We start from the raw sequence: 72089 nt of genomic DNA, 5'->3' as shown, positions 1-72089 counted from the left end.
AATAATGGATAAACATTCACTCAGTTAATGTAGCCCATTAAGATGAATGGTAACTGATGTCTTTGCTTGGTTTTGATACTTTACTTTCCTTTAGTCAAGTGCAAATTTATTACAGAACAGTATATCCAGAAGAGACGTTGATATGAAGATGCCTTATTTGGCCTTGAGCTAATCAAATTGGGAACTCAGCCTGTCAGAGGTCAAGGTTGTAGACTACTTCCTGTTTCCTTTAAAACTAAAAGAAACATAAAAAGATCCCAAACTTTTGAGCCATCACCATGGGGATTTCAGAAGATGATTGAGGCTTGAACAAAGCATACCCTTTTGCTTCTGGGTATCAGGAAGGACTTTAATGGTATCATGACATTAATCATTGAATTCAAGGTCACAGTTATGTCAATGTTAATGAATTCCAAGTACGTTTCCACAAAAAAATTAGTATACAGCAGATAGAAAGCAATGTGTATTATAAATACTTTTAGACATTATTTATAACAATACATAATAAAGCTTTTTGTTGTCCACCTGTATTAAATTTACAAAATTGTTTCTTTCATGTTATGTGAATAAACATGAACAAGGAGCATGCTTAAATTCTACAGAGGTTTTTTCACATTCATCACTGTTTTGAGGAAATTGTGTACATTTCTTGAAACTAGGGTTATACATTTCTGCAGAAATTATATAATCCTAAGTAAAATATTGATAACACCGTGATCTGAAATGATTTTCTGTCTTTGCCTGTAGTCAGTTCACATTTCCTTGTGATTTGCACATATTCAAAGTCAGATGAAATTAGGACAGAGCTGTCTCATTGAAACCCACAGTGACAGAAATGTCCCCAGCTGCAGGAATTTGCAGTTGTGACTGCCTTTTTTTCTCTGTCCACTATAAATATTTCAGTAGGTCATAAAAGAAACCAGCTACACAAATCAAAATTGTAATGTATTGCAGTTAGCTTGCTTTCCATTGGCTTAGAACAAATTAATAATATTTAAAAATTCACTGTTATGAAGTATGAACTACACATATTTCAGTTATATAAGGAACACATTTTTCATTTTTTTTTTCATTTTTTTCACAAATCAACTAGAATTAGAAATTGGAATTGCAGCAAATTTCAGTGAGATCCATAATCTCACTTAGAAACAACTCTTATTCATAGCATCTGTCTCTATTAGTGTTAAAGCCAAACATTTCTTGCATATTGCAGTACAAGTGAGCTGTGCTCTTCAAGATCTAAAATTCAGGCTGATAGCTTAGTGGTAGTTAAAGTAATGTACTCCACCTAAAATGAAAGAGCTATTAGCTCTGAAATAAGACTAAATTCTGGTTTTTTGAACTATGACAAGCAGACAGCAAGCTGAGGTAATAACAGACATTTCCCTCATCTTGTAGAGATCACTGCAAAAACTCAGGGATTCTAACAGTGCCCATGCAGTACTAATGAAAGATAACAATCTTGAAAGAGTAGGGAGAAACTGGAAATTTAGACCTCTCAACTGAAAAAAAACTCTAGAAAGATCTTCTCCACTAGGTTCTATCAAATACAAGCTGAGTGATGAAGCTTTCCCAGCAACAGTAGACAGACCAATGCTAACTGAAATCAAGTGTTGACATAGTGGTTGTCATCTAATTCAGGTTTCAGCAGATCAAAATATACATATACATGGTCATTAAAATGATGCAACTGAAAAGTAACAATATGTTCTAATTACCCATTTAACTCTTAGTCCCTTTCAACAATTTCCTGCTATTTTCTATCACACTTTGGGAAACACATCAGAAAGATTTTCTTTCCACAAACCTAATGCAATCAGCTCTGTCAGAACTGTAGCCTCCGAAATTTGTAAAGACTATAAAAGAATGAAAAAGAAGCTGAGCACTTCGGTACGCACTGTTTGTGAATGGATCACAAGGTCTTCCCATGTAATTTTTTAAATTTTAACTTCATAGAAAAATTTCATAGAATCACAGAACGATTTGGATTGGAAGGGTCCTTTTAAGGTCATGTAGTCCAACCTCATTTCCCTGAGCAACAACATTAGATCCCGTTACTCAAAGGCCCACCCAGCTTGACTTCCAATGATGAGGTAGGCACAACTTCTCTGGGCCCTCATCATACAGAAATTCATCTTTATATCCTATCTAGTTTCACCCTCTTTCAGTTTAAAACTGTTGTTCCTTTTCCTGTGCTTGGTAGAAGGAAGTCTGTTTCCATCTTTGTCTGTCTCCATCCCTTTGTATCTTGAGAGGCAGCAATAACATCTCTCTGGAGCCTTCCTTTCTCAAGAAAAAAAAAAAAAAAAGAGAAAAAGAAATGAAAATATATGTTCTCATATATTGATATTGACCAGATAGGAAGCTGTCATGATTTGACATGACAGCCTTTTCTGGTAAGGGGGTAGGGGCTGTAAAGATGGCTCCTGTTACTCACAACTCTCCCCAGCTCTGAGCCAGACCCACTTCTGGGGCTGAGCCAATTAGACACCTTCGCGACCACTTTTTAAGAAGAAACCGGAAGAGGAGGTTTCTTCCTCCATCTTCTTCTTTCTTGTCTGCCCCTTCTTTTTTCTGGCTGGTGGTGGTGCAAGGAGTAGGAACAGTGAGAGAAACAACCATGTGGACTCCAAGGTCAGTGAGGAAAGAGAGGAGGAGGTTAGCTAAAGCAGAGACTCCCCTGCATTCTATGGAGAGAACTGGTGAAGCTGAGATTTATTTTCATTTCTTTAAAGACCCTGCATCAGCAGTAGAGACTCATTTTGATAATGACCCCATACCGGGAGCAGAGACTCATTTTGCTAAAGCTGGCCCCAGACCAGGGGCAGCGATTCACTTCACTAAAGGCCCCGAGCCAGGGACAGTGACTATGGCCAGAGGAGGTCGTGTCCCATGGGAGGGACCCAATCACTTCACTGCAGACCCCGAGCCAGGGGCAGTGATTTTCTTCTTTAAAACTATGTACAGAAGAGGCCGTGTCCCGAAGGAGGGACCCTTTAACACTATGGTCGGAGCAGGCGGTGTCCCAAGGAAGGCACCCAATATCCACAGATGTAACTGTGGGGAGGAACCCACAACAAAGCAGCTCATTAAACTTATGCCCAGAAGAGGCCTTGTCCAAAGAGAGGAACCCTGTAACTGCAGAAACTGCAACCGTGGCGAAGAATCCACACCTGAAATATTCACCAAAGACTGTGTCCCGTGTGAGGGACCCTGTATTGGCAGAAGCCACAGCTGTTGGGAAGAACCCACACCAGAGAAATTTGTTAAGGACTGTGTCCCAGGGGAGGTACTCCGTGTTGGAGCAGGGGGAGAATGCCAGGAGTCGTCCTCATCTGAGAAGAGAGAAGCAGCAGAGCCCATCTGTGAGAGACTGACCACATCCCCCACTCCCTGCCCCGCTGAGCCATTGAGGGAGGAGGAGGTAGAGATATGGGAGCAGTGAGCTGGGCCCGGGAAGAAAGGAGGGATGGGGGAGGGAGATCTTAAAGTGCTGGTTGTAATTTTCTCATCATCCTACTCCCTTTTTGCTTTTATTCCATTCTGTTTCTTGTAGAATAAACTTTTCTGCTTTCCTCTCTAAGCCGAGTACTGGAGTCTGATTTGCCTGGAACCGTAATTGGCAGCGAGCCCTCCCTGCCCTTGTCTTAATCCACAACAATCTCGCTTATCTTTTTACTCCCATTTCGCTAGGGCCTCCGCCATCCCAACGAGGCTGGAGGTGAATGGGGGCACCGAGTGAGAGACTGTTGTGATGCTGCTGTGCTCGCTGGGCCAAACCATGACAGAAGCTAATTAATTGATTTGGAGGCCAGGAAATTATGGCCATAACATACCTTAACAACTATATGATAACTTATTGTACGGTGTTCAGTTGAGCTGGCAACATTCAGAAATCAAAATAGGAGACTGTATGTAGTCTGCAATTTTTAGAGCAGGTCTAAGTCATTAACAAAATACAGCCACTCATCACTACCTTCCTGAATATAATGTTTTTACCAGAACTATTCTCCTGCCTGTATTTTCTTCTTCAGAATGATCAAACTGATGAACCCTACTACACCTTCTTCTGATGGCTAAATTAAGCACTGTTGAATCTGAGTTTTCAATCTACAAAGGTTAGCAATTTTAGTGTGAAGAATCTCACCTTTAAGAATGGATTGCATACATTGGATTTGGGAGATTGAACACTGTTCTTAATTCAGCAGTTGAACAAAATGTCACTTTTAGAAAAATTTGGAAACTTCTAAACATAGTTTTTTTAATCATTGGAAGAATTTTCCATCATAAATAATTTTACCAGTGATATTTTATAAGCTATTTACTGCTTTGTAAACCTTTTGTATCAAGAGATGACAAATACTGTAGAATTTCAATTTAGTGTTTTTGTATACCCTGAGCATACACAATTTCTGAAATAACTGAAATATATGTTTGCATACATGAAGCAGAAACAAACTTCAGTGATTTAGACTATCTGTAAAACCAATATATGGTAGAGAAGTATTTTTTATTATGAAATTGAGGATATTTGTGTTTAATGTAAATTTAATTAGCTGTCCTGTAGCCATGTATGGCAGAACCATCCAATGCCAAGAAAATCTCTTCCCAGAAAGTAACTGTGAAACATTGTCTCCGTTTCTTATCTTCACTGATCAGAGTGAAACTGGAGAAAAAAAATATCAAAAAAGCCTCAAAAGGTAAGAGAGATGAAACTATCACCTGCTTTCTAGTGCAACTATATCTTCAGAATTTCTCTGCAGCCACTCATGTTTAAAAGATTGTGATTCTAAAGCTAGAATATACAATGATTTGACATATAATGCAGGAAAGTATGACTTTCCTATACCAATTGCACAAATTTTACTGGATGTTTTTTGCTATTAGTGCAGGTAACTAGGATCCATTTTTTAGATAAGTTTCCATATATTACCATAATATCAGCTTTATGCCTCATAGTTACTCGCTTTGTTTTTCATTCACATTTTATAACAGTATGCCTAAAGCCCATCAATATTCAAGTTAGCACTTTAAAATGAAACTATAAATTTCAATTTGGAGAAAATAAGCCCTTATTCGGGCTCATAAGTTTTAAATAACACATTACCATTGGCTACATTAAGTTTGCATTTCTAATGTTATTTTATGCATTTGACAATAGATGTTCCAGTCTGCCCAGTAGTGGAGAGCAAATGCATGCGAAATGTAAGTCTGCTTAAAATGTAGGAATTTATTAGAGCTGTCACTCAGCAGTGACACGAGACTTAAATTATTTCTGGAGATATTTGAGTTGATTTTTGTACTTTCGATTGTCTTTATCCTCTGATGTTGGAGTAGAAATGACTCTTTTAAAATGTTTTCTTCCTAGATTGGTTAGTGCTTCCTAAAGTAAAATAAAATGAATCAGAAAAAGGAATACTAGATGCATGAACCTCTTAAGGAAACAGCTAGGTACTATTTTAAAAAAAAAAAATCTTCCATTTTTGTCATTGATGTTTAATTTAGATGCTTTAGGATAAATGGCAACTAATTGCCTTTCCTTTTGAATTTTTTCCATTTAAGTGAAAAGTAAGTACTGGTGGTCAAGTGGTGTCTTGCAACTGTCAGAATATTAACTGTGATACAAATTAATATAAATTTCCCTCTGCTGAAGGACTAACAACAAGGAAATTGTATGAAAGCACCACTTTGCCTGTCAGGATTGATTCTTACTCTTCTTTATAGCTTTTCTTGTTCATCCCATGGATAGGCTATGAGAATTGATCTGAAAGAAAACAATTCCTTTTCACTTGACTCTTTTTTTTTTTATGATCATCTGGTAATACTACCTGTATTCCTCAAGCCTATATTCTTCTACAGAAATTAGGCTGAAAAACAATTAGCTTCCTCATGAAATATTACATCTGTGAAGCAGTACAATCCTCCTACCTTGATTCATTTTAGTTAAGAGCTTTAGCATGTCTGAAATAGCAAATGTCAAGAATGAAAAAATTTTGCAGTGTTCTAGAACTGAGAAACTATCTGCATAGCTGCTACATACTACATCTGCCAAAAATAAGTGAGGTTTGCTAGTTGACTATTTAAAATAGTTTTTTCTTGGCTCAGGTGTCAAAAGATAATGAAAAAATTTGTAAGGAGGTGTAGTGACAGATTTTGGACTCTTACATTTGTGTGAATGCAATCATGCTAAGGAATGAGACATTTCCACAGCACTGGCACTATTTGTACTTTATTACTATGTGATGACAGGAAATTCCTATGGTTACTTGGACTACTGAAATGTTTTCACATGCAAAGGTCAAAATTCAGTCATGGGATAAACAGATGAAAATTCACAATGTAAATTTAGTCTGAATATAACTGAATAAAGAAAACTAATGTATTTTTTTCATTCAAGTGAATAATTTTCAAACAGTGGTTTATGCTGAACACATAAATTTGTCATGCATCTCTCCATTATAGCCATAACTCTGTTTCCAAAAAGCGTATTATGACCAGAAAGCATATGGTAGTAGCTCTAAAGTAGTTGGAAATGCCCTGCTTGCAGTTCTAATAACAAAATTCATTAGAATTCTGTAACAGGTTAGAAATTTCTATCTGCCATCTTTGTTGAACAACTAGATCTCCTCAAAACTCACAGTCGATTTTCCAGATACCTTTCTGAATTACAGAAATCTGGGTAGGGATTGTCTTTAAGTAGACAAGCAGATGTATGTTAGAGCTGAGGTTTACTACTGAATTAACATGCATTTACACTGCATTAATGCAATAATTAATAAAACTGCCATAGGCAGCTTTAGACACCTGTAGGCATTTTCATACATGTCACAACAGTAATTCTAAGCCTTTCATGCATACTAAGATGCCAACAAAATACATTTATTTGTGGCTTATGAACCAACAGGAGTCTGACAGATTTGAATACTAGTTACACTGAGTATCTGCTGAGGAAGAAGATTGTTTCACAGTTTAAGAAATTAATCTGTAACAGTATAGAAATATGAGTCACTCAGAAGCAAAGCTACTAGTTATCTTCTGGCATTATTCCAAAAGAATGGGAAAGAACATTTAAAATCTTTCTTTGTTACAGGAAACTACAGTAAACAGGGACAGTAAATAAGTGAATTCTCAGGCTGAACTTAGTAGAGTTAGATGTTCATATTATACCAAGGAAAATCAGGCACAATGTTTATATGGCTACAGTAATCCAGAGTTCCCATATAGTCGACATGCTGGAATATTTGTTGTGGCAGCAGGAGGTTTGTGCTGTGGTCTCTGGCATGGTGCAGAAGAAATTAGAATTTAATTTCCCAGTCCAACCTTACATTCCCAGCAGAGCCTCTTCTGAAGCCCTGTTACCTCAGTATTCCACTATGTTTACACATCTCTTGTCTTTGGGCAAGGACTCCAGTAGAAAAGAGGTCTGTCTCTTCAACAATGTGGACAAAAATAATTCTGGACTCTATGAAATTGATCTAGATCTTCAATATGACTACAAGGTTTTTGCAGACTCAATCTGAATCAAGAATCCACCTCATAATGTAGGTAATGTTACACAAGGGCCCGATCCATTCATTTATGGAAAAAGAAGGAAGATGGTAAAGATTAGGGTATCTAAAAGAGAGAATTCAATAGTAGATATAATTCAGATGCAGAAGGAGTAATATGAGCTGTGCAGTCTGAACAATATTCAGGGCCACCACCTTGAGTCTCTGAATTTTCATGGTTAGGCTATTGCTCTCTCTCCAAGCCAAAATATTTAAAATGTGGAAGTTAAATTATAGAGTTCAGGTGAAATCTGGAAGGAGCAGCAACAGTTTTAAAGTAACAGGCACAAGGTAATCTGCTATGTGACCCAAACAGCTATATATGGTAAATTTAGATATTCTGATAGACTTTGATGAAACTAAGGAAAAGCTGACCAGTTGTGAGCTTCATCTACAGTCTGTTCTTTTTTAATATTTCCACCAAGCTCTCAGCTAAGACGTTTAGTAGAAAGTGACATTGTCCAGATATTGAACTGCAAACCCATCATATCTGCAAAAACCTGTTTGGTTGTAAATCAAAACCTTTTTCAGGCAGTGGAAGCAAGGATAACTTGCTTCAGTGAAGGAAAAGTAGTGTATACAGGAATCTGATAATACCAGTAGTAGAGATCACATCCATTAGGATAGTTTCAACCCATTTAAATAAACACAGTCACTGCTTCAAGTAAAACCCAATAATACATTGAATCTTTGATATTTACTTGAATAAATCAGACCAGGAAAGTAAACTGAAAAAATCAGTGAGATGACTATTCAAAAGAGCATATACTAGAGTGTGTACATGTATCTTCTTTTTCTCTAGGTCTTGCCATGTTCAGTAATACTGCTTGTATTACTGATAGGATTACTGTAGTAGTCCCATGCTAGCCATGTTTGCTCCAGAATTTTCAGTTTTCATGGTTTTCTAGGGCTATTAGTAGTTTTAAAAGATAGATAGCCTTTGGAAAACAGAGTTGTGTTGCTGTAGCAGCAGTTCAGCTCCTGAAGAGGAGGAGCTAATTTTCACTGAGGCATATTTTTGCACAGACGTGTTTCAGCACTGCATTTCATAAAAAGAATTATCACCAGTAGTAATGACTAATTTTAGACACATCTAACTGTAACTAAGTCAGTTGCTACACAAATTGCAAATTAAGGTCAAAGGAAGTGGTATTAACAAGCTGAATTGGTCAGGGTGGAGAAAAATCTTACCATGAAGCTAATCGGCAATGGGCATGCAAACCATCTTTTACTCTCAAAGCCCATTTTGTTTTATTTTGTTTAAAGAATCGCATAAAACTTGTGGAAAAGGCACCCATAGATGAATAAAATCATCCCAAAAAAAGAAATTAAATAGGTCAAGAGCTAGGTCAAGAGCAAAACCTGCAAAAGTGTAAATGCTGTGTCACTTTTTCCTTCTTCCTTAAAATATTTTTATGTATTCATCTCAAAATATTAAATATTGTGACAATTCATCCTCACCTCCATCTCTCGAAAGGTGATGGAACAATTTATCCTAGGTACTGTCTCCAGTTATACAAAGGACAAGAGAGTCATCAGGAACAGTCAACATGGTTTCATCAAAGGGAAGTCATGTTTGACCAACCTGACAGCCTTTCATGAAGATGTAACCAGGTAGCTAGATGGTGGTAGTGCAGTGGATGTGGTTTATCTTGATCTCAGTAAAGCATTTGACACTGTCTCCCACAGCATCCTCACAACAAAACTGAGAATTATCCAATGATAAGATGATGGGCAACAGGTACAAGCTAGAACATAAGAGGTTCCAAAGAAATACAAGGAAAAACTTCTTCACTTGGAGGCTGATGGAGCACTGGAACAAGCTGCCCAGATGGATTGTTGAGTCTCTTTCTCTGGAGACATTCAAAACCCACCTGGATGAGTTCCTGTGTGACCTACTCTAGGTGGTCCTGCTCTGGCAGATGGTTTGGACTAGATGATCTCTCAAGATCCCTTCCAACCTTTAAGATTCTATGATTCTGTGTAATATGAAGATAATACCTCAAGAGCTGATGAGTAGGTGGCATATTGCTACATGTTTGGCAGCTAATGTGATATGAGTTATATTTGGTGAGCCTGTGTATCCTGACTGGAAACCCTATGCCACAGTGCAACACCACTGGTTTTAAAATGACTACATATGCTAAGTTTTAGAACACAGTTCTCTGCAACCAATATAACAGCACTGGCATGCCTACTAGATGTTTCCAAGCACCCTTTCCTGTGATCAGCTTGCCACAGAAGCAACACACATGGGTGCATATATCTTTATTCTCTTCCAACCCATTATTAAATACAGTAGCAATGGCAATAAATTAAACAACATTAAATACATTAAATGACAGTAAATCATGTCAGTGCTCCATGACCATAATGGCTATGGAGAAAGAAGCACTAACCCCTTATTGATATCTTTTCCTCACAAGCTTTTCTAAACAAACCAGTTCCCCAATTATGAAGCCTGATCAATTCTTTACATTCATATAGTTACTCAAGTGTGACACTCATTTTTACATTCCTCTAGCTGTACTATATTCACTTGTCTTCAAATTTGCTGTTTAAATTGTTATTCAGAAGCTTTGGTTGAGCTCTGAAACTGATGGAAAAGAAAAAATGGAGCAGCATGAAAAACCAAAAATGATTCTGGCCTGAGCTGTTATCTGATGAGATTGTTCTATATTATGCAAAAATTACTAGTCATCAAAAAAAGTATTGCTAAAACAAAAATGAAAAACAATGGATTTCTACCTTCCATCTAACAATATGATATTAATCTCAAATAAATGTATGTCTGTTAAATATAAGGATAAAATCTCAGGCATTTGAAAAAATGTAGAGGAGTATTTCCTGTCATATGTCTGAGTAAATGGACTTTCTATTTTCTGAATTTTATATAAATCTTTAAAAGGAGTTTGATTGGGTTTTTTCTCATTTTTAGCTACTTCAGATGAAAAGCTGATATGCTTAACAGTCAAACTGAAAAATACATTAGGTACACTGAAAAGTGACGCAGTTTAGATAGCTCTTGATTTTTCCATTCTAGAACCAAAATGAAGTACAGCTGATTCAGTAGGAACTGCAGAGTGGTTCCTGAGAGATTGAAACGACTAGATTGATAGGACAGAGGTTATCTGATCCATGACTGTAGAGATGCAAGGCTTTTAAAGGTATTTAGACACCTTAACTGCTCTTAAGTCAGACTCGAATATCACTCTTTTTGACAGAACATTGGTGGAACATACTATACTAGATACAGAAACTTTATCTCTAATATTTCTGATCTTTACTCAGCATCACAAAAACATAGACTTTTCCATCAAAATTCAAATTTTATTCTACTTTCTCACTCTCTGTCTTCAAATTAAGCTGACAGAAGTTATTCTGAGCTGGAGGAACAAGGTTGTGAATTCTTAATTGAATGGGCATATTCCAACACTGTAGGGGAATAGAAAGCAAACCTATTCCTTAAGACAACTTCCAGAATTAAAGATTTGATCCATGTCTTCATTCAGAGTCTAATAAAATTTTAGAGAAGTAAATGAGACAGATAAGATCATATCTCAACAAATTACTACATATTTAATAGTGAAAAATGCATCTTACGCTAAAATCATGAAGGGTATGGATGTTACAGAGATGAGTATTGCAGCATCTGGTTTTTAGGAGATTGACCACTGATCTGATAGTATGATTATAATACTCACCAGAGTATAAAAAAAGAACTTGTATCAGCTTTTTCTCCATCCTGAGGACTAAAAAGTTCTTTCTTGTGCATTTGCCAGAACCACCAGGCTTGCAAGAGAAGATTCATGTGGCCTTGTGTTGAAGCTGTTGTAGTACTGAAGCGGTTATACTGTGGAGTAGACTAATACTTGTTGGATAGAGGGAAGATGTGTACTTATTTGCAGATCATACTTATTGGAGATCATAACACAGATCACCAAAACAGTTCTTGATGTAGATTTATAAAGGTTTTGGTATTTTGATATCACAATTTGATGTTTTAAAGAAAACAGTTGGAGAATCTAGATCTAACTAGTAGAAGGAGATGACTGAGACTAGCCAGATGTAAGGTAGCTTGAGCTAGAGTGATCAGAAAATGAATATATTCATGATCCTGAGGAAAAGGAGGGAGTGCAGCAGGGATGGAGACAGACATAGCATAATGGAAAACAGCATAATAACAACAAGTGGTCTGTAAAAGACTTTTTTTAAAGTGGACTGTAAATTCAGAGAGTGTTTCTAGGGAATTCCAGGGAATTTCCTATGAGAAACAGTTATAAAGAAAAGAAAACATTGAAGATGACTTTTTTTCCTATTTTAATTGATAGTAATGGCACAAGTAGAAATTACCCCAGTGCAGAGGAAAAAAAAAAATATATGATTCAGAGATTAAGCTGACTAAATTAGGAATACTTTATTGACCTCAATGATAGTAAGGCAGTATAGAGAAAATAGAGAAGTCAGTTTACTAAGGATAAGTACAAAAGATAAGTAGATAAAATTAAAAAACATTAATGAGAAAAGAATGAGAAAAAAATTAGTAAGCTACATTTAAAGTTGTGAAAGTTGTGTATGTCTACCAATAGTAATAGGATGATCACTTAAAATGTTGGCTAACCAGAGGGAAGTCTATTACTATATGATATATAAAGCTTAGCCTCGGTCTCCTTTAAAAAATAATCTGGAATGAGAGTGGTAACTAATGAAGCACAGTAATTTTTTTTTTTTTTAAGGAGTACAATATAAACCTAGGACAGGAATAAAGAATACTTGGGGAAATCAGATACTTCAGACCATGTAGACCATGTACCTTATTTTTATTAGATCAGTTACTGAAGTTCAACTATAGCAATATGAGATCTATTAGCAATGATCTCTGAGAATATAAAGGCTGAGAGTGGTACTCAGGCTGGGAAGAGTGCAGATGGACTGCACATGATGGAATGCTTATTAAGTTAGTGGGAAGCAACACAACCACAAAAGCTTCAGAGAACAGGAAAACAATGTAAAATTGTCTTGAAACACTAGAAAACCTAACTGCAAAAGAGAACGTGATCATATTTATACAGCAAGGGAGGTAGTTATCTTTTGTGAAACCAATACGAGTAGAAAACTGGTTATATAAAAATTTTGCAGAAAGAAATTTAGTTTCTCAGTAGATAGTAAGACAAATATTAGTCTGTCTTCGTAACTGCAATATTAGATCATTGCTAAACAAGAAAAGGGAACAGGAGAATAACCCACAGGATACATGAACTCATCCTACTCCTCTATTACTTCTAAGCCCTCAAAGGACAAGTTGGAGATTATATGCAGGAGAGAAACATGGAATTTAGAGGTTTAAAAAGGCTGCAGATGAAAATGGAGACAAATCATTAATCTTCTAACCTACAGAAAGTTACTGCAATGAGAAACAGACTAGTCTCTTTTCCTTGACCAAGATGAGGAGCATAATAAGCAATAAACACGAATGAAATCATACTTACAATTAATTTGGACTGATAGAGATCTAGGTGTTTTTTTGAAAGTCTGTTATGTGGCTATCATTTTCAGCTGTGGAAGCTTTTAAAAACAAGCTAGACAAGTGACATATTTGCAAAGACATAATTGATACCAGCTACAATAGGGAAAAGATCCCATGAGGTCACTTCCTGTCATGTTCTTTCCTACAAAGGAGGGAAGTTGCCAGGGAAAGTGAAAGTCCAATGCACACCACTTCTAATCTGTGCTTTGCTTCTTCTTTGAATAAATGGAAGACATAGTCCATCAGGATTTTGCATCTTTTTTTTAAATAAATACCTATGGAGTAATATTACATTTATAAAATAAAGGAAAACAACAAGCAGCAGTATTAATTTGGCTTTATTATGTTTTCCGTTTCCACTTTGCCATACCTCACTACCTTATTAGCAATGTAAAGATATGAATACAGAAGTGCTTATTTTATCATGACAACATTCAGTTTTGAAAATAATCTAAAATAAAATCCAGGATATGCACAGAAAACTCAATTATGAAACAAAAAGCATCTAGTATGAAATTAAGGTAGTACATTGCATGTTTTACGTTCTGGCATTGTAGATTGTTACAGGGTTTTTTTGCTGATAAACCTCAAAAAGCTCACATAGCCAAGAGCAGCTCTAACGGGCTGAATCTAAAATTGCTCGCTTTCATCTGCTGAAACAAATTGGTTTAATATACAGTTGTTTGTTGTCAAATACATTAAAAACACTTGTGCCAAAGAAAATTATAGGCTCTGTTTGTTGCTTGCCTAGTATATTTTTGGAAGGTGGGAGAATGGGAGAAAGAGAAAAGACAGTGGGTGGAGTTTTCCCTGCACTTGCCAACATCAAGTTAAGAAGATGTAACACACACAATATGCAAGCAATGTGTTTGAGTTACACAGGCGTAAAGCTTTCTCCTTCCATTTTTTAATGTTTGACCATGTGTAACTAAAAAGTTTTAACCTGTTGGGCATTGAAAGATAGTATGCAAATATGCCAGCTATTGACAAAGGACTACAGTAATTCACCTTTTTGTTAATCAGTATGTGATTACCATTCAATTCTTTTGAACTCCATCCAGCTCGCTATTCTGTCTCAACTTCAAGCCGGTGTTTTGTTGTTGCCAGGCCATGAACACAGCCCTGTGCTTGAGTCTTTCAAGTGTGCTAGCTGTGCAGATGAATTTTGCCTGCAAACTTTCCCGAGGCAATGAACTGACTAGTGCAACATGCTCACAGCAATGTTAATCTAGCTCAGGGACATGCACTGCACATGAAAGGCTATTTTTACCCTAATTTTTAATTGATATATTTTGCCCACTGTAAGTTTCCTCTTTCTCTCATTCCCTCTCTTTCTTTCTGTCTTTATATCTATCTACCTTTTCTTCTTGTTTTTGGAAGGTTTTGGTGGTTTCTTTTTTTGAGGCAGCAAATGGATTGGAGTGAAATGAAACTACAGCAGCTGGCAGACACAAAGCAGAAACAAGAGTGAAGTTAAATAAAATATCAGAGGGTGGATGCTCAGCAAAGAATTCACCTTTGATTTTAAAGATTAGATAAATTGGAAAAGTAATAATCAGTAAATTGAAAAGTAGGGACCATTATGCATTAGCATTGTGACTAGCATAACAAATCTCTTTTATTTATTTATACTTTCAGGAAGGAACAATATTATGTATTATAAAATAGCTTAGAATGGCTTCTAGAAAGGGACCACAATGATACATTTTAGCTCTTCCATTCTAGTAAGAAATATTTGTAAAATAGTATGATTTAATGATATTCAATACAAACTGTCTTGAATACCAGAATCTTTCATACTTGCTCAGAACGTGCCTCTTAAATGTAACTTATGTAATTGATGAACATTTGATTAATCTATACCATGCACTAGCCTTAGCTTTTATGCACTGATTATGAAGTATGTTTGTCAATCTTTAATTGAAGATTTATAGATATATATATATATATAGCTATTTTACCATTGTTGATCTAAAACATTTTTTAGAATAAAAATATAGCTATCTGTATGATATCTGCCTAGCATCTCCCCTCCTAAATTTTAGTATACTGTATTCCAAACTCTTATGAAACAAAAGACAAAAAGAATAATTTGACAAAAGTGTTAGAAACATAGTTTCAGACCTATTTATTGTACGGTTTATGAGTTGAGGATTTTCCATCTCTCCTCAGTATGGGAAATATTTATTGGGGAAAATACTCTTTACCATTTACTTAACTAGTCAGAACTGGATTCTTTACCTTTCCTTTGCACAGCAAAATACAGAGCCCCCTCTCCTTGAAAATGAAGTTCTTATTAATCCCATTTTGTGTCTGTCTTTCCTCTCCTGTTTCCTGGCAGAAACATCACTGACCCTCTCTGGCCTTGCTGTGTGAAGACCATCAACTCCATGCCAAGTAGATGCACATGTGTAAAGACATTCATCTCTGCCTCTAGGGAGCCAGGTGGGAAGCTGAAAATCTAAAGAAAAGGGATGACCACTTTTGATGTGTGCTATTTGTAAAGGCTGAAAAAAAATCAAGCTACATTATGGTGAGAATGAGCAAGGGAAAAGATTTGTGTTATAGATGATCTGTGTTACAGGAGAGAAAACTGGTAGAACCTTATTTATTAAAATCAGAGTGAGAATCAGAAAGGGAAGAAAAATATATGCAGATTGTTACAATAGCACTGCTTTGGATAATATTTAAAAATATCTCACACAATTAGTTAACTTATAACATTGATTTTCACATCATATAAATTAATATTCATTACAGAATTTTGTCTGCACTGTTGAGTTATGGTACATCCATATGGGTGACTATCACTTAGTGAATTAAGAAAATTCACTCAGTTTCCATCAGTGTTCACACAAATAATTTATTCTTAGCTGGAATAATTTTTAAAGGGTTTTCATTTTAGGAAAATCAGCCTGTGTCATGAATTGTTTTTCAAGTATAGTATCATTTTAGATAAAGCAAAAAATTTGTAGATGCGACAATCACTACAGTAATCTATTCAGAGCTATATGGCAGACATTCCAAAATAGTGAATCAAACCATGGTTTGACTATCAGAGTAGATGGACTTGGACTGTAGTTTTACAGTAATGGAGTGACAGCAATGAAGGCATCCCTATCTCCATCTTCTCCTCTTCTGTAGCTTGCCAGTACTGTAGATACCGGTGCAAAATGGATCAAAACCACAAAGTTCAAAGTAATCACATTTTTTTTACATTTCATTTTTGTTTACTTTGTGTTGCTTTTCATATAGATCAGTTCACTAATCCACTGCACAGTGGAATCACATCCCAAATGTGGGAGCACGCAAATAAGCTTTCTTATCCCATTCAAGTGCTGAGGGCTTGGGTTTATGTTGGAGCTCTGCCATAACATGCTGTTTTATGATACAGCTAATTTGATCTGACAGCTAACTGCCACCAGTAAGAGCGATCTTCACTCTTCCCTGCCTTCTCGGCCCTGTCTACTCTCCTTCCTACTCTCCTACCCTGGCAGTGGTGCTCATTCAACTCCCCAGAGGGACAGCTCAGTGGAGTAAACTGACAGAAAAGTATTCCTTCTTTTTTTGTCATCCTATCTGCCCCTCCAAGACTACCCCAGTGAAGGGCAAGATGAGAATCAGTGGCCTGTCAGTGGCAGACAGAGGGGAGGAGCAGGAGTCAGAGGTGACAGCCCACAATCAATAGTCAGCTGAGGAGTCAAGAAAGAAAGGATTTTCAGACTTTTTCAGGGAAATAAAGAGGGTTCTTTTTCTAGTCTTTTTTTTCTTTCTCTAGTGCCCAAGGAGAAAGGGTAATGGGCACAAGTTGGAAAACAGGAAGTTCCACTTAAACATGAGCAGAAACTTATTTCCTGTGAAGGTGAGGGAGCCTTGGCACAGGCTGCCCACGGAGGGTGTGGAGTCTCCTTCTCTGGAGGTTTTCAAACCCCATCTGGACACATTCCTGCCCAATCTGATCAAGGCTTTAGTGATCTTCATCCAGCAAGTGCACGAGGTGGATGAAACTGAGTCTTTAACAAAGCCTAAACAAAGATTGAATATATGTAACTATTCATGTAAAGAAAGAGTGCCTGAGAAATGCAGTTAGCTAAATGAATGTTAGTGATATTATCCAGAAAGGCTTTCATCATAATAAATTCCACAAATTTAATTATGTAAGTCTCACTGTTTTCACTTCTATAACCAGGACCATTAGGAAGCACTGGAGAATAACAATAATACTAATAACAAAAACAACAACAATATCATAAAAATATATCTTACTGTCATAAATGGATTTCTGAAATGACTACTGGAAAATTCTGAAGGTTATTTTTATTATCATATGTTGCTACAACACTAAGTCAAATTTTCTAGTGTTCTATATTCAAGGGAAAAAAAAAAGGATAAGGTAAAGATAAGGATAAAGGTAAAGATAGGGAAAAAGGAAAGCAAATAGAGGAAATCAGCAGAGGAAACAAACAGAGAAAAGTCAGAGGAAAAGGACCTCACCCCAAAAAAGAGTTGGAAATCAGCAACAAATTGAAGAATAACTGGTTCTGGTTTATATGCATTCATTATCTCTGTTTTTTAGTGTTAAATTCTATTTTTAAGGACATGAAATATAGTATTGTTCCCCACATATCTATATGTATAAATAATAATTTTAATACATATTTATTAATTTTTAGATGTATGCAGCATGCAAGTGATTCATTCTGATGTTTTAACACAGCACAGCCCTATGAGAATGACTGTATTCTTCATAACACATTTTGTATGGCTTCTTCATATTTTGCACATCTGGGATAAGTGGGCAGGAACTGGAAATCTCTTTGCATTTGTGTCTTAAACCTAATCATTTTTAAGTATTTATTAATTATTGAATTTGTTTACATAACAATATTGCTAAACCACATTTACTTAACAAAGATTTAGAAATGCCATCATATTAGTGTTCAGCTGTGGTTAGCAAGCATTCATATTTTTCTAAACAAAAGCTGATATGCATGATGGGAAAACAAATATTAGCATATCTAGACTGAACATGGCTTGCAGACTCCCTGGTGAGTAGTGCTTCTACAGCCAAGGATTATTCATACCATATACAATTAAGTTTTCCTTTAAGACTGATTCTTTTATACTGCAGATAAAAATGAGGAACTACACAAAGTCTTCTAAAGAAATATTCATATATTTTTCATAAAGAAATGAATGTAGTTCAACTCTTACAGGCTAGTCAAACTTAGGGAGCTTTATTTTATCTAGGAATGTCTAAGAGCAGAGTTTGGTATACAGTTTGACCTCTTTGATTGTATTTTGAGGTTGTTATTGTACTTTGCTGTCGGCCCTTTAATTAATCTTGGCTGGGTCTGTAATATCATTGGGGCAGAAATAATTGCTTAAATATAAAAGGACCTGTTAAGACAGCCACATGGGAAACAGTGAAGTGGTGAAAGAGTGCACTTCTAAGATTTCTTTATTGACTGTTTAGTAAATAAATCGTATGTTTTAATTGCTCTGTCAGAAGGATCCTTCAATGAGGGAAAGGTGACTGGAGCTGAATATGGGAACACCACAGGACAGCTGTTTGGTCTGGCAAAGGGCTCTGTGCACTTGTACTATATATCCAGAGCGACCTTTCAGATTCCATGTACATAGTAACAATTAAAAGTACACAATGACTTGACAATGTTCACTGTGACAGACTGCAGGTTGGCTGCTTCCCATAACAGCCTCCCAGGCAGAGAGGAACAAAGAGCCCGGGCCCATCTGTACTGCTCTGAATGCCTCATGTTCAGAGAGCGCGCTTTGTTTCTCCAAACGCCCCAGGAAGCTCTTCAACAAACAAAACTCAGAGGTCCAGAGGAGCCCAGTCAGGACATTAATATGATAATGAATTCCGGATTACCCTGACAGACGTGACAAAGAAATAGATCCTTTTGATAATAAGTTATCATGTTGATTAGGTAGAATTTGTCTGACTCCACGATTGTTGTGGGTATTTCAACAAAGTCAACAAACCCATGCATGACATTGCTTCTGTTACCCTCTCTCCCTCTACTTGTTGCTTTGTGTCAAGTAAGACCCATGCCACTGGTTTTAAGGCTTCTTCACTTGCACTGAAAGCGTTGCTACCTGCCTGGAAAGTTTTTGTAAACTGTAAATGTCGCAGTACCTCTGCTATAGAATGAAACAAAGGAAAATGGCTGCTTGTTGCTGGCAGTTCAGAAGAGAAATTGCAATTAATTCAGAGGCATGATTTTGCTTTTCAGGTAATATTTCTAGAGTGAACCTGCTCTGTAGACTTTGCAAGGTTAATTTCCAGTCATCCCACCCAACAAGGTAAAATTATTTCCTTTCTGACCTGCCAGAATAAATCTGACTCTGGTTAAAATTGTATTTACTATTGGTTACTACCAAGGGGAGGTATGGTGAGACTTTTTCAGGTAAAATATTGCTGCTTGATTTGTAAAGTTCCACAAAGTTGCATGATACTTCCATAATCTTGAGAACTGGTGTGTGCTCTGGCTTCTTTTGACTGCAGCTGAGATTGTCATAGCTTTTGAAAAGTTATTTACACTTTTTGTATTACTACTGTCTTCTGTGGTAATTATTATATCTTCTTTTCTGGATTCTCCAAAAGGCTCTAATTTAAACTTCTATTATTCCACAAAATCTCAGTGGAAAGTGAACATCAACTGACTATGGATACAGTAGACAGATAAGGTCACACAAAGTACCAAAATAGGGTGGCACCAGCCATCTGTAGTTAACAGCTATTATATAAACATAAAGGAATGTGCCCTGTGTTCTAAGTGATGGGAAAAAAAAAGGTCATTAGCCACATGGGAACACCTGATTCCCCCCACAGCTTTCCAGCTGGGATCTGAGTGTGTTTAAATAAAAACTTAGCACGCTTAACAAGAAGTTTGATAGAGTGTTAACAATCCTCAACTTCACGTTGAGCTGTTAACCAACAAAGTAGTCATTAAATGCTGGTAATGACTGCGTTTCTTGGGATTATTGCTTAATTATAATCTTGATAGAGTAGGTCCTGCTTTCTGGCTTGGGGGACATTTTCCATTGCAGAGTTTTAACTAAAAACTTTTCTTAATATAACACCTCAGTTATAAACCCTTAAATATAAAATACAGCAAGAATACTACCTTTAAAAGCAGTTATTTGTACAATTTGCAATTATGTTCAAACCATAACTGATCTTGGATTCACCTCAGACAGTGAACTAGCAAAGCACAACTGCTAGTAATGATTTCTCAGGGAATATGGGTTTCTTACAGAGTAAAAGAAGCATTCTGAACAGGAATTCTGCTTGGTAATTGACTGGAAGTAGTCTAGAACATAGGTAGCACTTAATTTCAAAAAACACCATGCAGATGATGTAAAACTGCAAAAATGGTTTATCCCTTAGTCTTTTAGAAGATTTCATACTGTTTATAGTCTAAAAGAAATTATTTCAACAACCATGACCTTGAAAATTTCCTAACTCTTGCTGGCTTCTGTGCCTTAACATTTAAAAATTATTTCCCAAAATATATAAATACCATGGCCTTATGTATAGAAAGAGTTATAGAAATGTACTCAGGAAAGTTTTCCCTGGTATCTGAATGTCCAAATATTTACTATCCAGAACAGGATAAGGGTTGCAAAGTGTCATAGAGTCACATACTTCAGATCTCAATATGTGAGGTGGCCATGTAAAAATGCAAGGTATCTAGGGAGAAACACAGCCCAATTTTTCTTTCTTTGTTGGTGTCCTGTGTAATTAAAGTCGCCATATACCACTAATGTATTTGTTATAAAAATCATTAAGTAGCTGGAGTTTGACTGTGAGGGTATACCGAATTTATTCCTTTTTTTCCCATAAAAAGACTTAAAATGTTTAACATTTATTTGAAATTCTTAAAACTCCTTGGTTCTTTAAAGCCACTTAGTATTTTCAATCAGGGAGACAATTGGTGGAAAAAAAAAAAAATCATCCTTTAAACTGAATCTTGTTCTATAATTCACAAAATATCAAGTCTTCTAATGCTAAGTAGCTAAGTAAACTAATACATCTTTCATCTTTTTCTGACTGTTCTTTTAGGTATTAAACAACAAGGAAATCAAACAAGATTCTGTCTTTAGAAGCTATTAGAGCAAACATTCTTTGAAAAGAATAACATATAGAATATATTTATCTGTGCAAAATTTTAACTGAAAGTTGCACTGATAAATATAGAGTTTCACAACTAATTTGTCTGAAAAATGGCATTTAGGTACTTTTAGAAGTGTTTAGAAGATGATTAAATTAATGAATTTTCCATATTGTATCAATTAATTAATTAGTGACAACTGTAAAGAAGAGTAACATGTTTTACCAGGACAAACTATATAGCTGGAAAAGTAGGAGAAGATTTGGAGAATGCAAGCATTTTTAGTTTTTACATTTTATTGCCAGTAAATGAAAAGAGGAGCTGTTGTTGGCAATCTGAAAGGGAAGAGAGACAAATATCTTTGCATGTGTAAATCCTCTTCTTTCTTCATTCAAAAACTCAGGCTTGTGTCCACAGTGGCTTGTTGGCTCAGTTCATCAGCAAGCCTGCAGCAATTCCCTGAGCCCTCATTTGTAGACATCACTTTGGCAATGGAATAATGCAGCAGATTCTCATTCTAGGGATTACGATACTATATATAAAGAAAACATAAAAAGATTTATATATATTCCATGTAATTTCCCCCATTATATTGGAAACATGGAGCAGACTTTTGAGTCTTTTAATTGATAGTGTCACAAGTGATTTTTTTTTTTTTAAATCTTAATTTTTAGCGCAATTATTTATTTTCAAAGATACCATACATCTCATACATCATGTCAGATAGATGTCTCAGAACATGCAGTGTGGGAAAAATAAAAATATCTTGTGAATGATTGGGATAGCATGTGTATTTTCCCAGCTCCGCCACCTGGTTTGCATGCACACTGTAAACAGGCTACAGCCTAGAGAAGGGCTGCAGTCTTTGTTGCTTGGAATTCTGTCCTCATGAACATGAGAGAACAATGGGGATGAAACCTTTGTCACTTGTGGACCAGGCATGAGTGAGAAAATACAGTCTGCCATTCACAGATTTGCAATATCCTATGTTCCTTCACTTTTCTAGGTGTTTCAAGATAGCAGAAGGGGAACTGTGCTTTGAGAAATGCCCGTAACACCACAGCTTCACGGTCATGAAGATCCATGCTTCACCTGCAAATGTGCTAGTACTGTTCTGCACTAGATGAAAGACAAGCACAGGATCATAGAGCATATTGTTTATGATGGACAGTACCTGATTCAACATTGATCCTGCTAGGAAAAAGCTATGTGGGACATATTAAAACCAGCATGTTTGAACTCAAGCTGCATTTCTTCTAGGTCAGTCCCAATATGCATTATACAGCTTTCTTAGAACACTGATTTTGGAAGCTGCAAAGTCCTGTTTGCTGTATTTTTGGCTAACACACTAATGGCCCAGTTTCTGAGGATTCACTGTCTGCTAGCTTCTTGTTCCTGGAGGCATGATTAAACTCAAAAACACTCCAGATGAAAAAAGAAATAATCCCACCAAATAGCTTGATATAAGATCTTGACTTTAAATGGAAAATCTTCCATTTGCTTAACAAACCTTCGGATCAGACTCCTAATGGGAGGAGTTGGAAAGGAAAGGAGACTAAAAACTTGTTATTATCACCAGTAATGCACAAGAAAAAAAAAAAGTCAAAGTGAAGTTGAATGACAAAAGAGGAAATGCTGGCCACTCTATGCTCTGGGACACCAAAAAAGACAATTGAAATAAAATTCAAACATATGGCACATAGATAACTCTGAGATGTGTTCCACTTTGCAAAGCTTTCTGTTCATACAAGGCCTGCTACATAAAGCATAAGTCTACAGATCACAAGGCATGATGTATTTTCCCATAGATCCATATGACTCAGGAGCATCTTCTCAGGAAGAACAGATTTTTGAGCAGTGCAGATCTGGAAGACTATAGTTAAGTGCAAGTCACTGCCTGGAGCAGACCCACTGTATTCTCTCTCATGCTGTAGTACTAGATATTAGACTCAAAATTAGGCAGGGCCTGATCTCTTTCTGATGACAGACTGGTTTCTCTTTATTGTAGAGGACCCACAGATCCATGATGAGTGAAAGAGTGCAGCAGCAGGCAACTCATTTTACATGCCCTCAGTTGCCTGGCACGTGAGCATGGAGATGGCAGCTTCTAGGGCTTCTAGGAAAACAACAGCTGTCTGGAGCAGCAGAAGAAAGCCAAGCAATTCACCCTGTCTGAAGTGACATTAGACAGCTGCATGTAGGAGTGTGAATCCCTTTCTCCATTTTTTTTCCACAGTATCCCCGTTGGCTCATTAAGACAGAATTTCCACACATCTTTGGCAGTCAGAATTAGGTAAGCTAGTTCTCTAGATTACTTCTTTAGAGACAGTAGAGTGGCATAGGTACCCTGAGAAGCCCCTGTTTCCCATTTTTACATATGTTGGCACATTTAAATGTGGTAAGATAAACCTACAGGTTTGCTCTAGAAAACTGATTTTCAGGCAACAAAATGGAGATGAGATTAATTACCACTTATGCTGTTATATAGCTATGAAGTCACAAAACTTCTGATTTATCTTAAAGGATTTTTTTGAGAAAAAATGTTTTAAATGACAAGATCTTTTTCTTAAGAAGTATATTTGCAGGAAGAGAGTGATGGAGTTATCCAAATTTAATAGGGTGCTTATGAACCAAAAAGTCATCAATACATGCATTTTCTCAAAAATCAGTTAATAAAGTAGAGGGTTTGTTTGTTTATTTTGTCATAATACAGACAATTTATCATTCAAACAGATTAGTTTTGTCACCTTAAATTCACACTGACAGAGGTCCTGGAGAAGTGATCAGAAAATTATGTTCTTATTTAAATATTGTATTCCATATGACATCCAAACAGCATGTGCGTTGTAAAGTAGACAAACCAATTGCCAGAATAATGAAATGGCCAAAAGAAAAAAAAACATGTATCCTTTGTATGGGATTTTTATAAATTATAGAATAATTTTCTCTTCCATTTTAAGACTTTCTTTTTACATACTTTTTTATCCTCAATAAAATATTAATAATACTAAATGTGAGTCCATTATGAAAGAGGTGATCTTCAATTTTGTCTGTGTTTTCTAGTTTTGTCCATATCCTTACATTTCTCATATCATCCCCTTTCAAAGATATGCAAACCTAAACTTTAATCTTGCTCAATTCATCTTATCTGAAAGAAAAATAATGAAGCCTATACATACTGCATGATCTTTGTACTCTTAGCTTGATCGATATGCCATATTAACGATAAATGGCATGTTTTCCTAGGACATCCAAACTAATAGATTAAGGAGCATAAAAAGGAGGGGAATACCATTGTTTGTTACTTGTGCATTCAGGTCTTTGTGAAAGTAACTCCCAAAGTTGCCACTTCTCTCTGCACCATAATGATATTGTACAGTGCCTTTTGGCTCCAGCACAATGTGTTATGCATCAGTGTTTAAGAGCATATTGTGCACCATTATTGCCCTCTCTCTAGAGGACTACAAACTGCATTAGTTTGAATTACCAAATCAAAACTTTATGTGCAGCAGTTCCCCCACAAGGGCTTTAGCATTTTTATGTCATAATCCCTCTATTATCCCCCTCCTCACATGCTTTATAACCATTAAGTTATTGAAAAATTCTCAACAGATGTCATCTTAAGATGAATGTTGCTGTGCCGACTGGTATCAAGGCTGGAATCTGGATATTGCTCAACTTTACTAAAAATGTCAGGGAGAGAATAGTCAGCTGTAAAAATACAAGATATGCCAGCAATGGTTGTTTTCATGTCAACTGCAACATGACTTGTAGTGTTCGCAATTTTAGCTTCTAGAAGATGCAGTTTTCATTTGATGGGTTGGCAGGAATGGCTTGAGATATGTAGCAAGAAAAAGGAAAATAATTCAAGGGCTTTTTTCCCTCTCCTTTTATGATAAAAGCAGATTTGTGCTTTAATCTGATTTAAGCCTCGAGTCTTACTTTTTAGCATATATTGTTCATATTGAGAATTCTGTTGAAATACAGAAACTTTTTGCATAGGTGTAATAAATATAAGAGGTTATTGGTGATTATGTTTTCTCTTTGCTGCCAAAGTACTGAAATAACAAACATGATTGCTACCATGGTAATAATAACAATTTATTGATATATTTCCTCACATTCTACTAGGACATTTGCAATTTTTAACACCATAAAGACATACAAATATATATTGTGACAAAATTTAGAACCACCTTAAATTTGAAGGAAATAATGTAAAAGATTTTTGTCTTCCAAAGAGATAACAGTATGGTATTTAAATAGTAGGAGATTCACACAGCACAGATACCTGTCAAAATGAGATTCAAGGGCCCACAATAGTTAAGAGCTTTAAAAAACACTGGCATTTTATAGTAAATCAGATGTTTAAGAAGAGTTACTGTACAAAAAAGAGGAAGGGCATAATATACTTCCAAATCATCAGAATGACGTAGCAGTTGAGTTCTTGTATTTAGAGGTGATAGGAGAAACTTAATGGCTGCTTTTTCAAGAGGAAATTACAATAATCAAGTCCCATGATGAAGCAGGTATATTTTTGTGTATAGCTAGCAAGGAATATATAAGGGATATATATAGTCTGTAGAGAACCAAGGTGGACAACATTCCAGCCATCCATTTTCCATTTTACATCCTTCCTCCTGTGGTTTAGCTGGTAACTTTTGCTGATGCACAAATACAGAGAGGAGACAGGATGCACCAAAGAAAATTAGTTTAACTGATATGGCTGTCAGAGAAGCACCTCATCAAGCCAATCTTGCCTGTAAGCAATAAAAAGTAGAAATGCCAAATCAAGGCTGTGGAGGGTACTAAAAGTCTGACTCTGCACTGTAAAAAATGATGTTAAGAAAGATGATGCACTCAAATTTCCATATATCCAAATCTTCCTTAAACTCTTGTTTCATGTTGTATAATAGGAGATATTTTTGAATTGCCACCCATCCTTGGGAGAATAGTAAATGGGGAATTTTGGGAAAAAAAAGGTGCAGAACTTCTGTTTTCAAGAAGTATTTAATCACAGAAACCTCATTTTGTATTGAAGTCTTTATAGTCACGGTGCACTGTATGTTATTCACATTTGTCTCTTTAAAAAAATATTCTAATTCATCTCAGATTGTGTATGTTGCTTTTGTTCTTCAGTGTTATTTTAAAACTTATGCCATATGAACATTTCCAGTTCTTTTGAATATGATACTTTACTTGAATTCTAGTCACACTTTATAAATTGAGATGGTTAGTATATTCATTTATATTCTGTAATACTCTTCCAGCTCAAGGCTTTAATATTTCATTGCAATGCTGGTATCTGATCTGAGAAAACATATTTCTCTATACTTTGCAAGTATCTTCATAGGTTTTCCAAACATTTTTTTCCATACAGCTCTTCAATTTAGGTTTGGATTGGGTTTACTCTTCTATTGTGCATTCCATCTCCTGGATTTGGGTAGTAAGACTTGGTTTATTAAACTGCTATTAACCTGAATAATTTCTAATAGTTCACTTCATAAAAGCCCACAATGAGCTGCACTGAGAAAAATTACTGTGATGATATTTGTACTACTCCAGTGCTATATGAGACCTGGCATAAAGGTTAGATACAAAAAAATGCTGATAATAAGCTAGAATGTCCCTAATTTATAGTCAATTAGAGTATATTTCCTATATTTCCTACATCTCTCTCTAAGACACCAGGAAAATGTACATTTGCAGACAAATGGCTCATTTACTTCCAATTTTACCTGCACCTTGTTAGGAGCTGACCCGTCTTTTTAAGAAACTCAATTTTTCTCTCAAGTAGTTTTCCATCTTCTTCAGCTGTAATAACAGAAGCTAAATATTACTTAACAAATTGCCATTTCCTTCTACTCTGTCTTCAATTGTCCATCATTGTTTTTAATGGGACGATTTAACCTTTGAACCTATGTCTCTATTACAGATATAGCTGAAGACTCCTTAATTGAAATATTCCATACAACTTGACATTCAGTATTATTTCTTTGCTCCTCTAATTATCCTTTTAACTTTCTTCTGCTTATTTGTATAAACCCTCCTCTGTCTGTCTTTCTACTAGACTGTTTATGTATTTCTCAAAACCCTTTCAATTATTTGCTCATTCTACTCTTTACATACTACATAACTACATTTGACCCCTGTAACCCTTCTCCCTGTTTAGATTTAGCTGAGATGAATTTCAGTTGCAGGCTCTGAGATGAATTTCAGTTGCAACTGTTTCTCAGTGCTCATTGTTAATGCTCATCTCTGTATTGGTGAACACCCAAACAAAATCTCTTTGGAAATTTCACACAACCTCAGACCTTCTAACAGAAAAAAAATGAAAATGCCATTCCAGAAACATCTGAAACACATTGGTTTATTTTAATACAGGTTATGAGAAACGGAACCTATAGATATATATTCCTAATGGTGAGACAGTTGCCATTTTCAAGCTATGTTGGGAGCATAGAATCTATGAAATATAAAGCAAAAATGGAATTCATGTCAATTCTAAAACACTGCAGCAATTCACAATAGTTTTCTTATCCTACAACTAGCACTTGCTTCTCTTCTCCCTTTTCTTCTGGAGATCATAGGCCTTGTGTCTCTGCAACAATTCTTCCCACCCTAACATTCCAAATGACAGCATCAAAAGCCTCTCTCAAATCTAACCTATGGGTACAGTGATTGGTAGTGGCTGGTAATGAGGATGGTTTGACTAACCATTCATGCTGATTTGCTATTTAATGTAATCTTGATTTTCAGATAACATCCAGAAAGCCTTAACTTTTCCTTTGCATATTCTTATTTGATATTTCTTACCAAGTATCTTAAATGTTTTTGTTTTTTATAGATAGTAAGGTTTTCTATGGCTGAGAAGAGATTTTATGCAGAATAGACACTATGGGTCAACAACTATGCTTGCATCATTTCCTTCCATGCTGATTTTGTCAGCATGAGATAGAATTAATTTTCTTCATAGTAGCTACTATGGGGCTATGTTTTGGATTCATACTGAAAGCAGCATTAATAGCACAGGGATATTTTTGTTATGGCTTTTATCACTGGTTATCACTGGTTCTGTCATTATTACAGTCCTCTCTTTCACGTATACATTTATCCTTAATGATGTCACTTAAAACCAGATCTTTTTAAGTAATTGGAAAACTGTAAAAAACTCAAGAAATTGAAATGTGTATTTGTATATGTGAAAAGCTTCCTATGAGTAATGATTCTGTTGCCTTGAAACATTTTCTTCACTGAAGTAGGACCACTGGTTTGATTTTTTTTTATCTTTTGGTGCACCATCTCTCCTTAAAAATAAGGGAGCTACCGTATTCCCTAAAGGCAATGTCATCTCACCAAACAACAGAGATGAAAGAAAGCATGTGTTTCTCAAATGAGGAATTATGTCAGAAACATAAGCTATTTTTCATTGCAGAAATTTCTTATTTTCTGAAACTTTCTGTGAAAATAAAGCTTTTTTCTGATTTGTATGTAGATAATGTCACACAACTGCAACCTACATCAGCAGACCTAAATTTGGAATTTCAATTGTTCCAGATCAAGAGCACATGTAGAGTCAATTATTGAAGTTCAACAGGTAAGTGGTAACTAATTGCAATGCAGTAACTTTACCATTTCTAATTAGCATCTGTACTATAGAAGTCTGACTTTGCTTAACCCTCGTGTAGCTGAATGAGGGAATTATATAAAAAACCTTTTTCTGTCCAAATTTTAATATAAAGCTTCAGCAAAGGTAAATGATTTGTTTCTTGTAAATGTTTTTTAATATATTGACTGTTCATTAAAACATATCTGAAAATATATCAAAAGAGAAACCCTTTAGAAAAAGTCAGAAACCCACCCTAAGTTTTAAAGACTTACACAACAGTACATTTAAGCTTTTACAGTACTCAATATATATGGCAGCACTGCATAGTTAAAACAGAAAGTACAGATTTCTTCTGCATTCAAAATGATGACCAAGAGAAGAGCTTTAAAGCTCACTTTCAAATAAGTTTGGCATTCACTCTTAACTCTGATGTGGAAAGTTTAGCAGAAAAAAATATTTTTTTTTTCATAATGAAGAACAGTGAGTTTTATCACTAAGAACATGTGGACAACTGTGCTAGATCAGACCAAAAGCCTGTCTGGTCCTGTATCCTGTCTCTGACAGTAGGCAAAAGCAGATGCCTGAAAAAATGTGGAGGAAGATGACAAGTATATTGTGAAATTCCCCTGAATATTCACCCTCCATCCAACAGTTACATACTTAGGAAATTTCTTGGAAGTACAGGTGGTGTCTCTATTTCATACAGACTCCAGTGACATTTTTTTCCATATCTTCTTCCAATTCCTTTTGAATCTAAACAAATGGTTGAATCCAATTGCCGTTCACAGTGATTATTACCATAGCTAATTTACATTTTTTATGGACGTCAGCATTTTTTTTCTTTATTTGAACCTGTCACCTACTGGTTTTGTTTGATTGCATACAGTTTTAGGATAGAAGGAGTAGTCCCTCCACCCTGCCACTTCTGAACTTAGATGTCATCATACCTCCCTTCTTGCTGTCATATTTCAAGCAATCCTAGTATATTTAGCACTTCCTCACTTGTTAACTATTCTACACTTTTAAATAGACTTTGCTGTCATTTGCTACTGGGTTTTTTGTATGTTTCCTAATTTTCTGTCATATCTCCTTCAAGATGAGAGACAGCTGAACTAGAGATTTATATAGTAACATAATTTATATTTTCTGATTTTCTATTCTTTGCATATTAATTCCCAATGTCCATTTTTTTCTCTTTTACAAACAATCAAGTGAAAATTTTTTGAAACTATGTTATAAACATTACTTTAATTATTTTTATATATTCTGATATTGTAACAAAATTAATATATAGTGTAATTTTTATATTAAATATATACAATTATTATACAACTTCAATCATAATTTTAAGTGATAGATATTAAGTATGGAATTTACGTATTACTGTCTAGTAATATATTCATGTATATATTAATATTTTATCTTCTTATTATAAATACTATGTATAATATCTAAACATAATTTATTATCTTACTCCTGAGTGGTAACTGTCATCTTAGAACTCATCATTATAGACCCCATCATAAAATTAGGTTTGTTTTTCCATATGCACATCACTTCAGATTTCTTTGCATTAAATTTAATCTTCGAGTTCATCTAGTCCCTCAGTACTATGTAGTCCTTGTGCAACTCTCTGCAGACAACTCTTCTTAAGATCCAAAAGAAATTGGCATGATCAACAAACTTTGTCATGGAGTTATTAATCTTTTCACAACTGTTTATTCAGAACTCCACTGGTCACTTATCTGTAAAAAATAATCTTTTTTTCCACTGCCTCCTAATTTATAGCTAGTTGTTTGTATATTGGATTTTTAGTTTGTATACAATGGCTGCTTAGTTTCCTTAGGAGTCTCTATAGAAGCTCCAGACTTTGTCATATTTTCTGTCAGCTTATTGATCTATGGTGCCCTAGATCTCCAGAGGAAGTCTCCCTCTAATCCTCTGGTAGGAAGGCAATTTTAAGAGCAAAGTTACATACTTTGGTCAGTAGTTTAGAAATTTCTTCTTCAAATTTCAACAGAGATCTTAGAACTATGCATTTGGCCTTGGTGATCTAAAATCATTTATTTTGTCAAATTGTCCTATAAGCTGTACTCTTGACATTTAAACCTGATATTTCTATTCTCTTTTGTGTTCTCACTGAAAAAACATCTCTGTCTTTAAAACCAAAACTTCAAACACCTGCCTGATGAAGAGAGATTCAAAATAGTAATTTAGTTCTTCTGCTATGTTATCATCTGTTGTCATCTCATCCAAGCACTCATTTCATGCCTTGACTGTTTATTGGGCCTTTAGTGTGTGCGACAGTCGTTCTGCTCTTGATATGGCTTTAGCTTCTTTTTTTTTTTTTCTGACCTTACCATGTTTTTACATTTAAGCTACCAAAGTTCATGTTCTTTTCTAGTTTCTTTATTCAGATTGAACCTCTGTTTTTCAAAGGATGGCTTTTTATTGTTAATAAAATGTCTTATTCTGTCATTTGTCCATGCTGACTTTCTTTTATTTTTTCTAAAATATTATTTGAAAATTTATGCAATTGTGTTTTGTTCCCCACATGAGCCATCAAAATTATTCCCAAACTTCCAGTAAATTGTTTACTTTTTTGGCTGCTCCTTTTAAGCTTCTTTTTAAGCAGCTTTCTTACTTTCATGTTATCCTTTTTTAAATGTTACATGACAGCAGAGGAGTTTTTTTGGTCTTGTTATTCACATAGAACTGTTGAGACAACGTATCTTGCGTGTATTATAATAGAGTGGCTCTTTGATGATAATTTTTTGACACTTTCCTACTGCCTGACTCAGGTCCAGGAAACTTCTACACAGAGATTTCTTGTATGGCTTACCCCAGGAATCATTAGTTGGCCAGATATCATTGAATGTTTCTAAAAACACCACCTCAACATCCTCATGTGCTTTTTAGCCAATCTAGTATGAATTAACTGATTTACATGTTCCTATTGTGTTTTTTGCATTTGGTGCTTCTCTAATCCCCTCTCAGTAGGTGGCAGTCACTTTTTCTCACCTCGTTTAGGCAGTATAGTCCTACAGGTTTAATTCTCCTATTTAAATCTGTAATTTCAATTAACAAACACAAAATTGCTTTGTGAATGGCTTGTTCATGCTAAACCCCAAGCTTTCTGTATCACAGAACATATTTCTTCCATCATTTTCCTCAGTACTTTCAGCTTCTATTTTACTATCCCATTGATTCCTTTTATTCTATTTTCTGATACAGGTAATCCTCAAATTGTATGGGTGCTTATTAGCTAGAATGGTGCATATGAAGATCTTATGTGAATCTGTAACACTCCATTTGACAGTGGCAGTGGCAGACAAGCCAGGAAGGCTTCATTGCCCACAATAGTGGTCTACTCGTGTGGGTTTAGTATAAGAACTGTAACAGAAAAACCAACTCAGTAGGAAAGACTACACAATAAAATACTATTTAAAATGAAAACACACTTGTATAACAAGGAAGTTATTAATATTAACTGGGACATGTGCTTAATTTCACTGCAATATAACCACACTTTTGATGTTCATTTTCAAAGTATACATTTGTATATAATTATGCCTAATGCATATCATATCCTGCAGTCTTATGATTTTACAGTGTCTGATGGAAGTATTTGGTTTTTTCATCCTTTCTATTTGCATTGCAAAATATTTCTGTGTCTGTATTGTTCTTACTTGCTGGAAACAACTTTCTTTTTCATGAATCATGCAGATAAGTATTTCCAAGAGTCATCTGATATACCATATTTGGAAAATGAGTAAATATTTCCTACTTTCATGTACGAGAAGCACTGCAGTAATGCACTAATGTTGGTGCAATTTGGTGTAATATTTATATGATTTAGCAACATGAAAGAAAAAAAAAAACCTTGTTATAATGTGGATTAGAGAAGTCTGACTACAGCCTTATCAGTAGTACTTTTAGACGTATTTAATTTTCTTTTTCGGTGATTGTTGTCACAACAACTATTGTTTCCAGTAAGCTTCATATCACCCAGCAATAATAATGCCATTTTAATCTTGTAATGATATGTCTTCTCCAGCTGAATTAATAAGGAAAGCAACTAAAAGATAATTTGGGATATCTCTGAAATTTGTGCTAATAAAAAGACTATGATCAGTCCCACTACATGCTTTTCTTAGTAATATTATGCTAATAATAGTAAATAATAGTCTTTTATTTATGTCCTTTTTCCTTTTCTTTGTACAAACAAATATTGGCAAATTTGCATTAAACAATACCAATGACCATTTCCTTTCAAAGTATATAGGCGTGAAATGAACAAAGCCAGTTCTTTTTTTGGCAATGTATAACATGGTCTCCATAGTTTTTAAATATCTCTCTTCAACTGAAGTGTTCTTTCATACTATAGAAAAAATGTAAAAGATGCAAATCTATGTGTATTTACCAACTATTTTCTTATATAAACACAATAGTATCATTATACGTTAAATGCCATCATGTTTACTTATAAATACTACAAGTATTCCTTAGCAAAAAATTCTGTGACCCTGTATTGTATTTGCATGGCAATGTTTTGGTAGTTGCAGGGCTACAGGGATGGTTTCAGTGAGAAACGGCTCACTGATGACAGAGCCAATGCCAGATGACTCCAAGATGGAGAACTCTTATCAAAGTTTTTGTCTGACTGGGTTCTTACAGCAGAGGGCAAAAGCTGATGTTCGTCCCAAAAACCTTTGCCAAAACTGAGTTGAGTGCATTGATACTGCACAACTTTACTATTCTGTGATACAATTTCCACAGTGAGAAACATGAATAGTATTTTGCAAAAGCACTCCAAGATTACAGATGTAAAGCATTGAGTAGCAACTAAGTATTCATGTTCAAATTATGTGACAAATTCTCAGTAGATGGCTTTATTTTCTGTTGTTGTTAGATACACTAGACCCATCTGAATACACAAGATATATTTAAATATGTTTAGTAAGATTCTTGCTCTAGGAAGGAGCTTCCAAAGACATTGAATGAGCAGTCCAAACTGCAATCAAAACAAGCAAGTACATATTTTATCAGAGTCCTGGCAAGTCTGTTCTGCACACTCGGCATTCCTGCTTGGGCCAAATAGAAATACATGGACACAGAGATTGAGGAACAGCTTGGCTTTAATCAAACAAGCTAAGTACTAGTTACAAAATGCACTTCCATTTCTGTTTTGAGGCTGTGCATAGATTCTGCTTTATGCACTAAGTATGTCTTGTGCAATAATTAGCTATGTTGTTAATAGTTTTATAATGAAATATATGTGGCACCAGGAAAGTACTTAGAGTTTTACACATGAAGTCATAGTGTCTGTTTCCATAAAGTTTTAATGAGACTTCTACTCCATCCAGCAAAGTACACGTTTGCAAGGTTGTCCTCTGTAAAGTAAGGGCTTAAGGAGCAATGAAGTAGGATTCAACCATTTTGTACATGACACAGAAAGCTAAAGACAATCAGAACCTTGTATTATAAGAAAATCTCTCCAGAGTAATTTATAGGCAATACAAATCACTTTGCAAAACACTTTTTTTTCCTTTTTACAAGCTAAATCGGTAGTCTAGGATAGTGACCTAAATAAGTGAATATAAGATGAAGATGCCAGCAGCTTTTGGTAGACACAAATTCCTGCTCAGGATAATATTTTAAGACTTACGAGTTTGTTGAGCTTGTGTACTCCTTGTCCACCAGAACAGACCTCAAGAAATCATACTCCAGAAGGTGCTGGAGAGAGTCCAGTTTGTATCCCATACTTGTTCTCCTCCCAGGTGGCTTTTTCAAACTACCTTAGTGAGTGCTCCAAGAGACATAAGTAATGGTTGCACTATTGCTCAATACCTATCATGAACTCTTCTGCTCAATGATTGTGAGCAACTCTCTTTTTATTATTCAATGCAGCCTTTTAGTCCTGTAAATTTGGAATTGCTAGCACTTGTAAGAAGCCACAGGATTCTTTTAGACCTCAGAATCTGTCAGGGAGTGCCTGGACTTGTCTTGGCCTGCCTTGAGATCTGATTTAAGCTTGTAAAGATTTTGGCCCATTTAATGGTCAGGTAACTGTGACTTGCTTTGGTTTAGTTTTCACTTGACTTTGCACAGTTTTTTTTTGTTCTATATCATTTGTAATTCATACACAATAATAATAAATAGATATTCATGTGAAGTGAAGGATCCATTGTCATGGAATAAAATGCAGCATGCAGGAATAAAGATGTGGGATTGATAACAGACATCCTGAAAATACAGGGAGAGGATGTCACTGAAGACTCTAGATCTATAAGTGACTAACATATGGACAATTATTGCACATCACAGAAATGTAACCTCGGGACCTGAGTGAAACCTGGTTTAGTCATAAAAAAGGAAGTAAAGAACAAGTATACAATGTATGTAAAATTCCTAAGTACATAAAATATTTGGATATAACCTGGACTTTCAGAGCAATGAAGATATAGCAAGGTGTAGAGCAGGTTAGTAAACACATAAAGTTACCCTAAGCAGATCTTGATGTAAGGAGGAAGACACTATCAACATCATCATCACATTGCTCCTGACAAAGCACTTGTAACACCTTTCCTCCCAAAACTTTAGCCATTGGCCTTAGAGGACTAGAGGGTGATCATATTTCCACAGAAAGGGAGAAATACTGTGAGGTTTGTGTGTATATAATTTTGACTGTAATATAATTGGAACTATAAATGTTAGCATCATTGCAATTAGACTAATAATGTTTATTTCATTACACTTTATTTTCATTTTATTTTAATCTTTTAGCATTTTAGTATTATTTTAGTGCTTTAAATCTTAGTGTTTAACTATTCTAACAGTAATTCCTAGGTTTGCATCTTCCTCTTGACAACATTTTGAGTGTGACACTGTGATAATCTAGTCTGTAACCCCGATGCAAAAAATTGGCAGTGTAAGAGACAGAAATAGAATAGAAAAAAAAAAGCAAGGTTTGGTTTATTTCCCAAACCTCCGGAATCTAGACCTTTTTAAAGTAATGTGTTGCTTCTGTTGGCTAGAAAAACAGGTAACTTTTCATTGGAGCGAAACAAACAGGTCACTCAAAACCCCTTGAAGTTAATTTTTGTGTCTTAAAAAAAAAGAGTATATGAAGTTGATGCAGAGAGAGGAATGATGTAGTAATAAGCATTTCTGTTTGCATATTTTACAAGATTTATAGGATTCTTAGAAATCTACATGTCCCCAGAACAGATAGGCTCTACCTTCTGTAGTGGAAGACAAACTTTCATTATCGCCGTATGGCAGCTAATCTTCCCTTCTGTTGCATAAATGGTTTCTTGACAGGCCAGAAAGTGGTGCTTAGCAAGTTTTCAAGTGAAACTCTACTGGGCTTTTTTACTCTTCTTCTCTGTTAATGTTATTTCCTTAAGGATATTTCTTAGGCCTTGTTCCTATATTTTATATTCAAACTTCCTGAGAATTTTTACCAGTTTTCTTACAATTTCCTACCTAGAATTGCAGGCAATATTCCAAGTAATGTTGCACTGCAGCTGTAAAAAGATAGCTGGCAATTACTTCCCTGCTTTCAGAAATGAAATCTTGTGTGGACAGTTGAAAATTGTTTTGTTTTTTTTTTTCCAGCTAACACATGGTAAGGTTGTGTCTAATTTGCTGAAGACCCACATACCCACTTTCCAGAGAGACTTCTTCTTTTGGATTTTTCAGATAACGGAATTTGTATAATTCTTTTCCAGACTTTGAAATAATTACATTTCTCATTTTTCATTTCATTTTTATTTCCTTGTGCTGAAAATTCTTTGTCAAACCTCAAGTGATAATATAATTTATGTCTTTATTACTGATTGTATCTTGCTGCTACTACTTTTTTTTAAGTGTCAGTATTGGATTTGAGTGGCCAGCTTTTGGTAGTGGGGCACTACAGGGGTGGCTTCTTTAAACTAAGAGCCACTGGAAGCTTTCCCTGTAGCTGATGGGGCCAGCACCAGTCAGCTATAAGATGGACCAACTGCTGACCAAAGCCTGGCCAGTTAGTGATGTAGGTAATGCCTCTGTGAGAAACGTATTTGAGAAGGAGAAAAAGTTGCTCTGCGGATGCTAAACTGCAGCAGTAGAAGGGAGTGAGAATGTCTTCATGGACACCAAACTAAGGGGAGAAGAAGGGAAAGGAGGTGCCCAGGCACTGGAAGACAGATTCCCCTGTGACCTGTGGTGCAACCCGTGGTGAGGCAGGCCCTGCCCCTACAGCCCATGGAGGACACCATAGTGGAGAGGTTGGATGTCTAAGGGAGGCTGTGACCCCATGGGAAGCCCACATTGCAACAAGCTCCTGTAAGGACTCGGGAACCAGTGGATAGAAGAGCCCATGCCAGACCATGAGGAACCCATACTGAAGCAGTTTGTTCCTGAAGGACTGTTTCTGCCATGGATGAGAGCCATGTTGGATTCTATGGGAAGGATCCACATTGGAGAAATTCGTGGAGGACCATCTCTTGTGGGAGGGACACCACACTGTTGCTGTGGAAAGTGTGAGTAGACCCCTGAGAAGAAGCAGCAACAATGACAATCTGTATTGAACTGACTGTAACCCCCATTCCCTGTCTCCCTACAGCACTCAGGGGGAAGAGGTAAGAAGCTCTTGAAGAAGGGAGGTATTTTAAGGTTTAGAGCTTATTTCTCATGTCCCTACTCCATTTAATTGATTGTTAGTAGGTCAAATCAAGTCTCCTTAAGTTGAGCCTGAGACAGTAATTGCTGGGAAATCTCCCTATCTTTATCTCTACTCACAAACCCTTCATTATATTTCTCTCTAACCTGTCCAGTTTAGGAGGCGGAGTGATAAAACAACTTGGTGGGCACCTGACACCCAGCCAGGATTAAACCAACACATCATTATATCTTCTTATATACTATTTCATATTGTGTCAAGTGTATAAAGTCTAAGGACCCATTCTGTGATCTGTGTGATTCTGTGACCTTCTGAACAGCCATCATGGATGCTAAGAAGTTTTATAGAAAGGTCTTGTATGGGAATTTGATTGGAGTCAGAATTGTTGTATCAGAAAGTAATTTGGTAAAATTTTTCTCTTTATAAGTAGAAAACCACAAGATATTAATTCTAGCATCTTTAAGACAATCATCATTTGTTGTTATTACTTCTTAAATTGTACAGATCCAGGTCTATCTGTTCAATTTGCCTTTTTTTCATTGTCACATACATTGTACGCATATTCCCTAAAAAACATTAAACTAACAGCAAAAATGCTTGTAAATGACATTTTCCTGTTGAAATCATGGCCAGTACCAAAATTGCAATTGAAGAGACAGAAAGACAAAAGTAGGATCACTTATGCCTTGCAAAATTAAATAGATTATTAAAGGAAATGTGAATTTCATTTTATTTCTCAATAATATGCTTGTGATTATGCTTTCCATCAAGCAAACAGTGACTCACAAAAACCTAAGTCACAGTAAACTAAGAACAATTTCCCTGACTTTCATATCTGATTTTCAATCTGTACCTTCCATTTAAATAGGAAAATAGCAACCTGGTCTAAGATAAAACATACATTGTAGATGATTCCTGGAATAGAAAGAAGACAACTATGGTGTTTGCCACAGGCATATGAAATAGATAAAAGAAAGATAAAAGCTTTAAAAAAAATGTGGACAGTAATGAAATATGGGAATGGAAAAAAGAAAAGGTTTGGGTTTTTTCCCCAAAGTAAAAGGAAAAAACTTTCAAGAAGAAAACATTTTTCCCTGAGAAGCAAAAATCTGGTATGTTTCTTCAATCTTAATAAAGCATTTAGGCAGACGGAGCTCTCTGACACTTGAAAGGAGCAGAGACTGAAATGTTTTACCTCTGACATAGAGTTCTACAGTAGTGAGTTTTTATATTTAATGGGATGCAGGGTCATTTCCCGTGGGCTATTTAGTGGACCTTTGTAGCTTCAAAATGTGATTCTTCCCTCAGAAGGGCCTAAAGCTGATTATTAACCATGATTCATAAATTCTTCAGAAGACGATCAACTTAGGTTTATGAATTCAGGCTGGGACAAAATGCAGTCGGCTCCTATCTGCCTGTAAATACCAAGAAGGACTGCAACTTACAGAAAAATAACCTTTTTAAGTCTGTTTTGCTTCCTCATTATCCTTTTCCAACAATGAAACAGCTGTTTACATGAATTTTTGGTGCTTGTAAAGAGAATAAAATTGAAAAGAATAAAAATAGACATGCATTCCAATTTCTCATCAGAATGGCACATCTGGTGAGTTCTCAAAAATAGTCATGGATTTTAAACTGAGTACACAAAATAGTGGAAAGGTTGAGAACTATTGAAATGTGTTCTGATCTAGCAGTAAACCAAACACTCCATGATTCTTAGTATATGAAATAATACAAATACATGGAGGGACACCAATATAAAAATCCTCTTAACATCATTACCACACTGAAGGGAGACTTTGCCCAAGGCAAGCAGTTGTTCTTTTTCTCTAGGGTAGACCTACAGATTTGTAGGCCATATACTCTAAATAAATAAAGCCTGGACAGAATGTATTGACTTCTGCAGATTTTCTGCTATTTTTACTTTTCTAAAGGTAGTAATTATGAAACAGGAAAAGAAGTTCTTATTTTACCATAGATTTAATGATATTACAAACTGCAGATATTACTGAAATACAGAGACACAAATGCCATCAGAACCTATAGCACTGCTTCTGGTCTATTTTGGTAAAAGCATTTTTTTATATGTAACTTAGTGAAAATCTTCTAGCTAATGTTTAAGATGGTTGGCTTCTTTTAAGTGTTTGGTTCTCTGCTTATGTAGTCTTCGATCCTCCTTTGGTTGAAATCAGCTAGAATATTCATATTAACTCCATATATGATGGTAGTTCCATTTATAGTGCTCCTTATATTTAAATTACCACCTTTATACCAATAAATTAACTACTTCTGTCCATCAAAATAAGGTCTGAGGGCATATCACATGTACTGTGTTCTGAATAACTTTTATGGTGATTCTTCCATTACACTGCAGATATTAACACCTAATGTAGCTAATTGAATAAGACAAATCCATTTCCCCATATATGAAGTATTGGATTCCTGTTCAATTTCTTTTTATTTGGCAGGTATTTTAGATTTTTTAAAAACTATGTGAAGGTAGAAAGGGCCATTTTCTTTTGTCAGACTTTTTTTTCTTGATGGTTTTCTATTTCAATTGCTTGTTTGATCCATTTGTTTTCATAAAAAAAATATTTATGGTTCAGCTAACAAGAAGTTACTTCATCTACAAAATATCCAGTTTATAAAAATTGCAGCCAGTTTGTGTAAATCCTCTATAAGCAAGGTATGCATTTCTAGAACATAGCTATATACCCATGTCTATATATGTGCCCATTTGTGATTTTAGATGAGATGATTCAAGAATCATATGTTATTTAAACTTTTAAAGTGATACAGTTCAATAGTTTTTTACTGAAATCTGTTCTCAGAACAATTTTTAAAACAGTTTAACCGTCCTTTAGGAGATATAGTCACATTTTTGTGGAAATATTTTGTGCCTCTAATTTTACCTTAGTAAATTGTGTTCTACCATACATAAATCTTTCTTTGTAGGAGGTACATGGAGGCTCTTCCATCTTTTCCTTAAATTTGTGTAAGAAATGGTCCACAAAGTGCAGAATCCATCAGGGAAGACACAATAAATTCAAATGAAGTTATTGATTCATGACCAATGACATGAGGGATGGTAGCAGCTGCCCAGCCTTGCCTTCTCCAAAAGGTTGCCAAGGTCTCCATGAGTAATGATTGACCTGAAAACAGCCCTCTAAGATGGAGGAGGTATGAAGTTTAGGGTATTTGAATAACCACTGCCAAATTCAGGTTACTTTGTTTTCATTTTGGTGTTTTTCGTTGGTTTCTTGTGGTTTTTTTTTCACCTTGACAGGCTAAACAAAGCAAAACAGAAAACTAAATGGACTCAAAAGCAATGCATGTTAATCAAAGATTTATTGGTGCAAAGTTGGCAATCTCTGTCAGAGGAATGAAAAAGACAGACAAATGTGGGAACTACTTAATCCATCTCCCTGCTCTATGGTTAACAACTCCAATGTCTTATACTCAAGTACGTTTTTTCCAGTCCTGGCTTTGTGGAATTTTGAACAGAATGGTAACATAACTAAGAATTATATTATGTTTACTTATTTCAAGATGCCCAAACAGAATGAACTTCATTGACTTTGATACAGGTAGAGTTTACTTGGAAACTGGGAGTTTTAGAGCGTATTGTCTTTATGATGGAACTCCGTGATTTCTTGGTGTTTGTACTTTGGGCTTATGATCCTAGCCACAAGGTGCAGACCTCAATGCCTCCAAAACATTTCCACCAATTTACCTTTTTGTTCTGTCTAGTAGCCTGGTCTTAATCTGTGTTGTCCATTGAAGGTATTTTCTTATCTGACCTTGAATGATTTTTCTTGAATTCTTATAGCACAGTAAAACCATTGGAGAATCAGCACTAAGAGGTTAAACATTTCTTCACAGAAATTTTAGCTGGTGAAAATGGTCAGACTTTGATTCGTGTAATTTATTATAATCTCACATTCTCCTTCCTGTCTCAATAGCAAAGCTGCCATTTAAGATCACACTGGAAGATTGCAGCAGTTTTTGCTGTTCTTACTTGATATTAAACTTGCATTTTGTTACTTATGATATTTTGGTTTTATTTATTATTTCTATTTGGTATTAAATTATAACATTGCTAAGCAGTATGTTCAAATGTGTCTCACCCTTACACTGTCCCACTACATCTTTCCTCTGTATATTTAAATAGACAAATGGTGGTATTTTGAGAGTAGTCCAAGGGAAGCTACAGAAGGAAACTGGGCAGGTACATTTTTGTTGTCTAAAATGCATGTCATTGCTGAAGTGGAACTGGAGTTTGTGATTTCAGTGTACCATTTATTAAAGTTCAGTAGAACTAGCCTGACACAATTTTGTAAAAATAATTTTACTTTTACTTTTTTTCCACTAATGTCTTTTTCTCTTTAACTTTAAAAAAGAGAACACAGAGTAATCCATCACATAGTTTCTCTATCATTGAGATTTCTCTGTCCAAATTCTCAAAATTTCTACTGTGTCATATAGGTTTTTCACATCCCAGAAATAGACCATGGCTCCAAAATAAAATAGTACTCTTGTTCTAGTTCCATACTAGAGCATTATATTCTCAATATATTAATATATTTGAGGTGGAGAGTTTGTGAGGTTTTTTTAAAAGTAATGGCAAGTTCAGTCAGTGGTTACCTCTGACAATCAGTTTGAGTACCTATCTGTCGTGGTTTTGGCCCATCAGGGAACAAAGACCACGATTAGCCTCGAGTACCAAAGAGGCTGAGAATTGCTCAAGGGCAGGGAGAGCTTAATTGCCGCTTAAGGTTCAGGACAAAACAGACCAGGCTACTCGGTTTGGGGAAGAAAACAGAAAATAATTTAATGCAACATCAACTAAAACATACCCCAAAAACCCAAAACATAACCAAAATGAAACAACACAGAGTAATACATCAATGAAGAGTCCAACCAGCCTTTTTAAGAACACCTTCTTGCCACACCTCCCCGGCTCAGAGCCCTGATCCCGGTGGTTTTACCCTGTCCCCCCGCCCCCGAATGGTTCGGGGGGGGGGCAGACAGTGGGGGTTTCAGTTAGTCTGTTCCCGATAGCTTCTGCCGTTTGTCCCTCCTCAGGACGGGTGAACTCCACACCAGTCCTCCCTGCAAGTCCGTGGGGTAACTCACACGCATGGCAGCCCTGCAGGGGCTGCTCCGACGCGCACTTATTCCAAAGGCTGCAGCTCCTCTCTGCCTCTCGTGTGGGGCTGCCTTGCGGCGCGCAGGCTCTCCAACATGGCCTGGGCCACGGCCGTCTCCCCACACAGTCCCTCACCCCTCTGGGCTCACTCACACGGAGCTGCTGGTAACTCTCAGTTCTGCCATGGATCTCCCTAGGTTGCAGGGGCACAGCTTGCATTCTCGCCTCGGCTTGCAGAGGAGTCTCTGGTCTATTGCTTCTCCTTCCTTCCTCCTCCTCCTCCTCTGGCTGAAGGGTCCGCGTGGTCGTCTCCGTCTTGTATCACTCTCACACCTCCTGCCTCGCATTCCGAATTCCCGTCCCCTAAATAGTGATGGCAGAGGCGCCAGATTGGCCCAGCCAGGCCGGAGGTGGGTCTGAACCCAGGAGCCGGGGGAGAGTCCAAAAACTCTTTACCGGGTCTTCACTGCAACCCGCTCCCCCTGTTACTAAGCCAAAAGCTGCTCCTTGCTAAACCAGAACACTATCTTAGCCAAGTTTAAGTAACATGAAGACAACCTGTTCCAAATGTTATCCTAGGACGTTATTGAAATACAGACTGCATATTTGGGTAGACATTCTATATGAAAAGTAAGTTAAATTTCAACATAAGAACATGTTGTTTTAGGTTTAAAGTATTTTGGCATTGATAAGACATTTTAGTATTCAGTGCCAGTAGACGTAAATAAATACATATAATAAAGATGTAAATAAATACATTAAAAATATTGCCTGATTAGTACAAGATGTATCCTCTTTCTGAAGGAATGTGAGTCTACAAACAACTAGGAAAACAGAGAAAACTTTGCTACAATTTCAGTTATCCCCATTGTCTCTCTTTTGCAAGATATTTTTTTGAGAGGAAGACCATGTCCTAGAGATAAAGTATGTGATAAAACTGTTATCTAAATGGCTTCTCACATGCTTCTGAGCTCTAAAATAAAATAGTATCATGAGAATTTTCATGGGGATCCTGTGACAAAGGCCCAAATTATGAGTTTTGATATGATGTCTCTCTGGGTGATCAAAGTTTCATTAAGAAGAAGGAATCCTACTTTACAAACTGTTGAGCTTTTAAAAATTATCATGGAAATTGTCCTTCAAATAGTTGTTTCTGTAGCTCCTAGTGATGTAATTTGATTAGTAGATAGGTTTCCATGTAAAATATTTAATAAATTATAATTTTTGAAAAGCTGATTTTCCTGCAAACTAGAAAATTAATTAAAAATTGGAGAAGAGGAGACTGAGGGGTGATCTCATTAATGTTTACAAATACATAAAGGGCAGGTGTCAGGAGGATGGAGCCAGGCTGTTCTCAGTGATGCCCAATGATAAGACAGGGGACAACAGGTACAAGCTGGAACATAAGAGGTTCCAAAGAAACACAAGGAAGAATTTCTTCACTGTGAGGATGATGGAGCACTTGAACCGGCTGCCCAGATGGGTTGTGGAGTCTCCTTCTCTGGAGTAATTCAAAACCCACCTGGATGAGCTACTGTGTGACTGTTCTAGGTGGTCCTGCTCTGGCAGGGAGGTCGGACTAGATGATCTTTCCAGGTCTCTTCCAACCCTTAAGATTCTGTGTTTCTGTGACATTTGGATGCTCATGGGTATTATCTCAGTGTGGCCAACGTGCTACTGTGGATCCACATTCACCTGTCATCTGGGGGAGATTTGGTAAGGTACCAAAGCCAAAAAATAGCTTTGGATCACAGCAACCTTACTCGTATGTGTTGGGGTGCATGTGTCTATATGTGTACATATGTATTTATGTTTATACATTGCAGGAGTCTGGATATGTGATTTAATCTCTTCATGCATTGTATGACTTTACTTGCAGTCCACAAGTCATCTGAATGATGAGCTAAGAATTTATTTCGATATTAAAATAAAGTCTAAGTCTCAGTGAGTTTTTTCTGCATCTACTGAAAATATGTGAAAGCCACAGTGACTGATACTTATATAGAATTTAAACATATAAAGCATGAAATACTACTAGTTTCTGATGAGAATTTAATTTACAAACCATTTTTTTTTATAAATCTACACTACATTTTTTTAATCACAAATGAAAAGTGAAAAGGTAAATAACAAATATTTTTTTTAAGTACAGTGTAATTTGTTGTTAATGTGAAATAAATAGAAGTGATCGGAGGAAAGATTCTTTTTTGTTCTTTATTCAAATGTAAAAATAATGATTTATATTGTTTATTTTACAGTCTTCCTTTTAGTACTTCAAGCTTCATAATTTCATAAATGAAGATAGTAAAAGTCGGTCATGTTTTGAACCTCACATTTATAAACTTTGATCCATAGCTAAAATTCTAAAAAGGATGGAGTGCTGTCTCTTTTGTCCCTACCTTTTAGCACTGAATGTAAATTGACCCACTGTACATTTTAAGATCAAGCTTGGAGATCAATTTAAATTCTATCACATTCTAACTTCTTAAAAATATAAGTTCCATTCAAATGGGAGGTTTTTTTTCACTGCACATAGAGCTCTAATCAAAAGTGGAGCTGTATAGAATGGTTTAAATTTAATCCAAATCTTGGTGAATTTCATGAATCTCACTATTCAAGCTTTACATGACTGGGCTCATAAATGTTATTTCTGCTTTTATGCATGATAGGTTGCGGGTTGCTTCTGCTTCTGCTTCTGGGCTTCACAACAAATGCCACAAACCAGAGTTCATCTCTGTCTTCATGAATTTTTCATAACTCCAGCTAAAAAGTAAAAGTATACTGATTGGTAATAGGTAATGAATGTGTAAGCTGTTAGTGAATACTTTCCACAGGTTACTAGTTTGAGTCACAGGCAGTTGAACTGGATAACTGATTATCCACAAAGATCACATTAGTGTATTCAAGAAGAATTTGTCAAATAGCTAGGTGACAACAAAAAAGTAAAAGAAAAATAATAAAAAGAGATTCATTAGTTTGCCTACTTGTGGTATTCCTGCCCACTCTAAGAAACAGGATTTTACAGTTTTTACTCTTAATTTGTAAATATTTTAAGTATTCCCTGTGGTTTCTTCTTCCAAGAGTAAAAATCTAGTGGAGTGTCCATTTTAAATGCATTTCATACTTAAGAAATATAACATTGTAGAATGAATTAAACATTTTATCCATTTTTTTTCTTGTAATAATGACAAAGTTCTTCACTTTCACAAAATGTATGGAGTTCATTTTGTGCAAATTGATAATTTTGGCTGGAATCATGTTATCATACATTTCTACAGATCATTCCTTTGTCTAGTTGCCTTTGTACAAGGGAAACAGGGACTACAATATACTTTTTCCTTCTGCTGGTATCTAATGACTTCATTTCTTACCGTAGCAGCTTAAATATCTTCTCCTTCACGACAAGAATGAAAGCTCTTATTTCACTTATAATGCTGTTTGGAAGCAAGTAGCCATGCTACGGTTTTAGATTAACAATACATTTGTAGTAGAAGAATATTTGAAGGAATAGGGTACTAGAATAGGTGTAAAACATATTCACAAGAAATATACTCATACTTTCTGAGAAACAGTTAACTAAAATTAACAGGCAAATCTGCACCAAATGGAGTAGCTTCAACTTCTTCACAAGCAATCATTTCAGGGTGCATGTAAATTGAAGAGAAAATCACAGCATCTTGTTATTAAGGGGTTTATTATTGGATTCTTAAAGTTAGGCATTGGAAATAGAACACACTGATCTTATTCTCCATACTTCCATGACAACTTCAGCATTTAGAAATGGGGTCAGGGAGTCAGAAGGGGGAAAGACAATGATATATTCAATTTGAACTATAATACTTCAGAAAATGAAATTGTGATTATATTAACTGTCATAGATTCTTGAACAGATGATTTATAAGCTGCAGAAATCACAGCCTCTCTCATTCTGTGTTGGGATATGATCTCTGTTTGGTGTAGAGCTAGCTAGAGAACACATCACAGCTTCACACTATGTTATTGCCTCTTATTTCAAATTAGGAATACTGTATAGAATGAGACCATACAAACAGCGAAGTTCATCACTATTACAGCCCCAAAACCCAGTACAAATGAGAAGGCAAGTAGTTGCCTAAATATTTACCTGACGTCAATGAACTAACAAAGACTGGTGACTTACAAAGAACAATTCCCAATTGAACATGCTCATCTTGTACTGCATTTTAGTGCTCTTCTCAGTGATGTTAGAATTCTTCTTGCAAATGGACATAACTGGATTCTTACATGAGATTCCTCCTTTTCTATAGTATGAGAAGTGCAGAGAACCCAAATTGGTTATAAATTTTATTAAATAAAATCAAATGTGATGTAAAGCATTTGGGGTGATTTTTGCACATCTCAAAATTGACTCAAAACCTGACTTGATAGGTAATTAGTAGAAAAAAAATCAGGAAATTCACTTCCAAACAATTTTCCTACATCGACCCCAAATTTTTAATATTAGCACAACTTTGGAATCAAACAGAAACTTAACACTATTTATTTGGTATAGCTCTGAAAGTTATGTGAGAGATTGCGTGTAAATTTAACTATTTGTCTTCAACTGTGTTAACCTAGCGCTATGGCCATGACTCACAGTATTTTAAGCATATACCATTAAAATAAGAAATACTTTGCTTCCATAATTTTACTTCCTCCAAAATGAACAAGTTGATGAGAAGGAAGATATAGTTCAGTTTTTTGGTCATTATAGACTTCGATTCTGTAAACATGTGAACTCCTGCAGCTGCAATATTACGACTATGACCTATGTAGGCAATTTGTATCAGTTGGAGATTCACAGCCAGGGAGTCTGATGTCACTTCTGGGGCAACTGAAATTTTGTTTGTGTAATTGAACAAAAATCCATATTTCCTGAGGTTCAACTGTCTTTAATTTTGGGAAAAGTATGAGTTTTAATGTTTTGAGCTTCTGTTAAATGTGCTCAAGACAGGCTTCCAAATGTTTCTGAAAGTTTTTTAACCTCTGATCTTTTAAGTTTTTGTAGTATTTTAGGTAGATTTGTTGGAGGTCTAGAGCCTGTGAAGAACAAATAATGGCAAGGTATTTTAACACCTTAAAATGTCTGAATTGAAATTTAGAAAGAATTTAGCAAGCTGGTATATCTTGATCATATCACAAAGAATTTTGAGGTGGACTGCTGAAGACTTTGCAAGGAATGAGTGGCTGAAGAAAGATATTACTTAGTCATTTTTACTTAAATCCTACTATTTTTCTCATATTAATTTGTAATATTTTTAGTTAAGTGTATACTGAACATAGTTGATGTGTTTTTTCTCATTCATTTTCCAATTTACATTCATTAGTGAACCTTTTTTGAAATTACAGTATTAATCTACTGGCTACACTAATTAATGTTAATTAATTGATACTAGCAGACTAAAGCTTTCAGATCCATTTCAAAATACTAACTTTCCATTAAAGTAGAATATCCAATGAGAGTTTGTATTAATGACCTAATGGTAAAATTAGCCTGTGTGTTCAGTTGATATCCTTTTGGATACGGATTGAGAGTTGTGAAAAGTACAAATTTGGACTTTATTTACAAATAGATTATTAAAATTATTACTGAATAGCTGCTTGAATCTCCTCCTTAGTTTTCCATTATCTCTTGCAAGCATATTAGTGTTTCTCATTCATGGCTCAAGTAACGCTGAAAACATCACAGATCAATAATGACTGTGCTGACTTTGAGAAGATTCTTAAACAAACGGTCTGTCAGGTGGCCTTAGAAAACATAACAAAGTTTAATAATTGTTTTTAATAAACACTACTTTATGGAAAGTTTTAGAATGCTCCTATGCACTCCTAGAGAAATAACTTGTCTCGCTTGAGTAGACTACAGTACTTGGGATGAGAATCTCTGAATAGGGATTGTATCTTCTAACAATTATTTATTTAGATTAAGACATGGAGTAGTATGTGAGGCAAAATAATTTCCATTTTTGTGTAAGAATTTTTATAACAGAAAGGCAACTCTAATACCTGATATAACGCTGTTGTTGCACGCCACTAAAGGATAGACTGATGGTCAGAAGCAGTAATATTACTACTGAGGAAAGCAATATTCAAGAAAAAAAATGGCCTAATGATTATTGATGAAGGATGTCAAACTGTCACTGTGAAATTGTGTGGAAATAAATGTCTAGTGTGTTGATTTTTTTCCACATAGGATACGGAAGATGACTATATAATAGAACATCTCTAGTATTATGGGATTATTTATAATCCTAAAACTGACTATTGGCTCTTGAGCATCCGTGTCTTAGATTCTGTGAACATGCCTTAAATATGCATGGTCATGACTATAGATCCACAAAATAATTTAAGTTGCAAGGGACCTCAAGAGCTAATCTAGTCCAACTTCCTGTTCAGCAGGAAGGTCAGAAGAGTCAGCAAAGAGATCAGACCAGCTTGTTCAGGACTGCATCCAGTTGGATCTCAAAGGTTGCAGATTGCACATCTTCTCTGTTCCCCTGTTTGACTATCTTTACAACAGAAAATGTCTTCCTTATATTCAGATGGAATCTCTCATATTTCATTTTAAGTCCATTGGTAATCAATTAAATACTTTAACACAGCAAGCTGAAAAGAAATAAGAGACATAAAAAAGGAGTAAGTCTGTTTGGAACACACTTCCAGGAATACAAAGGACAGAAAAATGACTGAGAATAGTCACCATACATTAATCAGGAGTAAATCATATCTGAACAGTCTGACTGTCTTACATGATAAAATGTCTGACTTGTTCACAATGACAACTCTGGCAGTCATTCACATCAGCTCTAGCAAGTTTTTCGTACTGTATCCCACAATGTTCCTCTACCAAAACTGGGATCTAAGAGTCTGATTCAGTAGACAACTAATTTGGTAAAAAAATTATTTCATGATAAGACTCAAAAAGTACTGTCTAGTGCATCCAGTGTTTACCTAGATCATAAAATCATAGAATGGTAGGGTTGGAAAGGACCTTTAGAGATCATATAAGTCCAACTACCCTGCAGAAGCAGGTCCATCTAGATCAGATTGCATAGGAACATGTCAAGTGGATCTCGGAGACCTCCAAGGAAGGAGACTCCACAACCCCCTGGGCAGCCTGTTCCACTGCTCTGTCATCCTCACAGTAAAATAGTTTTTTCTTATATTTAAGTGGAACTTTTTGTGTTCCAGCTTCATCCCATTACCCCTTGTCCTGTTGCTAGCTACTATAGAAAAAAGGGATGTGTCAACCTCCTGACACCCACTCTTTAGATATTTATAAATGTTAATAAGATCTCCCATCAGTCACCTCTTCTCCAGACTAAACAGTCCCAGTTCCTGCAGCCTTTCATAGAATCATAGAATCATAGAACCATAGAATCATAAAATCATAGAATCATAGAACCATAGAATCATAGATTGATAGGGCTTGGAAGGGACCTTTAGAGATCATCTAGTCCAACCCCTCTGCAGAAGCAGGTTCACCTAGATCAGGTCACGTAGGAACATGTCCAGGTGGGTCTTGAAGACCTCCAAGGAAGGAGACTCCACAACCTCCCTGGGCAGCCTGTACTGAAGCCTTGCTGAAGTCAAGGTAGATGACATATGCTGCTATCAGGTTGGTCAAACAGGATTTCCCCTTGTTGAATCTATGTTGACTCCCCCTGATCACCATCTTTTCCTTCATATGTTTAGTGATAACATTCAGGATGAATTGTTCCATCACCTTTCCAGGGCTGGAGGTGAGGCTGACCAGCCTGTGTTTCCGGGGTCGTCCTTCCTGTCCTTTTTGAAGATGCTGGTAACAAGAAGGATATTGCAAGAGTCTACCATGGGACATATGATGTTTCATATTTTTATCAGTGATCTGAAAGATGTAATGGAATACTTGCTCACAAAGTTGGAAGAAAACAACAAATTGAGGAGGGAGGCTTCTCGTTTGAGCTGGAGGTTAGATGATCTCCTGAGATCCCTTTTAACCTCAATCAATTATTCTGTGATCCTTTGGTTGAGTCAAATTCACTTTAAGGAAGTCTGAAAAAATAAGCTTTCTTGAGGACTGTAAAAGGTCTGCTCTAGAAACTTTGGATTTTATTTGAATTTTAATTAAATTCTCTGCATTAGTAAAATCACAGAATTATAGAATCATAGAATGGTAGGGGTTGGAAGGGACCTTTAGAGATTATCTAGTCCAACCCCCCTGCAGAAGCAGATTCACCTAGATCAGGTCACAAAAATAATTGCTAACAGAATGAAAAATAATTACTAAAAAAAATTTCTAAAAAAATAATTACTAACAGAAACTGTTTCTGAATGATTTTAACTTATTTTAGGAATCTTGCAATTTCCAACTACAGAATGTAAACCAAATGCTATTAATACACACAGAGTGAAGATGTTTCTGAATGTGAAATTTCTACATGGGAGACAACTAATGGAGATGAAGGTATGGAAATTAAAATTCTACATCTGAGGCTAAGGAAAATCCAAAGATTAAATGCATTCAAGTCACAAAGACCTGATAATCTCCAACTCAGAATTATGTAAAAAAGAAAACTTGCATATGAAACAAGAGGTTAAGTAGACTTCTAAGTACACTAAATAGGAAATGAGAACATTTAAATGTAGGATAGTGAATATTCGCATATATATTTGAGAATAGGGGAGAAGGAAAGCCAGCTGGCCTATCAGCTTGACAATGTAGAAAATATCCAAACAGATTTTGAAGGAAAGTATAATATGTTGAAGTAAATAAAAAATAGGAGGAAAAAAATGCATTAAGAGAAGGTAGATTGTTCCAGATTAATTTTCTTTCACTGGCGAAATAATGGTCTTTCTACACTAGAAAAATGTGATAGATTTCATCTAACAAGCATGTAAGTGAAGCCCAGATACTCTCCTGGAGAGGAACTTATTAAGAATCATAGAGACAAACTGATCTAACATAACACTAAATAGGAAGTTATTAATTAAGATTATATAGATGATAACTAAAACCTGAAATGAGCAATGAGCTGTCTAACAGGTAACTTAAATTATCCTGGAAAAGGAAATAGTGATCTGGCACAAAGAAGCTTGTTAATGTTTTCATTAGTATAACATATGGCAATGCTAGCAAGAGAAAAAAAGAGCTAAACACAATATAGAAAGAAATAGAGTGTATTTGCATTAGAATTTTATTTTATGTCACCAGAGACCTTGTGAAGTCAGTCTCCTGATTTACCTTACTTGCCGAGCTGTAGTTCACAATGTGATTGTTCAGAGAATAGTTGGAAGATGTTTCCTGGCGTATCAGGAAATGCACCCAATACTCTTTAATCACAAAGGGCTTCACTGTACCAAACTATTCTACATCAAAATTAAAAATAAACCAAAACCAAAAGCACCCCAAAATGTGAGGACATCAAGTCATTAGTACCAGCTATTGCACTTTACAGATGCACCCCTACTAGTCCACTGTAATCACTGTGTGGACATATACTATAGATGTAGTCTTTTATTTATTTAGTTATTTTTTTGTTTTTATTAAGGAGCCATAAATTGCATTTGTTTAGGTAAAATTATACCAAAGCCTGTACTCCAGAATAGTACCTATCATACACTAGCCCCTAGTGCTCACTCTGTAAGATCAGACTAAGTTCTGAAAATCAAGTCTGAACTAAAGCCTCCATAATATGTGCTGCATAGACAATGTTGCAATACAAATTCACTCATACTGTGCAGATGTACTTTTAAATCAAATATAATCTTTGAGATCCTTGGAGCTGGAATGACAAAGGTTTACACTGTAAAAAGGAGGTTTATAAGTTGGAATCATTGGAGAAATTTTGGCCATACTAGTCCATCACAGGAGTGTATGCCAATTAAGTGATGTGATCATGGAAAAAGGAATGTGCACATCTCAGCATATTTTCTATGTTGATGTATAAAAAGCAGTAATATGATATTAACACTTTCCTATTAGAATCTGAAGACCACATTTTTTAAAAACTAAAAGGTTTTTAAATGTTTAAACTTTTTTGGCTATGTTTATGACATTGCTTGGAACATCTGTTTTTTAAGCCATGGTTGCACTTCAGATGGATTATTCGCAACGTCTTAAATTGAGAATGCAAAATTGAGATTCTCAGAACCATGTTATTTTCTTTACTTGTCCTAAATTACAAACAAATAATCAGAATAAAACCTCATTGGTATAGTTCTAATTTCCTATGGAATACTAATAAAACAATATTGAAATAAATTACTATTAATTTAGGTGTAATTATCTGGCTTTGGATCTTCCTTTGCTGAGGAAGAATTTGAATTTGTCAAATTCAAATTCAAATTGCATTTACAATGTATTTATATATATTAATGCTGACAGACAACAATATATTTGCACTAATTAGCATGTTATGTATGATTTTCTACATTTCCTCAAGGTATTTATTCCAAAAACATTTATATACCTTGCAAGAAACAAATTTCATGGCAGATCTTCATTCAGTGTAATATTTGAATTTAAAAAGCAAACTATAAGGAACCTTACGGAATTCTTATTACTGATTATAATACAAAAGAGGGAAAACAAAAATATTGGGGAATGATACAAAAAGTAATTTTTCAATCCTGATAAATACTTGCTGAAAGCTACCTCTTGAAATTTGACATTGAATTTTCAGTTAGGACTTGACATAACCATTTCAATTTCTTACTATTTCCATTTGAAGTAGAAGCTGATTACTTTCACTTCCTCTGTTATTTCTCATTTTTGTATAAAATCTGGCATTGAATTGGCTGATGCCACTCAGGATATTTTGAAATTCACATTTACTTTCTGTCTTTTTATACAAATCTGTGTGTCATCTTTCCACTAAGTGTATAACCAAGTATATAGAGTGCCTTACGCTCTGTGTAGAGGCAAAGTCTCTTTTTTGGTCTTGAAAGCCTGCACAGACATTTTGTCATGCTTATTCTTGAAGATGAAAATATTCAGGTTCTGTTCTGTATTTCTATTTCTTTGTTTTCCAGATGTGAAATTTAGTAAATGTCATAGCAAATGCCACATGTGAGGGGAAGCTTATTGAGTCAGATTGTTCCATGGTACCTGCTAATTATTAGCAACTTCCCTGTGCTTTGAGGAAGCTGCTTTTTCCAAGTTCTTGATACATCTGTTTCTTTCCAAAAATAGTAGTACAATGATGTTTCAAGAAAACCTCAGAGCCCCATTATGAGGTCTATTCATTTTGTATCATTCAGTACTAATTACCAGGTGTTTCTTTGTGCCCTCGTCTTTTAAAGATGTGATCATCTGCCCAATTTTATATACTGTGGATACTTCCATTAAAGGCAAGGGACTTCTCACTGAGATTAAAGGTAAAGGCACATGTTAGTCTTTATGAGATGTCTTTGGAGCTGCTATTATTAGACTGGTTTATCTATTGCCTATTTTAAAAAATTAAAATTGAATAAAAGATAAACTTCCAACATAAACTTTGAATCAACAGAAAACATTAGTTGGCAAGTTATTCCTTTATCTCATTTCTGAAATACAGTAAACTAATAAAATCACTCCTTGGCAACTTTACTATGTAATATGTACTTGGATTCAATACAGTTTTAAAATCAATAATCCATATGTACTTTATTTGCTGTCTTTCATGATTTTAGAAAGATATTATGTCATATTCATCTGTTTATTGCTATTTTGGGACGAGAAGAAACTAGAACAATTAATGATTCCAAATGCAACTTACACCAAATTTAGGATTAGGCATTTTTGATTTCTGCATTATTTTAAACTTTATATAAGGCTGGAAGCTATTGATAACTGATGCTACTATTATTGAAAGAAGTTTATTGCTATTTTGGGACGAGAAGAAACTAGAACAATTAATGATTCCAAATGCAACTTACACCAAATTTAGGATTAGGCATTTTTGATTTCTGCATTATTTTAAACTTTATATAAGGCTGGAAGCTATTGATAACTGATGCTACTATTATTGAAAGAAGTTTCACCGGTAGTGGACCTGGATTTTGCACAAGGGGTTTTGTCAGCTTAGTTTTAGCCAGTATTTATACTGCAGAAAATGTACTTTCATTACCCCAGTCTGCCTTATGCATGTGCCACATGCTTTATTGATGTGTATCCAAAAAAAATAAAACAGTCAAAATGTGAAAGGGAGAAACCATTATGCATAAGTCATTGTAAGTACAAAGACAATTTTGTATAGTGGGATGGTGTCCAGAAACATACTCAAAGTGAGGAAAGAGTTTTATTTCTCTAAAAACAAACCTGAATCTTAATTTAAGCAAAGTTTAGTCAAAATTATTTTCTTTTCTTTATATTCTCTGAATGGCTTCATTTCCATCATGATACAGGGTTTGGGTTTTGTTTCATTTTGTAGTGTTACAGTACTATTTACAGGTTTTGTTCTTGTTTACCATGAAACGAAATTTCTCTTAAATGTTTCCAGGTCAAAAAAAAAAAAACCCAAAAAACAGCCTCTTTGATTATCTTGATCTGAGAAACTCTCCTGCTGGCAAATCATTCCCTCTCTTTTACTTTTTCTTCCAGAGTCAAAGGACGTGGTATGTTCTGAGCTGCCTGGACCTTCTCTGGTTTAGAGAAGCTGCTGGTCTGATAGTTATGACATGTGGTAACCATGTGGGAGAGCAGTTTTTAGCTGCATTTTCTTGGAAAAAAAAATCTACTTTCTGTTCTGTCCAAACTGTTTCACTTCCTAAAAATAAGTAGATATTCTGTGGACCAGAGAGTGAAAAGGAAATACATCTTCAGTAAGGCAGAAATTTGGTATTCAACTAGCAGATGGAAGAGGTAACTTTATGGAGACATCCCACTTCTCAGGTGAGGACTGACATTGTTTTATACAAAGTTAGTTCTCCTTTCTAAGTAAATGGATCCATTTCAGCAGGCGAGTTATATTTCGATTCCATTTTGGCAAATGAATAAAGAAAATCCCAAGGAAGAAGGAGGAGTAGCCAACCTAATAAAGGAATCTACATTGCCTCCAAACTGCACTCTTCTGAACTTGCTAATATCTTAAGCTATCTGCACAGTCAATGTTTGTTGAAACTGGTATCTTCTTAACAGCTTTGCTTTCAAAAACTTGATTGTTTCAAACAACAAAGAGTTGGTCATGAAATTTCTGCTCATCAACTTCAAAAGTGCAACATGTAATGTAATTAATTTTGCCATAGTACTCCAAGATAGTCTGATAAATGATGCTATGCAAATATAAAATATGTTTTAAAGTAATGAAATCCAAATTAATGTAAGTAATAAAACCTTATATAATATAACTTTTTCTACAGAATGAACCAAAAGAGAATGGAAACTGTGCTGCTGTAATATTTTAACCTGAACCATTACTGAAGTGAGAAACAATATTCCCTCAGAGAAACTATTTTTTTTCTCAAATAAATTAAAAACAAGTCCACATTCTGAATGAAGAAAGATAAAATATTGAATAAACTTGGAAATATTTCCTTTCTAGCTCCTTATATTGTCTGGCTCACTGAATACGATGATGAACAAAAATATTTCACAAAGGCAGGAGGAAACTAAATTTAAAAAAAGAAGCTACTTAGAAACTTTCTACTGGTTATTGGTTCCATTGACAGTTTTTACAGATGAGGTCACAGAAGTTCATGAAAAGATTCTGATGTTCAGATGCCACAGTATGGGGCATTGTACACATTGAAAAATGCAGTCATTTGCTCACATTCATATTAAAAATATGTATAATTGAACAGAAGTTGTTTGAAATACACCTACAGACAGTAGAAAATTAACTTTTTTTGCTTTACTGTAGATACAGATCATTCTCCACTTCTTTGCTCTAGCACTGTATTTGCATCTGCACCAAAGACTAAGGCAGCACCACTCTCATTTCGTGATCTTTTCTCGTACCAGCCTTGCCAATGACAACCCAAAGTTCTTGCCAGTGAAAATAAAGCTCAGAGAGTGGGTGGAGGAAACACGACCAAAACCTCATGAAGCAAAATGTATTGAGAAGGTTTTACTGGTGGCATATGAAAGCAAATTCTGCAGCTAAAAATTTTCAAAGCGTTCCATTTCCAAGCACAGCCAAGGGCTTAGCATTTCGGAACACCTGCAGGTTTTGTTTCAGCAGTGTATGTGGAAACCCACAGCAAAAAGTGCACTAATACATCAGTGACGTCGTAGCCTTTTACATGCCTTGCAGAGGAGAGTTTTACAGCTCTTAAAAAAAAAAAAAAATCACCTCAACTTCTTGCCAAATAACAGCATGGAAAGACACACAGTGACAACACACACTGAAGTATCATGATATCAAATTTACTAACAGTGCTGAAGGAGTGCTGGCAATGCTGACTGGGAGTGGTGGGCGCAGCCTGCGTGCCTGCATGAAGAGCACTGTGCACACAGCTGTGCGGGCCTCAGTTTTCACTAGGCCTGTGTCTGCCTGGAGATGAGGCTCCAAAATTGGTTCCTTTTGAATATTTTAAGTCTTTGGAAAGATTCAATAGGTTGTTATTTCCTTCTGCTTCTAGTTAGCCCTTACAGTTGTGCTGTTTTGATGTGAGCTGACTTTGTGAGGTCAGGCAGGTTAAATGGTGTTTGATTAAAATCAGAACACCCAACAACTACTGTTTCACAGTTTGACTTTTTTAGCCTCTTCATCTAGGAATTCAGGAAGATACTTCTAGCCTTAAAAAAAAAAAAAAAAAAAAAAAGGCAGCTTTTTTTTTTTTAGCTTTTTTTCCCCAAATAACTTCAAAAGAAACAAAGAAAAAAAAGCCACATTATATATGTTTTTCTGGCAGTAGGCCTGCCACTGTTTATCAAACCAAGGCAAATCCAATTAGCCTGTGGCCTGCCTCCCAACCTTATTAACCTGCTCAGCTGTGAGAAACTCAACAGCCCCTGCCAATATCTCATTTCTCCAGCGGCTGATAAGATCAGTTCAAGATATTCAATGGGGTTTCTTTTCACTTCGGTTTCATCACAGTCACTAGCATCTTAACCATGGTAGCCGGATCTTATTTTCCTCTCATTTTCTACATGAAATAGGATGGTGACTCCAAGGCCTATGCAGCTTGTTGGAACAAACACTGATCAGGCCTTCGCAGCATTTGACAGGATGGGCTGATTTTCCTTATCATGGCTTGCCCACAAAGACCTGGGCCAGGCCAGGGTTATTAGCATTCCTCGGTGAGATGCGTCAGGCCTATTTCTGTCACACAGACAGATTGAGCCTTTCAGTCAGGCTCGCGAATGAGTGACACATGGCCTGACTGGGAGGACAACATTGTTATTTGAGTTAAGAAATCAATTTGTATCAAATGTACACTGTAATTTATTTGTTGGCTTTGAAGGGAACCTGGCTGAGATAAATGGGAATGGGCTTCTTTCTTCCCCCCTATGCTGAGCTGATAAAGTTCTTGTGAAGCTCCAGATAGCTCCAGTCAGAGCCAAAGTGACAAACATGTTTAAAGTTGCACAGTGATCTTTAAATCTCAAAAAGAACACCTTGTCGGACATGATAGAACATTTTTTACCTTTTCCCTCTATCTGTCAGAAAGCTGCTGTGACACATTGCTTTAGTATTTTTGCTGACATTTTCTTTATCAAGCACATCTGTTTGTGGTCGAAAGATGCTTATTCCTATTTTCTTCAATCTACAGCAGCCTAGGAAACTGCCAAAAGGAAGGAAGAAAATGAGACATCCTTTCCATGAATAATGGTTATTTAATTTTTTTTTAATTGTGACTTTTCTTGATCAGGTTCCAATTTTCTTTTTACTTTCTTTAAAAGAGGGAAGAAATGTGTAGGGACCGTGTATCATGAAATCTTGTCTATTTCAAGAAGTTTAGCTGGGTTTAGACTGACAGTGCATTAAAATGTTGCTATTATATATTAAATCATGAGCTATGAAATTGACATTCTCCTCTATTAGAGTTAGAAATATGAGCCCAAATGTTGGCTCTACAGATCGGTGTTTTTATTTTGAAATAATATGAATAACCAAAAGTTACATATAAGGTTTCAAATATACTTGCAGTTATAACTCCATAATGAAAAACTGCTTGCAAATTAACCATAGGCAAAGTAGCTCACTGACATTTCCATACAATAACCTTGTTGTTTAGTTTCAGGTTTCCAAAATTATCTAAATGTAACATGTTAGATGACTATACATGGTAACTTAGCTTTTATAGCTTTCCAGCTGTACATAGGCTCTTTTTTTTAACAAATGTGCATGTGTATGAATGCACATACACACAAGTATTATAAAGCAATATAGACTGCTATACTCCAATTAGTCCCCTCAAGGTACAGTCATACTCAAAGCCAGGTTAAACTTTAGGTAGCCTAAAGAATGCAACCAAGGTCAAACACTCTTCCAGTCCTTCCAGAAGTCAGGTCAAATGTGATTAGCAGTACAAGCATTTTTAAGGTAAGTTAGCTTTAGAAACTGTTAAAATTATTAACAGTCTGATCACATAATCATCAAAACTGTCACACCACTCACAGGAATCTCAGGGAAGGCGACGCATAGGATTTACTCTTCTCTCAGGCTGTCCCACCAATCTATTTCACTCTCCTCTTTCCTGCCTTTCCTCTGGGAAAGTTGCAATTCTTTAGGCTGTGAGCAGTCTGCCAGCCTTAGATCTTGTTATACCTGTGAGTACTGACACTGTAATAGCGTTAAGCCTTGCTCTCAGGTTTCTTCTTTGCCATGCCCTTTGGGCAAGGGCTTGCCCTTTTACCTTTCTGCTCAGGTGTATAACGACAATGCTGTTACTCTGACTTGCCTGGCATTTTTTAATGTGGTGCTTTATAAATCTTAACTCTATGTTTCCATGTTTAGGCAATAGCTTAAGATTTTGTCTGAGTTTTTCAAACCAAAGACCCACCATTTTAAATATATAAAATGTTTTCTGACTTTTATCTTGTGACACAATCTAGAGGTATGACTTGATTTTCTAATGCTCAAGTAGGCAATACTGCAATCCATCTCTAATTACCAAGAGTAAAGTGTTCCCTGTTTACACACATTTATATTCCTACATAAACATATTCCATAAAACATGCATCTTCTCAAATGAGAACTGTACTTTGCTATGCCCTTTTAGCTGTATCTATATACCTGTTTTCAATTATTACAGCCTAAGCATATCAATTTATTATCATATCAAACTCTTCAAGATACCATACCAAATATTGTTTTAACCTCATTGCTTTAGAAAATAACTATTGGCAGTGGAGTAATTTAGACCCCAGAAATGGCAGCGCAAAAGAAAATACCCTCTAGCTCTGATACAAGAGCACTCCATCATGTCTACAGCTTTATTCTATTAAAATAATACATCCTCCAAAGCACTTGTTTTGGCCTTCTCCTGCTTTATCTTACATCCCTTAATGACAGAAAATAGAAAGCACTTAATTTCTCTTCCAGGTCTGCATTAATTCATTACAAGCAATAACAGTTTTGTCTCAGCTGTGAACAGGCTCCTGATAATAAGGTAAAGATGAACCCTTTTCAAGGAATTTGGAAAGGAAAAAAACCAAATGCAACCATATGCCATGTTTGTTCATGACTTACTGTTCATTATGCTTTCTAAAAACCCCAATGGCTGGCAGGAGGGGCAAGTTGCCATTTACCTGGTCTTCACTAACTCACATGAATCAGAAGGAATGATCTAGACCAAGAGGATCCTTTCTGTGTCTTACCTGAGAACAAGTTCTTGTCTGCAGCTGGGAAACCTTTTGATGAAACCTGTGGGGCAGGTAGTGTGAGAAATCCAACAAGCGAGCCTGCAACAGGAGAAGTAGTTCCTGGGGAGATCAGGGGCATGGATACAAGAGTAGAGAAAAAAAACCCCAAACAACAAAACCAACAACAACAAAACCAAACAAAAAGCCATATTTCTCAGGAGAGGAAAGACGCTAGGATACAGTAAGCAAGGGAACATTTATTTTTGTATTCTCTTTTCTTATCTTACAAAGCAGGCCTCACTTATCTCTTTAAAACGTCCATTGTTTTAGTCTGATCTAAAATAACCTAGAACTTCAGAGTTCATTAGATGTTTTTTGCATGCTTGCGGTAAGAACAGTATCTATCTCAAAACTCTAACTGACTCAGGATCCCTTCCCTGGAAATACCTCTGTGTATCTTGAAAGCTACAGGAAAAAATAGTCTGAGCAACAATGAACATGGATTCTAACTGTTTCAAAACCAATTGCTATTAATCTAAACTTCACATATAGAAGGGATGAATTGTCATTTTCATCTATGAATTAAGGAAAAAGAAAACTCAGAATAAAATACTGGTCCTTCATATAACAAAACACAGTCTGCATCCTTAACACTGTCTATTTATTGAAGTGTCCTGCATTTTGTAATCCCTACTGACACAAAATGGCTCTCTGTCACCTTTGAGCAGTCAGACTACTGGAAAGGAGGTTATGACGCTGTTGCTGTACCTATGACGAGATGTGAAGTTTTATCTGAGGGTACCAGTGTTCCCTTCCCCAGGTCTCAAGCATAACCTGGCTAAAAGTTTTTTGTAAAAATATAATGTTTCTGAACAATGGTTACTTAGCTTCCTTCTGGGAGACAAGGGAAAGGGAGGAAGGATACAGCAGTGCACATCTTCCCAAGCTGCAGCTAAACCTAATGTGGAAGTAACTTTCTGAATTGATACTTAGAGCCTTAACCTACAGCATATGTTTGAAAGCTCTGCATAAAATAAGAAACCAGTCTGCCTCCTTTGCCCTCAGCTCTGATTGCTGTGTCAACATGCAGCAGTGTTAAGGGGAGATGAATATGGGAAGCAACAGGCAGTGCTGAAAATACCTTCTTTTTTTTTTACATGCATCGCTTCATTGTGTTTGGGATGCACACCTGCTAAAAAAAGAGGACATGCCATGAAGTGGGGAGGATGTTAAAATTGTAAACCTGCAAAAGTCTGGACCAACACTAAACATTCCTGGGAGAAGAAGCTACTCTAAATTGGAGATAGTAGGATGCCAGTTTGAAGAAAAGCTTCAGGAAAAAAAGGAAACACAACTTCCATTAAAGAATGTTTTAGGAATGGTAAGTCTGTCTGCCTGCAAGTAACCCACATCTAGTGCCTGTATGCTACATGCTCTCACTGACAAGAGAAAACAGCAGAGCAACAAGCGCTCTCAGTGAAGCTATAGTACATAACTAAACCTAAAATTATGACTTTCATTTTAGGAGTAGGAAAAATGGAACACTAGAAAGTTTAGTTTCATTTCCCCAGGTTTATGAAAGAAAGTTTGAGACAATGTTAATTAATTAAGCCTATGTTTTGAATTGATCACCTGTTCCTGACAATTAAATCCTGATTAATGCAAGGGAGAAGTGGATCCCTGCTTATTAATACAGGCTGAGAGAAAAGTTTCTCAGTATACTATATTAAGTATAGTAAGCCAGATCTTTAAGCTGACTGACTATATCTCTTCAAACTGAAAGTATCCATACAGTATACAGTATTTGATTCACACTTAATTATTTTGGACATTTTCAGCCAAAATAATTTGGGAAATGATACAGGACAAAATATTTTGCTTTGCTTGTGCTAAAGGAATGTTCATGACCTTGATTTAGTCCAGTATGTATTCAAGTAAATATATTTCTTTGAAAAGAAGGAATTTAATGGAAGGCAGATGACTTGGCAAAGTATTGATTTTCACCAAGTTTTTCTTATAAAAGAAATGTGACATTGACATTATAACATATATATTATAATTATGTGAACAAATATATCTATTCTATATCTATAATATAGAATAATGTGAACAAAACAGATTTCAGCACTGAGGTTACAAGCAAATGTTAACATTTTTGTTGTCATGATAATTTTAATTCTGTATTTGAAACAATACTCTCCAAAATGTCTTGTGTGTTCACATGTCAGATTTTGTGTAGCTGTTCTGAAAGTGCTGCTGAAATACTTCCACAGAGTAGAACATCATCCTTAGGTGAACAAGTAGCTATAATGCTAAGATATTTGTTGTATCATCTACAATTACATTTGATTACTGGTTAGCACTTGGTATGAAAATGCTTCAGGTTTAGCAAGTAGGAAATTTTGATATGTAGTGGAAGAATCCGCCTTTATTGTCATTACAATATTCAAGGTATAAATGAATAAAATACCTTTAAAAAGAATGTACAATTCTCAAAAGTTTTATTGTTAAACTTTTGGAAGATTAAGTGGTACAGTGGGGCTGCCACAGATCTAGGAAGTCTCACATGATCTCCTAGTCTCCAACCTGTCCAACTCTGCAGGAGTTAGAGATACTCTATATGAGGTGAACTTGATGGAGTTCGTTTCCCACTATTAAATTTGCATTTGATGTCATAGACTGCACTAAAGAATGTGCTTTCTCGATAATTCTCTAGCAGTTGCAGGCGGACTGAAGAGTGGAAACCCTGATTCAGCTGGCCTTTTAAAATCAGAATCCTCAGGAGGCACCAAATGAATCTTTTTACTTACTATAATTAAAAACAAACAAACAAACAAACCCCCCCAACAAAAAAAAAAAAAACAAACAAAACCCCTCAAAATCTAGAAACACCATAATTCTCCTAGGTGTTTTGGGTAACAGAGTAAAAAATTAGGACAGTTCAAAATATATATTTGATTTTATTATTTTTACTTTGGTATCAGAATTTTTTTTACATCTCTCAGTAAGCCATGGAGGGCAAGACAGGTTATTACTCAACCCCAACTTTATCCTGCTCCACAGGCATTTAGACAGGAGAGGGAAAGGACTTGAGAAGGAAGGCCCTGCTCTAGCAGTCTCTGAGGCAGCTGCAGGCCGGGACCACAGATGCAGCTTCCTGTCTGCCCAGCAGGCTGTTGGAACAGGATCTTGAGGTGGATATTTCCTACCATGGGTTTCTGCTACCCGTGGATCTCAACAGTTAAATATCTGATCGTTAGAGAGAGCCTAACTACATGTTAAGCTTAGTAACAGCATTAGATTCTTACTGCTCAAGCCTCGAAATGGGAAAAAAAAAAAAAAGTTAAACGCATTCAAAACCCTGGATAGTGAAAACTAGGGAGTGATCTCTTCCAAACCCCTTGTATAATTTTACTTTTGCCATTTATTTAGCTCTATATTGCTGCTTTGGGTACTAGCATGGAAGACCAATGCAATTGTGTTCTAAAATCTCATTCATACTAAAAATAGAGAAGTGTTCTAAAACATAAAACATAATAAAACATTATGTAAGATAGCCATGTATGATACTATTCAGGAGCCAACAATCCACTTTGCAGCCCCTTTGTAAATGCTTGCTTTGGGAATATCTAAGGTATTTTTTGATATCCAGTAGCCACTGTTGGGTAAAGTAAATTAGAGCAACTTGTTTCCAGCAAATTCATCTTATAGTGAGTGATGTGCTTCCAAATGTTTCCTGTAAAAGTGCTTGAGATATGATGTTAGGAGACTTTTAATAAAATATTTGATTTTAGTTATAAATAGCAGAGACAAACACATAGCTCATTAATAATGGGATATACTGTAAACGATAGCTTTCAACAAAGTAATAGAGCATAGCAAACAAAGAGCAGCAGAAGAAACTAAAAAGGAAAATAACTTTGAAACTCTAATGATTAAGATGCTAAAGTAGTTTCCAGTGTTTATTACAAAAAAGCTAATTAAAGATTTTACATTTTATCATGCACAGTAAAGAATTCCTGACAGGCATTGTTATAATATGAAATGCTGCAGTCTCCAGTAGAGTTTCATTTAGAGCAACAACAAAGATAGGAAAAAGAAGAAATAAAACAATTGGAATGTTGCAAGCAGACTGCCTTAAGCTCAGGGGAAACCTTTCAGAAAACTGTTTGGTAGAAGCAATGCAAACTGAGTTACTACCCTGGGAATAATATTTTTCTTGAAATTGTTTCAGGTTGAAGTGTTTATAGGAGGCAGTGTATAGGTTGTGTAAGCCACTGGCTAAAAGATTGGAGAAGTATAGCTTTTCATTAAAGACTAATCATGCTGATTACGTAAGGAGATCCACAGATGCTTGTGTAAACCATTCACTGGAGAATTAGTAATTCCTGCATCATTACTGATCAGATCAACAGATGTCCATACTGTTTCCAGTTACCAATATTAACTTTCTAATAAACAGCATCATGTATGCTAAACGTCTTCAACTAGAGCAAAATTTTGATGTCTTGTACAGATGTGTTAATTTCTTCAAAACACATTTTTGGCCCAAGAGAGCCTTGCAAATTGTATTAATTTTACTCTTGCCCAATTGCTTTGTGATGAATAATGACAGATTATGTATATTAAATATTTTAAATCAGTCAACCATATTTTTTTTAACTATAATACTTTGTTGCAATTTCTAAAGACTTGAAGTTGAGAAGATGATTTTGGCTATGAATTTTTCTGCAGGAGATATGGAAGGTAACTTTTGTCTGTCATTAGCAGCCCTTGGGATCTTCATATTTTACTTCCCTGGCAGTCAGATGTGTGAGCTGTAACAGAGGACAGAGTTGAGCTATAGGACACTGAATACACAGAAGACCCATCACTGTCTTTTTCTGTCACCGATTCAGCTCTATGGTTTGCTTTCCTAATGTCTGAGTTGGTGTCAGAGTTGAAGAAAAAGTGGCTGGAAGAGAATCAGCTTAGATAAGGTGGCAACATGAGGAAAGACCACAAATACCCAGTAGAAATGTTTCTTGCTGCAAATGTAAAGCTTTCCATCCCTTATTCACCACAACATAATGAGAGGAGTTATGGGACACGAATTCTATGGGCCAAATATATATAATTATAGCCACATGATATGCGGTCACAAACATACCATACTTTGATTTAGATTTTATGTTTTAAATTGACAGAAAGTAATCACTTTCAGTACAGTGTGCAAGACACCACTACAACTTACTACCACAAGAGAGCATTTGCACTTAGTAGGCATTTTATTCTTATATAAATGGAAAATAAACTATCATCATTTTTACTAGGTAGGCTTTCTTCTGTTTCTAAAGCTGCTTTATTTCCATAAATGTTTCTATTGTTTTTGCTAAAAAAAGACTTTCTTCACTTTTCTCTGAAGTATGATTGGGCTGCTTGTCTTTGCTAGAAGACAGTACTGTTCTCTATGAATCATAGTGTATATCTTTATTTTTATCACTAGACGTTGCTGCTGTAATTTGTAGATTGAATTATTCTACACTAAGACTGCTTGAAACAGATGGACTGTCATATGGGTGCTTGGCTGTGGAGTGACATTAGTCACACCATACTGCCCAGACCTCTGAAATTATTTTTTTTTATTCATCAGTTGTTGTTTTTTTTTTTTTTCTTCTTCTTCATGTACTATAGCATTGTTAAGACACTTGTGAATTTGCTTCAATGACGATTAGGGCAGTAGATATTCACAACATGGTGCAAAGTCAATTTGTTTGCTCAGTCTTTTGAATAGATTGGATTTTAGATGGTTCCTTTTTATTATTTTGTTGGAAACTAAATGCTCTCCTTACAGCAAATGTACTCATATCTCCTAACAGGTCCCCCCCTTTACTCTTGGGTACTTTTTTACACTATCTTGTCGTTCGTGCCAGTTTGCTCTGTGGATATACTGTGTTACCTGTTACCCAGCATGTACCACCACTGCCATTTGCACTGGTGTAGGTCATTGTACACCACCAATGTTAGGACTGATTGCAACATCAGCTGTTTTTCCCCATGACCAAATATGGAGTTTCATGCTCCTATTTTTTTATGGAGTACTCACTACAGTTTGCTGTTTAGGGCCTAATCCCAGATCCATTATAATCAACAGAATTTTTTTTTTTCCTTTTGTCCAAATTAGTTTCAGAATTTTTGTGTGTTTCACAAAGGTATTCGCATCGCTCTTGAATATTTGCTTCTCTTCTCCTAGGAGACCATAGTATATAAATAACAATTTGTTTTTCATTTACGTCTTTGTTTTCTTAAGATTATATATGAGGAAAATCAGATGAGTCTTCATGCAATACTTGGCTTAAAAATGCCTATTGCTATGTTGTATTTCAAACAACAGAACTTCCTTTACTTCTTTTTACTCTTGTTGTCTGTTTCCAGCCTTTTTTATTCACATTTGCCATACCATCATTTTACATGAAAGGTTTTCTTTAGTACTAGGCTCATGGAAATAAAAGATAATACAATGAATGAATATCACCAAGAGCCAATTTTTCTCAGCTATGCTTTAACGTGAGTTCATACTACCTAGTGAGCTATGATAGAAGACAGAAATGAAACTTCAGGCAACTTTCTAAAGAATGAAGATCATTCTCCTCTTGCCATATTGTTGTTGCACAGGACTGGCAGACTAATGGCAAAGGAACTTTCTAACCCATAGAGTTCACTGACTGTGGAGAACAGAAAGCCACATGACTGGGGATGTGGCGTATGGATTTGTGTGCTAGTTTTAAGTATCCACAGGTACATTGGTCAGCAGAAGAGAAAAGCAGCAGTTGTTAGTAGTAGACAGTACTGGAACATGACAGTATTTTGTTTCCAACGGTGGCCAAAGGTGTATTTGCTTGGCTGTTTTTGAGTGGAATTTTGGTTGATTTTTTTTTTTAACGTATAGTAGTAGATTACATTAGAAAAATAATTTTAATCAAGATCACTGAAACTTTCTAACTGATTTTCATATTAGATTCAAGAAATTTGGTTTTAGCTTTTGTTACACTGGTAAGAAAATCATAACCAATTACAAATGGCCAAGAAGGTATCTCGTGCAGAAATAATTATATTTAGTCCTGTTTACTCAATGTCTTTCAGAAAGGAAGTGTCATTTCCAGGGACTCTTCATATACAGACACTATTTGACTATGAATTACAACCCCAGCCAATACCATTTTAATTTTACCCTTATCTTTCATTTCAAGGAACATTTCCACAACCTCTGCCCCTCCTCCCACATAGTTAGACACTCTGAGACACAGTGTCAATCATTAGACACAAAAATATTTCAGTTATTTTAAAGCTGGAATATTTGTCACAGACTCAAAAGATAGAGATCTGACTTATCAGAGGCTTTGCTTATAAACACACACCTATGCTATTCTCAGAGCTTGGTATTTCTTGGTATTTCTTCTTTTTTTTTTTCTCTCTTATTCTTTCAATTCTCACATTTAAAACAGAAACACATTTTCTCCTAGAAAATGCTGACAGCATGTCTTGGTATCTCAAGGCAGAAAGGTTGCTTTCCCCCAGGCAATGTGCTGGCAACTTTCACATGGACACACATGACTGAGCTGCCTATAGGCACCCTTGCTTTCATTGTTTCCATAATTCAATATGTTTAAAAACAGTCGTGCTAACAAACATTAGGAAGAGGAGTGGGAAATGAAACTGTATGGGAGTGAACTTCAGAAATACATTACAGCTAGAAGAAGAAGGTGTTCAGAGCTAAATTACAGAAGGGATTTTTTTATGTGAAAATAGACCTCATGTGAAGCTGAAAAGTTGCTACATGCAATGAAAATGAAAAGCAGTGCTTAAAGCAATAAAGCAGAGATTGTTCTAACACTCTGTAACATGTGGTTTCTAAGTGAATCTTTAATAAATTACATATTATCACAAATAACTCACTGATAACTACCTTTTACAGCACCTTATTAATCCACTCTATCTCACTCACAAAAGCACTCCTGAGTGAGCCACAATAATGATTTAAAGATTCTCACTACAAGAAGGACATTGAGGTGCTGGAGCGTGTCCAGAGATGGTCAGCAAAGGTGGTGAAGGACTGGAGCACAAGTCTTACAAGGAGCAGCTGAGGGAGCTGGGGATGTTTAGCCTAGAGAAGAGGAGACTGGGAGGAGATATAATCACTCTACAGCTGCCTGAAAGGGAAGTTGCAGTGAAGTGAGGGTCAATCTCTCCAGTAATGAGTAACAGAGCATGAGGAAATCACAACAAACCACACAGAATCACACAGAATCTCAGGGGTTGGAAGGGACCTCCTGCCAGAGCAGGATCTCCTAGAGTCAAGTTGAGCCAGGGGAAATTTAGGCTGAACATTAGGAAGAATTTTTTCACCAAGACAGTTACCAAGCAAAGGATTGGGCTGCCCAGGGGGGTGGTGGAGTCATCATCCATAGAGATATTCAAAAGATGCATAGATGAAGTACTGAGGGAGTACTGATTTAGTTTATTATGGGCTTGTCAGTGTGAGGTGAACAGTTGGACTTGATCTTAAAGGTCTTTTCCAACCATAGTGATTCCATGATTCTATGAAACATATGAAAAGAGTCTCAAATATTTAGCAGTGTTGTCTTGGTCTCTCAAACAAGTCTGGAATACAGTAAGAACACAACTAAAATAATGCATTTCCAAACCGACAAAGGCAAAATTAAGAAAATACTGTTCACATTAGATGAAATGGTTAATCTCCCATACTCATGATGAAAAAGAATTTCACATTTGAGTGGCTGTAGGAGGAAAAATCATAATATATATGGCAGAAATAATTTTGCATGAGTTAATTACTACATTTTTATTACTAACTGTAATCTTCTAAGAATTAGGTAATTTCAATTTAAGAAGTGAAGATTTTTAAGAGGAAGAGAGAGTCCTGTGAGATAAATCTATACAGGTGCAGCTCAGAACGATTCCTTAGCCACTTAATGAACTGATGGAGGACATGACAACAGAATGATGTAATCTATCCAACTTTCCTGGGCCAATATTATTTTGCTCTTGCACATAAATATGATGGTATGACAGAACCACGTCATGGTGCAATTGCAGAATTTGAGTCCAACTTGAAAGATATGGCTGATGATTGATTTTATTGCAAGAGGAGTTGCTCTTTTATTGTTAGACTGTACAGAACATGTCATAGTTTTGTGTAGAGCAATTTCTGGTAATGGGGAAGAGGCTGTAAAGGTGGCTCCTGTAAGAAGCTGCCAGAAACTCTCCCAGCTCTGAGCCAGACCCACTTCTGAGCTGAGCCAATGAGGCACCTCCACAATCATTTTTTAAGAAGAAGAAGCCAGAAGAGAAGGATTCTTCCTGTTCCTTCTTGCTGTCCTTTCTTCTTTTCTGACTGGTGATGTTGTAAGGAGTTGGAAGAGAGAGAGGAACAACCATGAGGGAGGAGTTATGCTAGAGCAGAGACTCCTCTGCACCCTGTGGAGAAGACTGGTGAAGCACAGATTCATTTACAGTTTGTAAAAGATCCCACACCAGGGGCAATGACTATGCCCAGAGGAGGCTATGTCCCGTTTGAGGGACCCTGTATTGGCAGAAGCTGCAGCTGCTGGGAAGAACCCACACCAGAAAAGTTCGTTAAGGACTATGTCCTGGGGTAGGGACCTCGTATCGGAGCAGGAGAAGGAGTCGTCCTCCTCTGAGAAGAGAGAAGTGACAGAGCCCATCTGTGTGTGATTGACTACATCCCCCATTTCCTACTCCCCCAAGTCGTTGAGCAGGGAGAAGGTAGAGATATCAGGAGCAGTGAGCTGGGCCCAGGAGGAAAGGAGGGATGAGGGAGGGAGATCTTAAAGTGCTGATTGTAATTTTTCCTCATCATCCTGCTCCCTTTTTGCTTTTTGTTCTGTTCTGTTTCTTGTAGGCAGTAGAATAAACTTTCCTACCTTCCTTTCTAAGTCGAGTGCTGGAATCTGTTTTGACTGGAACTATAATTGGCAGCAAACCCTTCCTGCCCTTTTCTCAATCACCAACATCCTTGGTTATCTTTTTTTCCTCGCGTTTTTCTGGGGCCTCTGCAATCCTAATGAGAGAGGGGCTGGATGGGGAGCAGCAAGCAAGAGACTGTTGTGGTGCTTCATTGCTGGCTGGGCAAAACCACAACATAACTGTAAGACTTCACAGCTTCTAAGAGAATTTTGTTCATCCACATTTATATTATACAGATTTCTTGTTAATGCCTTGGATAATGTTAGTGGAGGCTTTAGGACTAGTTTACTGAACAGATTCACTAGAAATTGCTGCATTTTGTGAAGTAACATTAAAAATTGATACATAGAAAAATCAGTAGTGTTTCACGAGGCATTCTAGACACATTATAGAAAGCACTGGTTCAACTATTTTCATTCTGATGTACTGGAAGGGCTTCCTGTAGTATGTTTCATAAAAACCTTCATTATAACATTAAATCTACTGTTAAACCCTAGCTACAATTATGCATTTTGATAACAAGCATAGTTATTTGCAGACCATGAGTACAAACTAATTTGTTTGGAATTTTTATTCTTTACAGAGTGATTAAAAAAATTGTGAATATTTTGAACATTCTACATCTGCACTGTTTCAGCGTGGCAACGCTGAACAAGTCTTATTATTGATGATACTAGCCACCATAGAAAGAGTATGCAGCAAATCAAGGATCTGTTCCAACCTAAATGATTCTACAATTCTATGATTATTTCCAGTGGTGTGATATGATTACAGTTTCATGGAGTTTTTCTTTGCTAGCATGGAAAGAAAAAAAAAAAAAGAAAAGCTTAATCAAGATTAAGATGATCCAGCATGTATTATTTTAGCTGCATTGATGGGAGATAGTAATTTGCAGGAAATACAATTGGGATAGTGAAAATACCGTACTCAGCCATGTATCAGCTACAAAACCAGTGCTGGTCTTACTATATCTTAGAATGCCACATGAAAACAAGTTGGATATGAAGTAATAAGCATAATTATGGTGTGTAAACTTGGAAGCAACTTCACATTTTCTAACTAGAAGCTTTCAGTCATTAGATGAGCTCAAAATGTAACATTTATACACTCACTTTGCTCTGCACTAGTATTAGATGTATGCATATGATATGTTTTGGAGTGTTTGCTTCTTGCTTGGCATGGAATTTATCTAGTGATATACGGCCCTTATATATTACTCATATAGTGTAGTATAACACCAGCAAAGCATGAGACAATATTCTGTCTAATTGTTTTGATCAAACATGACATAGACTTTGTACTTATGCTAGACACATATTTCGGTAAGTTATAGCTTTCACAGTACTTGCTTTCATTTTTTTGTAAGCCTGTCTGTTTCAGACCCTGAAGAATGCAGCACAACCGTTTCAGTTTTCAACCTGTCAAGACTTTACACAAATGATTTGTCAAGAGAAAGTCTAATTATGTCTGGCTTAAGGCTTCCATGTTAAACAGGAACAATTGCAGTGACTGTGAAAGAACCGCCTCCTGGCACTTGAACAAAATGTGAAAGCAGCATGATTGTCCTGCCTTGTTTCTTTCCATCAACACCCTGTGGTCAGAAAAAGAAACCATCAAATACTTCACTTCCATTTCTATCAGTTTCTTATGACTGGCAGCACCTTGGCATTTGCCTTCTACTGTATGTGAGTCTTACTGCTAGGGCAACAAGAGAACCCGTTGAATACCAAGTTTGAAAC

Source organism: Colius striatus, chromosome 4 (genome assembly GCF_028858725.1).
Source record: "Colius striatus isolate bColStr4 chromosome 4, bColStr4.1.hap1, whole genome shotgun sequence".
Classification (NCBI taxonomy): Eukaryota; Metazoa; Chordata; class Aves; order Coliiformes; family Coliidae; genus Colius; species Colius striatus.
The sequence above is the reverse complement of the archived record's forward strand: the minus strand, read 5'-3'. Positions refer to the sequence as shown.